General features: G+C 31.8%; 4 protein-coding genes, 1 non-coding gene and 4 pseudogenes across 7 annotated transcripts in view; 3 read left to right on the top strand and 6 right to left on the bottom strand.

Annotated features, from left to right (window-relative positions):
* The window catches only part of LOC111306217 (polygalacturonase-like), a 2,092-nt gene extending 1,070 nt beyond the window's left edge, over window positions 1–1,022 (bottom strand). Inside the window, exons 1-3 of the mRNA XM_022904126.2 lie at window positions 820–1,022; window positions 417–725; window positions 1–125 (exon numbers count right to left, since the gene is read on the bottom strand). The exon at window positions 1–125 is cut by the window's left edge and continues 391 nt beyond it. Of these exons, the coding sequence (XP_022759861.1) occupies window positions 1–125; window positions 417–725; window positions 820–954 (569 nt within the window). The 5' untranslated portion in view covers window positions 955–1,022. The remainder of the gene's footprint in view (window positions 126–416; window positions 726–819) is intronic.
* Window positions 1,023–17,343: 16,321 nt separating this feature from the next.
* Window positions 17,344–20,924, bottom strand: EMB2761 (threonyl-tRNA synthetase, putative / threonine-tRNA ligase). Its single transcript, XM_022903216.2, has 8 exons — window positions 20,479–20,924; window positions 20,203–20,349; window positions 19,925–20,072; window positions 19,221–19,474; window positions 18,746–19,123; window positions 18,315–18,623; window positions 17,892–18,092; window positions 17,344–17,750 (listed from the first exon to the last, which is right to left on the bottom strand). The coding sequence occupies exons 1-8, from the start codon at window positions 20,803–20,805 to the stop codon at window positions 17,490–17,492; spliced, it is 2,025 nt and encodes a 674-aa protein (XP_022758951.1). The 5' UTR covers window positions 20,806–20,924; the 3' UTR covers window positions 17,344–17,489.
* A 1,081-nt stretch (window positions 20,925–22,005) lies between these two features.
* LOC111305571 (putative MO25-like protein At5g47540) lies at window positions 22,006–34,339 on the top strand (annotated as a pseudogene).
* A 4,149-nt stretch (window positions 34,340–38,488) lies between these two features.
* On the bottom strand, window positions 38,489–41,102 carry LOC111305566 (cytochrome b561 and DOMON domain-containing protein At5g35735-like). The gene is made up of 3 exons (XM_022903215.2): window positions 40,171–41,102; window positions 39,496–39,750; window positions 38,489–39,059 (listed from the first exon to the last, which is right to left on the bottom strand). The coding sequence occupies exons 1-3, from the start codon at window positions 40,777–40,779 to the stop codon at window positions 38,733–38,735; spliced, it is 1,191 nt and encodes a 396-aa protein (XP_022758950.1). The 5' UTR covers window positions 40,780–41,102; the 3' UTR covers window positions 38,489–38,732.
* Window positions 41,103–49,427: 8,325 nt separating this feature from the next.
* LOC149512878 (cytochrome b561 and DOMON domain-containing protein At5g47530 pseudogene) lies at window positions 49,428–50,278 on the top strand (annotated as a pseudogene).
* Window positions 50,279–50,360: 82 nt separating this feature from the next.
* LOC111305565 (Acyl-CoA N-acyltransferases (NAT) superfamily protein) lies at window positions 50,361–53,838 on the bottom strand. 2 transcript variants are annotated; one of them, XM_089750652.1, is made up of 6 exons: window positions 53,520–53,838; window positions 53,304–53,375; window positions 53,016–53,103; window positions 51,708–51,840; window positions 51,365–51,511; window positions 50,361–50,824 (listed from the first exon to the last, which is right to left on the bottom strand). In XM_089750652.1, the coding sequence occupies exons 1-5, from the start codon at window positions 53,692–53,694 to the stop codon at window positions 51,407–51,409; spliced, it is 573 nt and encodes a 190-aa protein (XP_089606778.1). In that variant the 5' UTR covers window positions 53,695–53,838; the 3' UTR covers window positions 50,361–50,824; window positions 51,365–51,406. The 2 variants fall into 2 exon arrangements, with proteins under 2 accessions (XP_089606778.1, XP_022758948.1); XM_022903213.2 differs by having other exon boundaries at window positions 51,473–51,511; window positions 53,520–53,822.
* Window positions 53,839–57,512: 3,674 nt separating this feature from the next.
* Window positions 57,513–59,303, top strand: LOC111306216 (cytochrome b561 and DOMON domain-containing protein At2g04850 pseudogene; annotated as a pseudogene).
* A 141-nt stretch (window positions 59,304–59,444) lies between these two features.
* On the bottom strand, window positions 59,445–59,525 carry TRNAL-CAG (transfer RNA leucine (anticodon CAG)). The gene has a single exon. It is a non-coding gene; the product is annotated as a tRNA-Leu (tRNA).
* Window positions 59,526–67,873: 8,348 nt separating this feature from the next.
* Window positions 67,874–70,496, bottom strand: LOC111305564 (heterogeneous nuclear ribonucleoprotein 1-like; annotated as a pseudogene). Its single transcript, XR_016331215.1, has 4 exons — window positions 70,254–70,496; window positions 69,970–70,093; window positions 69,472–69,696; window positions 67,874–69,128 (listed from the first exon to the last, which is right to left on the bottom strand). The product of XR_016331215.1 is annotated as a heterogeneous nuclear ribonucleoprotein 1-like (transcript).
* Window positions 70,497–72,089: the final 1,593 nt, after the last annotated feature.

Genomic DNA, 72,089 nt, shown 5'->3' with positions numbered 1-72,089 from the left:
GCAGAGACAGTGAAACGTTGGAAAGTAATGTTTTGACATCCCAAAACATTAACGTGGAACTGTTTGCTATCTTTGGTAGTTATGTCTTGTATCATCGCGTTGTTGACAAAATTGAACCTTAAATTCTGTTAAGCATCACGAGAAATAAATTCGTTAGTGGTAAAATCAAAGGGTTAAAATGTAGTACTCCTAATGCTAGCTAGGATGTAGAAACGCTTTGAAAACGTATTCGTGGTTCATCAACTAAACAATAGCCTTTAAATTCTTTAAATGCCTAAGAAATACTATGACATCAAGACAAATTTTTGAAGCTGTGCTTTTTCTTAATTTGAAGAATCACTCAACCCAAAGGAACTTGAATTTCAAGAATAATTTCACATTCTAGAGTTTCCAATATGAAATGATAAAAGGCTTACAAGGGGAAGTGCAGCACAATATTTGTTCTGAGCACAATTGTTCTTGCCCCAAGCAGCCGCTCCCTGGCCATCAAAAACACCACCGCCAGACATTGTTAACCCATCAACGTGGTTGAAGACTACCCACTCCGGAACATTGAAAGCGCTCGGATTGGCCGGAGCCATTATGGTGCCCTGAACCTGAAGCTCGATGGAAGACTTGCAAGGACCCTCCAGGGCTGCTCGGCTTAATAAGTACGTCCCTTTGGGAATAACGATTTTGCTTGGAGTTGTCGAAGCACATGCTTCTTTCCACGCTTTCAGCAAAGGCTATAAGGCAAAAACCAAAAAATTAAGAACGAAAAAAGTATCATTTCAAGAGAAAGTTTCGTATGTTCCACCGTTGAAGAAGTATTTTGCATACCGTGCTCAGGTCGGTCTTCCCGTCAGCCTTTGCGCCAAAGTTGGCAACTACATCAAGAACAGTAGATTTAGCTTTAGGAATGGAAATGAAGAGAAGTAATAATGATAGAATTGCAATATTCAATTTTACAGCCATGCTTTTCCTTTATCAAATATTTGATTTCTTCTTTTTTTGTTTTATTGAATTCTAATGAAGGAACGATGGAATTGTATTTGGGTTGAAACCATTTATATAGAATTGAGGGGAAAGCAACTACCACCAGAAGTTTCAACAAAATGCTTCAATGGCGAGTGAAGTTCCTGGCTTGGTTTCTCTCCTATTATTAGCTATTTTGCCCGTTACATGCTTAACTGTAGGGTCAGAAACTCAGGGTATACTTTCTTATTTGCGGTTCGTCACACACTTTAATCCAGGTGTGTGGTCAAGTATTGGTAGTACGGATCCCAAAGAAAACTATAGCATGAATATACCACATTCAACAATAATTTAGTCAAGTAGGGTAATTTTTATCATAACTGATACCCGTACTTCGCTATGGGGTTTTTTTATTTAGCATAATTAAAATTTTGGAATATATAAAATTTTTTTAATTGAAAAAACAATATATTAAAGATATTTTAGAGTAAACATGTTAAAGATATTACTTTTCATGCCTCTGGTTTCAGGTGTTTGTGAATAATATGGTGAAATTGCAAAACTTTCAAACCAGCTCCTGCATTAAGGAAACAAATGACACCACATAAAATATAATTTTAAATGAAGAAGCCTTGCTTTCCGCCTATCACCTAGATCAAAAAATAGTTGCTATCAAGTTGCTACATGAATCTCCTTGTTAATTGCTCTTAAATTATTCCATGAAGCCGAATGTAAGAGGCTAGATTTCCTATAACGCAGAACTCAAGGATCAGGAGCAAACAACTTTTAGACTGAAAATCAAAGAAAATTAGTTGCATCTTTTGTAAAAATTAGAGTAGCAAAACAGATATGAAATAAGCAACAACTTCTAAATTAACAGCATTTGGTACTTGACTTTAACATTTAAGCTTTAGAGGATAGGAGAAAGTAGCAACATGTTTCTTCGGTTTCATCTAAATGCAAATTATCATTAATATTCGAGACTCAAAGTGATTGAGTATTAAATTCCCCACTCCCAAGTAATTGCTACTAATGCAAAGGAACAAACGCAGGCATGAAATTAAATAACCAAACTTGCAAGTTAACACACAGAAATTAAATTAGTTAATCCATTAAACAGTCCAATTCAAGAGATATATCAAATGGGTATTCCAAAAAACACCTAAAAATCATGACCAACCAACTGTTGTAATCTAAAAAAAAAAAGAGAAAACCAAAGATACGAACAAACCTATCAAACGTAGAGAAGACGGATGATGTTAGGGTGATTGACAGAAGAGAGAAAGTTAAGCTTGCAATCCAAACAATTGGCAAGTTGTTTGTTCATAAGTTATTGAACGCAGATTTCCAAGAAGAAACGAATCAACAATATCATCCGCAATTACACCAAGCCTCAATTACACTTGCTTATCCAGATTTTCACGTTATTTAATGCATCTCCAACAACATAGAAGAAACGTATCAACAAATTTTCAAGAAGTCTAAGAATGTAAAAGTAAACACAAAAGCTTTACTTACTTGAACGTAGTTCATAAGTGAAACAATCTTCCATAGCATAAGGCATACAACAATCTAAAATTACCAAAGCAAATGAAACTTATCAAGTGATAATAACCAAACCAGTAGTCAAAGAAAACATGATATGAAACAGCACATAAACTAATCAGAACATGAACAAATGCATCTTACTAAAATTTAAACAAAATTAAATCATTTTGGACAAACAACTGAAAAGAAAAAAATAAAAGATTAATCAAAAGAAAGTACTTGTGCCAATATCAGAACCGTATTTTTAAATAGCCATAAACTTTTCCAATCATCTTACTCATTATCTAGATCTCTTTCCTTCATCATATCCACTTCTGCAATAACATCAATACTAATTAAAACACAGATGAATAATATAGTCAACTCAAAATCTGCAGAAGATCATTTCAGTTTATTAGGCTTTTTTCAGCTCAAAAGTACCCTTGTATCAAAAAGGAGACAGAAAAAAGAAAACTTAGAGAAGAAAAGAATTCTAGCCTTACATTTTTCTTATTTTTTTGCTGTTGCTATAGGATAGAGTTAAAACAGAATAATCGACGAAAAACTATATAACCAAACAAAGGTTCAAGGGATCAAAATTTCAAAATAGATAACAGATCTAGACAACCATCACTAACTAAGTTATTTACCAAATGTAGCAAAATATTCAACTGAAAGTGTTCGGTCTATACCATTATAAACTAAAATTTTCTCCAAAACCTTCAACAAAGCAACAAATTCAACTCTCAATTTAGTAAGTGCTAAAAGGAACATGAAGCAAGAGTTTTAATATAACTCACTGGACATGTCAACCTCCGGTATTTTCATCTTATTCATAGGAATGACTACGTGTCTACCACCGACCGGTAACATCATAGAAAGCCGGGAAAAAAAGAGAAATGTTAAAGAGAAAGATCTAAAATTCTAAATCAAATGAGAGAGATCTTAGATACATATTGATTAAATCAAAATTAAAGCACATCTTTAAAAGCATAACAACTCGTAGAAGAATATCTGTTCAATTTAAAATGTAGGAAACTAAAAGTTGTAAAGACATTATCATTAACAAAATAACTTTAGTGAGAATGAAACAATGATCCTATATAACCTTAGGTAACTTGTTGTTGCGCCTGAAGCAATAATCACAACAATACAGAAGCAATAGACAACAATCAATAATCAAATACGCAGAAAAAATAAAGCACACCAAGATTTACGTGAAAAACCCTCCAGTGTAGAGGGAAAAAATCACGGACCACCAGAAAAATCTTCACTATCAAATAATAGTTATACAAAGTTCTTCTCTAGCTAAAACTAGAACTAATCAAAAACTAGAGAAACAATTGGAGAAATCTCACCAAATAAGTGACTCAACAAATACACTATGGATTTGTTCCTAGAGAGCTTCAAACCCGATCTTCACTGTTCAGAATGTAGAACTCTAAATCATAAACCTCCTGACAAGGTTCCAACTCAATCGGACTACGGATCGACTTCCGTTCAACCAACTCTCCCTTCTACTTTTTCTCTCTTTGCTTTTTCTGGCTTTTCTTCTTTTTCTGCTTGGTTTTCGACACACACCTAAAACAACCCCACCTCTTTTTTATTAAGTAGCTAGGACTCTGTGTAAAATAAAAAATCAAGGCCCATGGTCTTTACTTGGTCCAAAACCACTTACATGGGACTGGACCCCATTTTCCTAACACTTGTTGGCTACAATAAAAAAATATGTCCTATCACTCTTGGGCAACCTGAGTTGGGAACTAAATTATTGGTTACATTGCAGAAACCTGAAACCTACAATTTATTATTGTCAAAAAAAAAAAAAAAAACTTTACCAACATCCATAATCCTAAACCTATGTCTTTCCTTTTCTTTTTTCTATTTCGATATTTATAGAAGATAAAGGCTTCTACCTTAAAACACCAGTATAAAGAAAACAAATGATAAACTATCTCATACAAGAATGACAAAGGTAAAAAAAGAAAAAAAAATAGATAACAATTTCTTAGTACAAAATGACTAACAATTTGAACAACCTCTCTTACTTAAAGTTAATACAATCATTCCTTCTTTCAACATCATCATCATATAATAAAGGTATTGTTACAAGAAACTATCAATTCTCCTGATCAAGCAATCTTAGAATGGACTATCACTTTTTTGGCATATTATCAATTAGATTAAGTCATCTCACAATGGACTACCAACTTATGACCAAATTATCTAACTAAAACACTGTAAAAAAAAAATACATCTTTCATCCCACAAATATCATAAAATAACAAATACAGAATGATAATGTTTCTAGCAGCAATGAAAGCATTGTTCAAAACCTCCAACAGAATTCTATAACAAATATCATTCTCTCATCAGATAATGTTACATCCACAACAACGTGTTTCCATATTCAACACATCTATTCTAGTTTTAACTATTAACTTTATAGTTATAATTTTTTGAAAAAAAAAACCATAATCAACCCAACGTATACGTAGATTACATGGATACATCCATAAGTAACTTTATGCAACATGGCATATTTCATTAAGAGCAATTAGCAAAATAAAAAAAATTATCTACGAGCAAAAAAATGTCCTATAATCCACAAAAAAAATAATTGAAACTTAGACAGGAGCCTTCAATTCTCTTTTCTAATCTCACAATCTTGCAATTCTACAATTGAGAGGCATAAATCCTATAAATCCATGAAATACTAACCTATTACTCATAATTATTTCACTCTATATCTGTATACTAATTTTATGAATACAACACCTTTCCTAAACCATCTTCAACTTCTTGAACTTGATTCTTTAATTATAAACAACTATTCTCCATTAACTATACACATAAATCACATTACAAAAAGAATAATAAACTGAAAGTTTTAGGTACACCGACAATGCTCAGCAACATCACATAACAAAAACATATCAAACATGTATACTTCCTACGATAAACTCTGAACAACTCCTAATAATATCAAACCCAACAATTAGTTTATCAGCTGTTTAAATTCATAAAAAAAGCTCAAACTAAAAAATAAAGTTAATAAAAATAACAAAAACTCATTTTCATCTAAAACAATAACATGCAAAAACATAATCTTGTAAAAAAACACACCTATAACAATATGCAAAACTTCCAACCATAAAACCCAAAAACCCATTCAACAATGAAAGGAAAGCAATGAAAATGAAACCTAAAAGAAAAAAAAAAAAAAAAACCTTTTATAATGCATAGATCCATAGACCTACCGCTAGATATAGAGTTTAGAAGTCGCCACTAATCTTGTTAAGATGTGATTGATCACCTGACAAAATTTATCCTATTTAAAGAGGAGTCGCAAAATTGATTTAGTTATCTTTAAATAATTAATTCTACTCTATGAAACCAGATTTTAGGTTTAGGATGCGGTTACGTGTGATAAATGTTATAACACCCTCACAGTGCCCATCCAAAGGATGATACAAATTTGATTTCAAATTATTCAAGCTTTAAAATATTTGTATACTTTTACCAAATCATTTAATTATTGAAATCTAATCCCAAATTTGCTCCAACAGCTTGATAGCAATTTAAGATAATTTTTTCACCTCAGAAGTTTTCATAAAGACTAGTGTTCCACTCTGAAAAGGTTCATTCGTCAGATTCAATAATATACTTTATTCAAAAAAATAGTTAGTAAAATCTTTTAATAGTTTAGTAAGATTTACTTTTGATACAGATCTCAAAATAGTTTGGTGAGATTTCATTGTAAATTTATTTTTAGAAAATGCATTAAATTTTTTAAAAGTTTGGTAAGATTTAATTTAAGATGCAAATCCTTCAATAGTTTAGAAGGATCAAAATAAAATATTTTATTACTAAAAATTTTTTTTATATAAAATGATTTATGAAATTCTCTAATAGTTTAATAGAATTCATAAAAATTTAAATTCATGAAAAATCTTCCAATAGCTTTGTAGGATTGAAAACAATTTTTATAAAAACTTTTTTTTTTAATTTGAGTGAAAAAAATTAAAATAAACAAAAATATCATGTAAAAATTACCATATAATAAAATATAATCATGTAATTATGCAATATATTTAATAAATCACACAATAAGTATAAAAACATGTAATTAGATATTTTTTAAAAAAATTATGCAAATATATTAAACTCATGCTAAAATAAATAAATAAATTCAAAAAAATCAAACCAAAAAATAAATAAAAAAAGAAAAGGATAAACCCACGAAATGGGTGGGTTTGAAGAAATGAGTCATGCGTGGACCTCCACGAGTCACGCGAGTCAGCCTCCTATGCAAAATAGCATCATATTGGATTGGTATAAAAAGCCAAATTTTTTTAGTTTTTTTCAGAAGCTTTTATTCTCTCTCTCTCTCTCTCTCTCTAGGATTATTCCTCTAACTTCTCTCTAAAAAATGAAGAACATGAAGAAAAGAAAATGTGCTTCCCAGATTTTGGTTAAACTCTGCCATACTGTCGCTACGCATCGTTGCCAACCACTACTAGCCAACCACTAGAAACTCAAATCTCACCGTGAAATTCAACTGAACCTAGTAAAACCCAGACTTTTCAAAAATTATCAAAAAACAAAAAAAAATAGATAAATTCAACAAACCCAGACTCCAACACATTAAAAGCAAAACCAAATATCAAAACCAATTAAAAAAAATCAAATTAACAAACCAATAACCCAAAAAATAAAGTGTTAAACAAATCCAAAAATACAAAAAATTGGATTCAATCCTAGAACCCAATAAACCCTAAACTCTTCTGTAATCCTAAAGAAACCCAGTTTAAAAACACAAAGCCTTTGATCTTTTTTCATTTGCTAAGCAATTTTTTTCTGTGAATCCCCATCTAATTTCCCCAAAAAAAAATCTCATCGCTCCCATTGCTTCCCTTTTTTTCCTTGTGAATTTATGCTTGATTTATAGGATTCTTTTAACAAAATTTTAGGGATTTAATAGATTTTCCTCTCTTGAATCCTGGGATTTTGTTACAATTTGATTAAGGTCAATGGTTGTATGATTTTGTTTCCAATTTCATGCAAGTGTAATTTCCAAACCCTTTTTACCTAATTTACATACGATATTTCAACAAATTCAATATGATTTTCTTTCCCTTTTTTTTTTAAATTTTTTTACACACAAATAATAATAATAATAATAATAAAATATATTTATTGAGCCAAAGTCTATATCCAATTTATAAAAATATTGTAAAAGGCCTACACATTAACACCTCTAAGGCTTGACGATCCCAAAGCGATCAACATCAAGAATTTGATTACATCCCTGGACAAAATGAAGTGTCTACAATTGCTTCTATTTGTACAGTTTTTATGACACAATAATTGTGCAAAGAAATAGACAGCCATTGTGTTTGGTTCAACTCAAGGATCCTCTAAATAGAGGTATGCAATTTTTTTTTTTAAATGAATCAAGAAATGAGCTCTTCTAAATAAAAGCTAAACAACTTTAAAATAAGAAATTGACTCCTTTAAATAGAGGCTAAACAACTTTAAATTAAAAAATTGGCTACTCTAAATAAAAGCTCAAGAACTTTAAATTCAAAAATGGGCTTCTCTAAATAGAGGCTCAATAACTTTAAAATGAGAAATTGGACTAAACCATAAAGTCAAAAGAATAAATGACCTAGACTAAGATGAGGTCAAAAATAAGTGACTGGGATTGAACCGTAAGTTAGAATGATAAATGACCGAGACTAAGGTAAAAAATGAGTGACTTGGACTGAAACCCAAGTCAAAAAAAATGTCAGGATTGAGCTAAAGTCAAAAAAAAGTGACTGAAATTGAACCGCAAATCAAAAAAAATAACCTAGATTAAGCCAAGCTAAAAAATCACTCAGTTTGAGCCTAAATTGAGATATGAGACCAAAAGATCCATAAATTTTTAAATATCATGCCCATAAGTCTTATAGATCATTTTCAGATGTCTTCGAGAAAAAAATCATTTAAAATAAAAGTCTTCACAATTTTAAAATTCAAAAAATGTTCTTCTCGTTCATTTTGTTTGAGTCCAGAAAAACTGAGAACTTTTAACTTGAAATCCAAAAATTCACAATTTGAAATTTTAAGGGTTCATAAAGCTACAACGATTCGTAAGGTTTCATAACAAATATTGAATGATTCCAACACTTCAAGATTCACAAAAAAAATTCAAAATTCGTAATGGTTTCAAAAGTTTGTAAATGATTCAAGATTCTCAAAACTGCAAGATTCGTAAAGGTTTTAAGATTCACAAAAAAGTCCAAGATTTGTAAAAATTTCAAGATTGTCAAAGGTTTGTAAGAATTCTAAGTTTAGCAAAAGATGCAAATTCACAAGATTTTGTTCAAACTCACAAGAATTCTCAGATTCATAAAAAATTTTATATTTGCAAGATTCATAAACTGTAATTGATATACAAGATTCAAATATTTACATTCAAAAGATTTTTGTTAGTGTTTCATATCCAAAATTTAAAGAATTCTAGATTCACATCAAAGATTTCAAGGTTCACAGCCAAAATTTAAAGATTTTGATTCAAAAAATTTTAAGGTTTTGCATCCAAAAGTTAAAGATTTTTACTTGAAATTGCTCTAAAGGCTATATAACTTTAAAGTTTGAAAAGTTTGTCAACAAAAAACTCATCATGAAAGATTTTCCTCATTTGAGAATTCAAAAGTCAAAAATTTTCTCCAATCGAAGTTAAATTCATATGTGTGATAAATGTCATGATAATAATGCAAATGCCTTCTAAATGATGCAAATGTCATAATTCAGATTCTCACTAGATGTTACAAATGCAAATGTCATACAATGATTCAAATGTGTTTTACGTGCATGCCCCAATCATGATGCAAATACGATTATCAAGGATTTAAATACAATGCAAACACAATGTATATAATACAATTATTACTAAATCAATGCCATGAAATTTTAATTTTAGTAACAAGGTTCTTAAGACTCCACCATTTTATATATTACTTCTCAGCTTCTCAACATAAACGATCTTAGAGCAAATCCCATCAATCGATCCATGTTATTTTCCTTATCTAGTCCCAACTCACACGCTATGTTGACCAATCATTGTATTCATCCCTGGATTACCTTATTTGCCCTTTCCTCATCATTTTCTCATGCTTCTGCCATCCTAAATTTCTTTCAAAAGAATGAAAAATATTTTATGAATATCATCATTCATTCATTTATCATCATTCAAATTCGTGACAGACATGATATATTTTTTCAATTCATTCAGAGAATGTACACTGGATAAAGAATAAGAAAAATAAGTCTTCATTATTGAAAAAAAGTAAGGTCAACAATAACTCAAAGATGAATGAAAGCAAAATGTTGTGACTGTGTAAAAGGGATATCAACATCCAAAATAATGACTATTAAAACTATTTTGAACTCCAACTCAAAATCTTTTTTTCGAAAACACATTTGATTGATATTCTTGATCTTTAGACATTACTCATATCCTTAGGATCCTTAAATGAAGCTGTATTTCCAAGTTTTTATTTTTTACTTAAACAGCCTTTTCGAGTTTTTAGCTTAAGTCTTCTTCTTTTTTTCACATCTTTGCTTTATATTTTTTTATTTCTCTTTACCCTTGATCTATCAACAACACTTACATCAAAATCTGAAACAATCCAATGGCAACCTATCTTAGTTCAATTCATAATTCTTCAATTCGAGTATTTACATTCGATCAAAATAAACTTTTAAAGGACGTAACGTAGGTTAGGGTGAAAAGTTATAAAAAGAATGGATAAAATTAGACTAAATTGTATTTAAAAGGATAATTAAACCAAAGATTATTTTTTTATGTAAAACACATTAATATTTTACCCCATTATTTCTTCTTGTTTTTCTTTCTTTTTTTTTTCTTTTTTTCTCTCTTTTTTTCTTTTTTTTTTTTTTCATTTTTCAAGAAAGATTTGATTACAAAAGGTCTTTCCTTCTAAAATCACTAAGGATAAACAAGCTTCTCAAATTTTACCCTTAGTGTAAGGCTGATCCTTGGTTAAAGTTTCTCAAAAAAAATTTTCAACAGGCTCAAATAAGGTAGCAAAGGATAATTTTACTCATTTTGTGAAAGGTAGAAGAAAAATGGCTATTTATCATTTTAAACATGAATACTCTCAATGAAGAACATTTATTGACTAAGAATAGACTTGCAAGGATCATGTATTACATCACTTTCACCTTTCAATAAATAAAATTTTTCACCAGAGTTATCTTCTTTTATTCAGTAGTCCTAATAAATCAATAATCTTAATTCATCAATCATATCATCATGAATGATATTTCAAAATCGAATCATGAATTATCCACATGATTATCTAAACATTCATTATTTAGAATCAAAAAATGGATATGGGAAAAAAATATGAGAAGGTAAAAGTATATAACAGTGATTTAACAAAAGAGAAAATGTCATGAAAATGCATCAAATCTATCACTTTTATTAAAATGATGAAAAACAAAATGAAATCCTAGTACATAAAGAAATCATCATTCTAAAGAAATCTTAAAATGACAAGCAATTTCAATAAGCTTTTTCAAACATTTTTTGAAATTATGCCCTTAGGTGATTAGGCAAAGGGCCTTTCTAGACATTCAGCTCCCTTAACTCATTGAAACTCATTAAGCCTACTCAGATAAAGCTTTACACCTTATGCTTGAAAACATGACATGTTTCTATAGAATGACTTATATTCCCATTATAACAGTCACATATAGCATTAACATTATACCATTTGGGATAGGGTGGCTTTAATGGCTCTAAAAAGATTGAGGATACTAGGTCATTCTTGATTAATTCTAAATATAGCTCAGTATAAGTTATAGGGATCAGATCAATATAAGTTTTTTCTTGGTTACCCTTAGATCTTCTCAAACTACTCGTTTGATTATAATGCCTTGAAATTAGTGTACTAACAAAACTAGGGCCATATGCAAATGCTTGAAATTTTGGTTGATAAAGATTATGAGTGATGTTGTTCATGGTTAGGCAATGAGGCTGGCAAAGGACTTGTGTAATAGGTTAAACATATGATGAATATGGAGTATAACTTCTTGATGATGCCTCTCAAAACTTATCGCTTGGGCTTCATCTTTTTATTTCTTTTGCATCTTACTTTTTTTGGCACTATTGGCATTTCCCTCTTTAAACTTGCCTCCTTTGATGGTATTTTCATTAATTTTCCCTAATATCACCATATCAACAAAGTTTTTGTTGTTTTCTCTATCATCTTCTCATAATAGGGTGCTAACGAATAATACTATCATTTTTTTTCAGTCAAAAAAGGTTGAACTTTAGTAGCCATATCCTTCTATTGTTGGGCATATTCTTTGAAAAACTCTGTTGCCTTCTTTTTTCATGCTCTGTAAAGCAAGGCAATCGAGGACCATGTCAATTATATAATGATATTGGTTGATAAATACCCAAGCAAGCTCAGTCTAAGAGTGGGTGTGAGTTTGATCTAGTTGAACATACCACCTTGTAGTTGAGTTAGTAAGGCTGTCTCCAAACAAATATATTAATAGCTTTTCATTACTAGTATAGGCAACCATTTTTTGACAATACATAGTAATATGTATGATCAAGTACTTAGTACTATTATATTTTTCAAACTCAAAAACCTTAAACTTTGATAGGATTACAATACCTTGGACCAAGCAGAGGCTGACTACATCCATGGAGTTATAAAAGTCCACACCCTCGATAGCTCGTAGTTTCTGCTCCAAAAAGTTCCTCTCATGTTTAAACCTTGAGTCTTCTAAACTTTCAATCGCCTTCAATTTCAGCTTTTTTTCTCCTTAAGGTCATTTAAGTTAGGGATTGAGACTTGTCCTACTATCTTTTCATTGAGGATAGGATTAGCAAAACTTTAAATTTACTCTTTAATCGATACAGATAGCATTCTTATGTAAATATGCCTTACAGAGAATGTGAACTACTGTGGTGATATGCCTTGAGTCGAATGGGCCTGACATAAGCCATGACTAGAATGATACAAAGAGTCAACAACATATTATAATGGATGGTCTTTAGGTTTAGCCCCTTCTTCTATAGTCTTTCCTTTGTTCAACTTGCTTAGCTCTTCTAAAATTTTACTTAACTCTTCTTTAAGCTCTTCTTGAACCCTTTCCAACTTTTCAATATAGCTTACATTATTGTGCTCCATTCTTTTAGCTTGGGCTCAATGTTTTACTTATGGTGAATTGGTCAAGCTATCCTTAAACATTGATTTATCACAATTAGGGCATATATTTAGAATGATGTTCATGAAACCATACAATTATGAATGCATAAATGCATGAATGTAATAAGGAAAATTTTTCACATAACAATTATTAACAAAAGAAATCTTTATTGAATTAAAAGTTATTTCTATCCAAATCCAATATTACATTCATGAGAAGTCTAAAATTTATCGATACTAGCTTTGTACTTCATTAAGGAAATCTAACAATTCTTGGCCATGTGCTCCCACCGGTGGCACCTTTATCTTCCATTCTTCGACTTTTTCTAATATGTTTTTGGCTTTATAGATAGTTAAAATGATTTGGTCAAATAGAGACTCCAACTGATTAGGTTTTCTCATATATGCCTCATTTAATTGTTCACATTCTTCATTCACAGCCCCCATTTATGTCCCAATTTTCTTTACTACTCCATTCAACATTTAGATGTGCTTTTGTACTTTAGATAGCACCTCATCCATTTCTTGTAACTTTACTTGCAACTATCTATTTTTTTTTTCAAAAGTTAAGCCAGTTCTTGATTAGTGGATGATCGTATTAGTGGATGATCGTGTTGTGTTAAGGTCAATGAACAAACCCTTTTCATTCATCCTTTTTTTGTTCAAGTACTTGAACTTCCCTTTTTAGCTTTTTGTTTGTAAGTTTCAACTCTTTAGACTCTGTTTTTTAGGCCAGTAGAGGATTTTGCTAGGTTTTTCATGGATATAACTAAGACTTTTTTTATTAATATTAGTTTATGTAATTACTCCTTATGATGAATCTAATGATGTGAATGTATGCATAGTAAAAGAAAAGAATTAATAAGCATATAATATATACAAAGAACAATGTATAAATACCAAGGACAACATAAAGGGTTAGTCCGCAACTAATATATACAAAAAAAACAATACATAAATTTACAAAGAGAATAAATTTCATATCATATGTCTTATTTAGGAATTTCTAACATAAGGGAAGGCATGGCTTTAACCTAGGTTCAAACCCTTAGGGTTTATTTACATGCTAGGTTTAAATATTTGACAATCTAAGGTTTTTCAAATTGTTCTTTACATCATTTTTCTTTACATCATTGTCTATTATAGACTAGTAAAATACCTTAATCCTTACCCATTATAGGCTATAAGTGAAAATGGTTCAATTTGAGTGAGAGTTTTTCACTAGTCCATATGGATTCATGAAATCTCATAAAAGCTTAAGTACTTTACTCTCTCTTAAAAGATAAAACTCAGGTGTAGAGCTCATGTTATGCATATGCAAATAAATGATAGATATATAAAATGAATAAATAAATAAAAATACAAGCAAGAGAAAAAAAATCTTAAATTTATTAGATTAGACTTAGATAACAAGAAATCATTTATTAGCCAACTCCCTGTATCCTCAGTGGAATCGCCAAATTATTATAACGTATAGATCCATGGACTTATCGCTAGAGATAAACTTTAAGAGTTGCCACTAATTTTTTTGTTAAGATATGATTGACCACCTGATAAAATCTATCATATTTAAAAAGGAGTCTCAAGATTGACTTACGTATCTTTAAATGTATATTCTAGTCCATGGAACCAAATTTTAGGTTTGAAAGTGAGGTTACGCGTAAGAAGGGTTATGGCACCCTTATAGCACCCATCCAAATGATGATACCAGTTTTATTTCAAATTATCCAAGCCTTAAAATATTCTTATAATTTTACCAAATCATTTAATTATTGAAAACTAATCCTAAATTTGCTCCGATAGTTTGATAGCAATTTAAGATAATTTTCTCACTTCATGAGTATTCATGAAGACTAATGTTTCACTCTGAAGAGACTCCATCGTTGGATTCATTAATATATTTTATTCAAGAAAATAATTAGTAAAATCTTCTGATAGTTTGGTAAAATTTACTTTTGATGTAAATCTCCCAATAGTTTAGTAAGATTTTCTTGTAAATTTATTTTTAGAAAATACTTAAATCTTCTAATAGTTTGGTAAGATTTAATTTAAAATGAAAATCTTCCAATAATTTAATAAGATCAAAATAAAATATTTTATTAATAATAATTTTTTTTATAAAAATTGATTTATGAAATTCTCCAATAGTTTAATAGAATTCATAAAAATTTAAATTTATAAAAAATTTTCCAATAATTTGTTAGGATTGAAAACAACTTTTTTGAAAACTTTTTTTTAATTTGAAAGAAAATAAGAAATTAAAATAAACAAAAATCATAATGCAAAAATTATCATGTAATAAAATATTATCATGCAATTATGTAATATATTTAATAAATCACATAATAAGTATAAAAACATGTAATTAGATATTTGTTTAAAAACAATCATGCAATATATTAAACTCATGCTAAAATAAATAAATAAATTCAAAAAAAATCAAACCAAAAAAAAATTAAAAAAAAAAAAAGGAGAAAACTGCAAAACAAGCAGGTCTGAAGAAACGGGTCACATGTGGACCTCCACAAGTCACACAGGTCAGACCCCTACGCAAAACAGTGTCATATTGGATTGTTATAAAAGGCTAAATTTTTTCAATTTTTTTTAGAAGTCTTTGGCCCTCTCTCTCTCTCTCTTTAGAATTATTTCCTTTAACTTCTCTCTAAAAAATGAAGAACATGAAGAATAACAACCTTGCTTCCCATATTCCAACCACCGAAAACTTAAAAATCTCGTCGTGAAATTCAATTGAACCCAATAAAACCTAAATTTTCCAAAAAAATTTAAAAAACAAAAAAAAAAATCAGATAAATTCAGCAAACCTAGACTTTAATATATTAGAAGCAAAACCAAAAATCAAAACCTAGTTAAAAAAAAAATCAAATTAACAAACCAATAACCTAGAAATTAAAGTGTTAAACAAATCCAAAAATAGCAAAATTTGGATTCAACCGTAAAACCCAACAAACCCTAAACCCTTCTATAATCCCAGAAAAACCCAATTAAGAACACAAAGCCTTTGATCTTTTTTCGTTTGCAAAGCAAATTTTTACTATGAATCCCGTCTAATTTCCCAAAAAAAAAAAATCACTTCGCTCCCATCTCCCTTGTGAATTTGTGCTTGATTTATAGGGTTCTTTTAACAAAATTTTAGGGATTTAACATATTTTTCATGCTTGAATCCTAAGATTTTGTTACGGTTTGATTGAGGTCAATGGTTGTATGATTTTGTTTCAACAAGTGTAATTTCCAAACCCTTTTTACCCGATTTACATACAGTATTCCAGCACAGTCAATATGATTTTATTTCCCTTTTTTTATTTTTTTAATTTGTTTTACATAATAATAATAATAATAATAATAATAATAATAATAATAATATGTATTAGACCAAAGTCTATATCCAATTTTATAAAAAAAACTGTAAAAGACCCACACATGAATGCCTTTGAGATCCGATGATCTCAAAACGATCGACATCGAGAATTTGATTGCATATCCAGATAAAATAGAGTGTTTACAAAACCCTCATTTAATGACGAAATAAAAGAGGAAAAAAATCGTACCCAAAAGCAGCTCCCAAAAAAATGAAAAACCAAATAAAAAGGAAAACAAAAACTCAGAAAAAAAAATGAAGGATACCTCAGATGCTAAAACAGGCCTACTACAAACACAAACACAGACAACAAAAAGAAGCTTTGAAATAAAGAACAAAAACACTTGTCAAAAGCAGAAAGAACAAAAATCAACAGGTGTTCAAAAAACTGCATGACTCTCCACGAAAGTCAAAGATATAACAATCAAAAAGAAAAAAAAAAGACAGGTTGCAGCTTAAGAACCCTCAAATTTTCTTTTTATATAGATTTTATAATTTTTTATTTTGTAATGTGTTTAATTGTAAGCAAGATTTTAATTTCATGATTAATTATATACAAATTTAAGCTAAAAATTCAAACTTTTGAATGAAAACATATAAAAAATTAATGCAATAATAAATAATTTAAATTGTTATAAGAAAAACACTCGTAAAAAATATGTCAAACTCTATTAAGATGTAAGAATGTTTTTCAAAAGTTATCTCTACTCTAAAATTAGAGAAGCAAGCTTTTTTTATTGTTGTTTATCTAAGTAAAATAGGTTAACTTAAATTACTTAAGACTAAAAATTAATTTTACATGAAATTGATGAAAAAAAATACAAAAATAAATAATAAAATTTAATGCACTTAGATATTGTTATTGGTCATTCACCTATTAACTAGTGAGAATTATGTAGCTCTAACTTTTTAAACTTACACAAAAACAAAATATTAATATAAAATTTATATTTAACCTTTAGAGGGCAAAAATTTATAAAAAAATTTTTGACAACGTTCTCATTTTATGCCAATGTGAATTTTCATCGGTCAAATGATCACATCATCATTGAGAGTTAACTGAGACACATACCACATTGTCAAATGGAATTATAATATAGGCATTACATTGGACAATTTTAAAATATAAGCTTCTCATTAGACACTTTACTATAATATAACGACGAAACCAAATGTGACATCAACCCTTCTGAAATATGTTATATTGAATGGTTTTTCTTTCAAAAGAGAAGCATATGACACATTGCATTAGGAGTAATCAATCACAATTTATAATAGAAATTTGGGACTACATTCATTTACAAGCAAAAATTTTCAATCTTTCAAGGCATATTGTTTCAGCCTTTCCCTGCTTATTCGATACCATGAAATAAATGACTCGATTACCTACCTAGTTACAATGACGTTCTGTTTTCAATGGCTTGCTTGATAATAGTGATAAATTCATCAATCTTCATGGTTCCAAGCTCTCCGCCAAATCTAGATCTAACAGTTACACTATGCTTTTCTACTTCCTTGGGTCCTACAACAGCCATAAGTGGAATTTTCTGCTTCTCAGCATTTCTGATAAGTTTTGGTAAGCGTTCACCATGGCAAACTTCAGCACGAATGCCATTGGCTTTGAGTTTGCTGGTCACCTCACTACAGTATCCAAGCTGTGTAAAAAGGCAAAACAGTTTTTTCTTTTAAATGACTGTAAGAGCCATAGTCTTTGAGAAGATACATACGATACATGGTCAATCAATAAATAGAACTCACTTACTAAAGAGTTGATAAAAAAAAGAAGCCAAATATACCTGTGTATCAGTAACTGGCAAAACCCGAGCTTGCATTGGAGAGAACCACAATGGAAAGTCCCCGGCATAATGCTCTATAAGGACTCCAAAAAATCGCTCTAAGGATCCAAGCACAGCCCTATGGATCATTATTGGACGCTTCTTTTCTGAGTTTGAGTCAACATAAGTAATGTCGAATCGATTTGGTAAGTTAAAATCAACCTGTCAAGTGAGAAAATGAATTACCGATTAATCACAGTGTTTTAATCTTTGCAGCACTGAGTGTTATCAAATTTTCTAGCGATGATCTTACTTCACCCAAAAAAAGATGTATATTTCAGATAAAGGCCCACATAAGGGCAATGGAAAGAGAAGGGGTACAGAATAAGGAAAAGCAGGAAAGTCTGGAAGAAAGGCAGAGAACAGGGATAAGTCAAAACTTGCCTGGATGGTTGAGCACTGCCACTTCCTTCCAAGAGCATCCTCAATCTTAAGATCAATCTTAGGACCATAGAAGGCACCACCACCTTCATCAATCTGATAGCTCCAGCCTTTATCATCCAAAGCATCTTTAAGTGCTACTGTTGCCTTCTCCCAAATATCATCACCTCCCACAGCTTTTTCTGGCCTGGTTGAGAGGTTCACCTCGTACTTGCTGAAACCAAATTGCAATAGTATCTCTTCTGTCAGATCTAAGACACCTCTGATTTCGTCCTTGATTTGATCTTCCAAACAGAAAATGTGTGCATCATCCTGCAAATGCAGTTTCAATTAAAGTGGTTAAAACTTATGAGAAAATAAGTGAAGATTGTGTTTAACATGTTAATCTACGCTCCATAATTAGCAAAACCACCAAGCAGAGATGTAGCCTTTACCTGGGTAAAACCTCTTACACGGAATAAACCATGTAAGCTGCCAGACAACTCGTATCTATAGACAGTCCCAAGCTCTGCAACTCTGATTGGAAAATCTCGATAAGAATGAAGCTTTCTTTTGTATACTAATATATGGTAAGGGCAATTCATTGGTCGAAGTTGATAAAGTTCATCCTCAATCTCCATCTGATCATACATGTTTTCTTTATAGAACTCTAGATGGCCACTGATTTTCCAAAGATCTGCCTTTGCCACATGAGGAGTATATAGCAAATCATAACCATGTTCTATGTGTGTCTTCCTCCATGAATCTTCTATAATATGCCTAACAATGGCACCCTTCGGATGCCAGAAGACTAAACCCCCACCAGCCTCCTCCTGCAATAAGTACATTTTTCACTGTGAACATATCAAACAGTAATAAGTTATCAACCGCCAGAAAAAGTAGGACCTGAAAATTGCAGAAGAGAGCTACCTGTATAGAAAACAAATCAAGATCTTGGCCAATTCGTCTGTGATCCCGGCGTTTAGCTTCCTCTTTGAAGTGAAGGTAAGCTTTCAGTTGTTCTTCACTTTCCCATGCAGTTCCATATATCCTCTGTAACATAGGCTTCTTTTCATCTCCTCTCCAGTAAGCACCAGCAACAGACTCAAGCTCAACAGCTTTCTTGTTGATCTTTCCAGTAGTTTCAACATGAGGACCCGCACAAAGATCCCACCACTCATTCCCTGGAATAAGTATTAGTCAGGAAAATGATCAAAAACATAAGAAAACATTACCAATGTCATATATAAATAATCACCACGTTAGAAATTTTGTTTTCTTATGTACGCTACTTAATATTGCCATTAAAATCTTGGCACACTGGTTAAGTTCAACAACTGTACACACAGGTACTTGACATATGCAAGACCATCAAAAGTGAAGAAAGAAATTGAAAATTACAACAAGAAGAAGGAAAGCAATAGGCAGGGAAGAAAACCTGGTATACTTAAATCAATATTCCTAGCAGAATCAGAGAAAATACACGCGAAACCTTGGAGGCCTAACCTAGAAGAAATACATTACTATTCCATACAAAGTCCTTCTCAAGCTAAAACTGAATAAAAGGTCATTTATAAGAAAATTTTATGCTTCAACTCTGCAGGAACTTTTTTAAAAAGAGGGACGTGCCTTACCAATATGATAGATAGTGATAGGATCCTCCTTAATGCTATCCAAAATCTCCATCTTGTAAGGTTCGTTTATAGCCATTATTCTTCTCTGAGCTTCATCCCTTGAAACTTCTTCTCTTACAAGCGGTAAATTTCGTTTAATGATCCGGTCCTACAGATTTTGATGTAACAAATGAATTTCTCTGTACCCCTGAAAATCATAGCCCAAATGAAAACATTTTCCCCAAAGCTCACAAAACTTTCCCCTTTTTTAACCAAATCATTTACATAAGTTTACTTACCATTTCCTTTTTAATCCTCTTGAGATCTTTATCAGTCAAAGGCTCCATATCAAAATCATAGTAAAACCCATTTTCTATCCAGGGTCCAATTGTAACTTTTGCTTCTGGGTATAGCTTTTGAACTGCCATTGCCATTACATGTGCACACTGAAATCCATACATAAAAATAAAACCATTGCTTAGCCAAGAAAAAGAAATGAAAAACTTTGCTACGAAAGAAGTTTTTATTGGAATAGAAAAAAAAAACAGAAAAGAAATTGATAAAACAATTATTACCGTGTGTCTAATTCTGAGAAGCTCTTCTGATGACTCGTTTGTCGGAAGAACAACTTTGTCAGCTTCCTCTTGCTTCGTCGTTTCCTCCAAGGGGTCGTTTCGGAGCTCAACTGCTGGCTGAGCTGAGTCAGTGGCTATCGCTGCCCCATGTAAGCGTTTGAGCACCTGTCGTTTTGGGAAGGAAACGAGGCGTTTAAGAGGGAAATGAAGGGATAGGCAGGGGTTTGGAAGAGGGAGAGAAGTGGGTTTGGAAAGGAAGCGAGAGGAAGAGTGAAGAGAATGGAGAATAGCCATTCTGTCAAGTATGGACATCTGCCCCGGTATCATTGCTTCTGGCTATATGAACTGAATTGTGAATAGACATTCAGATTCCTGTTTGTGGTGGAGATTTTGAGCTTTGGTGGTGGGTGGATAACAATTTGCCTATTCAAATTTCGTAATTTTACAAGTCAATTTGTAGGCCTCGCATTGGGGCTTTCAGCAATGAATTTTACCATTTGGGCTATCATGGATTTCTCTCACTAGCCCAATTTGATGTCTTCATGGACTGAGTTTTTCGATATTTTTCCAAACCCAATTCAACTTACTCATTTATATATCATTTTATTAAAAATAATAAATACTGTTTTTAAATATATTAAATTTAAATAAAATATTTTTTAATAAATTTTTTACTTCAATTATTTTTTAATTAATTAATACACTCAAACTTAAAATTATGCCACGTCCACTAAAATAAATCAAATTCGGAAGCTTATACAATAATCCCACGTGAACACTTAATAGATATAAAATTATTTTTAAAAAATATTATCTAACAAATATAAAATTTTAATTTTAATATTTACAATTAATTTTTTATTATTTTGAACGTTATATATATATATAATAGATTTATACTGAATTCGCTCCAATTACTCCCACACTTTTCATGAGTAAAAATCTTTTTATTTACTTTTTTTTTCTTGATTTATTCATATTTCATTTCTCATTTTATCTAAATGTGCAGTATCCGTGAACCAAATAAAAATATTTTATTGTTAATTAAAGTTTCATTCATGAACACTTAAAGAATAAGATTTAAAATGAATCAAATAAACATGAAAAAATAAGTCTTAAAATCATCCCAAAAAAATTAAACCTAAAAGACACCTTTAATCGCACTATAAAAATTTAAAGATAGATCAAATATCAATGCTCCAACTTAGATAAATACTGAATTTGAATTTGAGGTGTTTTAACATCGAATACAAGTGAATTGCATGCAATAATAAAAATACCTTTGTTTAGCTCACTTCAATTATGTAACTATCTAACGACCCTCTCTCTCAAATCTCAAAAAAGCTTAAACCACCCAAAAATATGCGATTTTGCATTGATCATTATGCATTATTTATTTTGATCCTATTTTTTCTCTTTAATTTCATCCTCCAATTCTTCTAAAACCCTAAAACCTCATGCATTGTCCATTAATATTTTACGTGCACAAAAGAAAAAATTAAAAAAAAAAAAAAGGTTAAGGGAAAAATGAAGGGGCTGTTCAAGTCCAAGCCTCGGACCCCGGTGGAGCTGGTGCAGCAAATGCGTGAGCTTCTTGTTTACGCTCTCAGCAACACTGATCAGACCCGTGAACCCAAACCAGCAAGAAGGTTTTTCATCAATTTGTTTCCCTCTCTCTTTGTTTTGATGATGATACTGTTAAGATACTCAATTCAGGATTAATGGCTTAAACATGTTGAATTTTTCCTTTTGGTGATCAACATAAGAAGATTTAAAAGAGAAAATTGTTTCACTCTTGAATAAATAAAAATATCTTCTTCTGTTTGAAGCATAGAGCTTTGTTCATTTTGTTAGCAAATTGATCACTGAATCAATATTTGTAATGAATGAAAAAAAAAAAAAAGCATTGAAATCAAGGATTACAAATTGTGTAGATTTCAGAACTAGGAAAATGATTTTGGATATAAGAACACTTTACGGCGATGGCCAAGTGAAGCCAAGTTCAGAGGCTTGTGCACAATTGGCCAAGGTGTTCTTTCAAAAGGATACATTTCGCCTTCTCATCAATTGTCTTCCAAGTTTGGATTCAGGGGTAATAAAAGCATTAACATTTATGAAAGATGACAATTTTTTTTTCTTTCTTGAGACACAAGTAATAAGATTAGGAATTAATCATTAATGTCCCGTCTTGATTTATTGCCCCGTCAAAATCCCTCTCATGTGGTTGCAAATTTACAACGACGAAGGGTGAATCCAAGGCTCATTGCGTCTGAGTACTTGGAAAAAACCCTGGATATTATGGATATTTTGATAACTGGGTAAGATTTCAATTCTATTTTCATGGTAAAAGGTTCACACAGAGATATTGTGACTAACTAATTGTTTTAATGTGCTTATTAGTTATGAAGACCGTGATATTGCTTGGACTTATGGTCCAATTTCAAGGGAATGCATCCGTCATCAGAATGTTGCTGGGTAAAAGACAGAGAAATTGAAACCATAGCTGCTGCTTTGACTCAAATATTTTGGTTTGCTCCCTTGTATATTTGCATATGCATAACAGATCTGCTCTTCAAACATTTTGGTTTGCTTTCTTTGTTTCTCTGTCATTCAGGTTGACTTTAAAGTTTAAAACCTTCTAACATGGCTTCTTATTAATAGATAAAACTAAGGGAAGAAACTTAATTTTGTTTTTGTGGGTTGATTTGACAGGTATGTCTAGGAATCAGAGCATATGAAGAAGTTTTTTGATTATCTACAAAATCCAAATTTCGACATAGTGTAGACACTCAATCGGGTCCGGTCCAGATCAATTGGGCCTGGTCCAAATGGGTAAGTCCAATTCAATTTTATCTTGTATTTTTTTTTTCTTTTTTTTTTTCTTTTGTATTTTATGTATTGTATTATTTATTATTATTATGTATTAATATATGTATATATTTATTTATTTATTTTTTGTTAGTATTTATGTGTATTTTATTATTTATGTATATATATATATATATATTTTATCTTTTTTATTTTATTCATCTTTGTATTTTTACTTATCTAATTATATATCTGATATAATTTTTTATTATTATTTATCCTATAATATCTGCTGATTTATCTTCTCTAATTATCTAGTTTTTTATTTTATTTGATTTTGATTTTGGAGGGCTGAGATTGAAGGCTGAAGAATCCCATTGGAAATGGGAATTCAATCAGAAGAGTCCAGTGGGATTCAAAGATTGAATTCCCGTCCAAGGAGGAATTGGGATTGATCAGGAACTCCTGATCAATCCCTATAAAAGGGACTCTGGAACAGAATGCAAAACACAAAGAAAACAGTAAGCAAAGCTACTGATTTAAGAAAAAAGGAGGCGTATAGGAAGCTAGGAAAAGTTTAGGAGTGTTCTGGGAGTGAGAAAAAATTTTTAGAGATTTTTTGGCGAAAATTTTTTCTGGAAATTTCTGGGAAATTTCCAGAATCCGGCGAAAATTCCGGCGAAATTTGAATTTTCCGGCAACAATTCCGACGAACATTGAAGTTTCCGGCAACCAGTCCAGTTTCCGGCGAAGAATCCCAGAAACCGGCGATCTTCCGGCGAAATTTCCAGATTCCGGCGAAAATTTCCAGAATCCGGCTCCGGTGTTCTTCAGTTTCTAGAGAAAAAGGAAGAAGAGAAAGAGAGGGGGAGGAGCGTTCTGCCGAAAAACGGAGGAAGGTGCCTTTTATACCCTCCCAAAACGACGTCGTTTTGGCCTTAAGTAACCCAGAGGATCCGCGCGTTTTGCCGAACCCGACCCGACCCGGGCGTCGACCCGCTTTCTGACCCGCGCGTGCCAGCCCCCCTCCGAGCCGAGCCGAGCCGATCCAAGCCGCTAAGCCGCTCCCCCGAGCCGTTTTCTCTTCCTTGAGCCGAGCCGAGCCGAGCCGCGATCTGAGCCGCTCCAGGTTTTTTTTTTTTTTTTTTCTTTGAATTTTTTTTTCTTTCTTTGTTTATTTGTTTATTTTATTTTTTATTTATTAGATTAGGTTTATGTAATATTCTTTTTATTTATTATTTTATTTTCTTTAAATAAAAATAAAAAATTCCAAAAAAATATATTTTTAGGGAAAAGTTGAAAGTATCAATTTTCCTTAGAAATAAATTTTCAAAAAATATTTTTGGGGAAAAGTTGAAAGTATCAATTTTTCTCAGAAATAAATTTCAAAAAAAATATTTTTAGGGAAAAGTTGAAAGTATCAATTTTCCTTAGAAATAAATTTTCAAAAAATATTTTTGGGGAAAAGTTGAAAGTATCAATTTTCCCTAAAAAAAATCATTCTTTCCTTCCTTTCTATCTTAATTTTGATTTTGTTTTTTTCTTTAAATAATCCGACGACGGAGCCTCTGTAAGTGAAACAATAGTTTTTCTTGCATACTCTTGAGGTGAGGGAATTTTTTCAATTTTCTGCTAAAAGTATTAGAGTCAATTGAGAATAATTTTCAACAATTAATTACTTGGTAAAATTTTAAGGCTTTTTGGATAACACAAATTTAAGCTGGTACCATCTTTTGATGGACGTTGTGAGGGTGCCATAACCTTCCTCACACGTAACCGAACTCCCGAACTCTGTTCTGGTTTGTAGACCTAAACCTATTCTTCTAGGGACCCTTAAACTTAGGTGTTCCCTAAAAGGACTGATTCTATAGGTGGCCAATCGCACCTAGATAAAAAAGATTGGTGGCGACTCCCTAAAAGTCAATGTCTAGTGATAGATCCCCGGATCTAGACGTTATGACAGCTTGGCGACTCCGCTGGGGATCTTGAGAGTCAGGCTAGCAAATAATTTGTGTTATCCAAAAGCCAAATGGAATTGAACCTTGTTGTATATACGTGTTGTTATTCATTCATGTTTTAGTTACCTTGTTAATTATGTCATTCATATGCATGTGCATAACATGAGCTCTATACCCGAGCTCCGTCCCTCTAGGAGGGAGTAAAGTACCTATTGCTTTCGTGAGGTCTAATGCCTCCGCAGTGGCTAGCGAAATACTCCCACTCAAATTGAACCTTTTCCGCTTGTAGCCTGTAATGGGTGAGGATTAGGGTGCCTTACTAGTCTGTGATGGACAAGGATGTAAGGAACAATTTGAGGACCTTTAGACTCTGACCTTAAAACCGCATGTAGTGAACTTTAAGAGTGCCTACACCTAGGATAGAGCTCTTTCTACCCAATGATAGATATACCCTAAAATTAGGACACAAAAAAGGGTGTTTATCTAATCATTTTGATTGCTTAACTTTGTGTATTATTTTTATCATATGTAACATTATGCATCAACATCACTTACGTTTCATCCACGGAACTAACTATGTTGTTTGTCTGATTGTATGCATCTGTATTATTTTCATGATCATGTTTCAACACAATCATTTGCATTCATTTCATACTAGATTTCATTCAAAAAAATGTACATTTCATTTGTGTATCAAAGCATCACACATAAGGCACAGCATAACATTTCTAATCATAAGTATGGTACTCAAGGTCCGAGGATAGCTCCATCTAGCAAAAACCCTGCTCATCTATACAACACAAGATCCAGAGCAAGACAAATGGAAGAAGAAAGTTCTCATAGATTTAAAAAGCTAGAAAAAGCTCAGGAGAAGATTGAAAGTGAACTAAGCAAGATTCTGGAGGCCCTCAATAATATGAATAAAGGAAAAGGAGTTGAAGGAAGTACAAGCCAGCAAGAAGTGGTTGACCCTTTATACCCTCCAGGTTTTGGTCCACCTCAGGCCCAGTCTGCTCAAGAGGTCCTGCCACAACATTTCGCACATCCTGGAATGCCATCAACTTTCAACCCAGGACATTATAATAGCTATATAAATCCTGTCTTCACTGAAAAGGCAGTAGAACCAATTCCTAATCTAGATGATTTAAAAGAAAAGGAAAAGGAAAAGATAAGGGTGGAAGTTGAGGAAAGTTTCAAGATTAGCATGCTAGAGCAGAGGCTAAGGGCTGTGGAAGGATTTAGCTGTTATGGGTCAGTCGATGCTGCTGGGCTCTGCTTAGTTCCTGATGTGGTTATCCCCTATAAATTCAAAGTACCGAAATTTGAAAAATATGACGGTACAAAGTGCCCTAAAACCCACATCACCATGTATTGCAGGAAGATGGCGGCTCATGCACATGATGAAAAACTCTTGATGCATGTCTTCCAGGATAGTCTTACTGGCTCTGCGGCCAGATGGTATGTTCAGTTGGACAGGACTCGTATTCGCTCTTGGAGCGATATGGCACATGACTTTATCAGCCAATATCGACACATCATCGATTTGGCCCCTGATCGTTTATCTTTGCAAAATCTGGAGAAAAAGTCAAATGAGTCTTTTAAAGAATACGCCCAGAGATGGAGGGATATAGCTTCACAGGTACAACCTCCACTGACAGAGAAAGAGACCACAGTGCTGTTTGTTAGCACTTTAAAGCCTCCTTATTATGAAAAGATGATAGGGAATGCAACAAAAAATTTTGCTGACATGGTAATCTCTGGAGAAATTATTGAAAGTGCCATAAAAAATGGCAAGTTGAGAGGAGGAGAGACCAAGAAGACATCAGAAAAGAAAGAAGCTCAAGCTCAAGCTGTGAGCTTTGATAGACAACAATTCGGGGGTTATCAACCCTATCCATCCCAAGGTTACTCTCCATACTATCCTGCTGTGAATAATGCCTCATCCTACCCATACCAGCTAGCCCCACAACCATCTTATTCATCCACTTACCGCCTCAACATTCAAGCTCCTGCAAGAACCCAAATTCGCCCTACTAACCCAGCAAGTGGCTCACGAGAACAACGGACTACTCGAGAAAAACCTGTATTTGACCCAATTCCTATGACTTATACAGAGTTATATCGAGAACTCTATAATAGCCATTTGATTGCCCTCAGCCATGTGGAACCGCTTAAACCACCCTATCCAAAGTGGTATGATCCTACAGCCCACTGTGACTACCACTATGGAATTACTGGCCATTCTACTGAAAATTGCACTGCTTTAAAGTATAAGGTGCAACGGTTGATCAATGATGGAATGGTAAGTTTTGATCAAGGAAAAGCAACAGCACCTAATGTTAGTGTACTGAGCGAAAGTCAAGAACAGAAAGGATCCGGAGATTCACAATGAATTGAGGGGCAAGATGCCAATGGAGATAAGGCTGGTTGAAGGTTTCTTCTGTCATTTTGGGATTTCTTTTCAAACAATGTTAGATTTTTTTTGCAATATGACTTCATTTGTTATCATTTTAATAAAGGCAAGTCAATGCATTTCATTACATTTTTCTCTTTCACTTGACCATTTATTCCATGCCTTGTTACCTTCCATAACTTCACATTCCCATTCTTAAATTTCAGATGATGAATATTTAGACAATGATAATAATGATTCTGGGATTTAATTTTGAGAACTCATTCACAGAGGAGATGATCTGAGCGAAAATAAAGAGGGTAAGCCATTACCAGAGATGAAAGAGATATATCTTGAAGGTGTGCAATCTTTTATACAAGTTCATGAGCTTTGTTCAATAGATGATGTTCAAGAAAGGTATTCACAATTGAGATGAAAAATGGCCATCTTTCTTTTACCATTGGAAAAACCATTTATTGCTACCCTTTGAGCCAATCATGATTTTTTTTTTTAGAACCCCAACCAAGGATCAACCTCCACACTGGAGGGTAATTTTTGAAAAAAAAAAAAAAACACCACAAAAGGTCTCAAAGATGAAAAGAGAAAGAAAAGCAAAAAGAAAAATAAATGCCACACATGATTTGGGGCAAAGTAATGAGATCCTTTGTGTGAGGAAAGAAAAAACAGTGAAATGATGTGGGGCAAAATGCCAAGCTACATCAAATGATCCTTTGGTCTTGAACCTTTTTAATATATGTTTTGAGCCTATTATATCCATTTTTTTATGACCCTTCACCTTGGCTTACATTACAACCTTGAAAAGTCCATTTGGATCAAGTGTGAATACTCAACTTGAATGGTCATATGTTGAGCAAAAATATGCTCATGAGGAAGCAATAAAATCATGGTCTAAAGTTGGACGTATGAAAGATATCAACAATGGATGAAAAAAAAAATGAAAAAAAAAAAAAAAGAAAAAAAAGAAAAATGAGAAAAAAAGAAGGAAAAAATGAGAAAATGAAAAAAAGAGATTCAAATTGAAAACCTGAAAGGGTGATTTTAGTAGAAAAAAAAATCAAGTCAAATGGCTCACATGAATGAAAGATCAAAGACATCTGAAGATCTCTCAAAGACTGGGGCAAAGTTTGCTAAACTCAAGATGACTTCAACTGTAAATGGAATGAGTTTTTGAAAAAGAATCCTAGATTAATGTTGAAAATTATCTGAATATTCATCATTTGGACATACCATCCATCCCAATGACATGTATCCAATTCACTTCCTTTCCCATTTATTTTCTACCAAAACAGATCTTCATTGATTATCTTTACCATAATTCACCTTGCCTTCTCTTATTGTTTCACCCCTAGGATGAATTGAGAAAATGCTTGGTTGCATTGTATTTGTCAAAAATTAAAATGATAATAAATGAATGAATATGTGCTTAAAAGAGTCTTGCATTCATTTGAAAAGAAATCTAAGATGATGGTGGAGACAAAATGAAAAAATGGTAGAAACCTAAAGGAGATGATTTAGAAGGATATATGATGTGATCAAATGAAGAAATGGGGCAGTGATACAATCAAGTGATGAGTACGAGGATGAATTGGTCGATATGACTTGCAAGTTGTGATTGAATGATGAAGACAAAATCTATTTTGGAAAGGTTAATGCTGAGACACCTATGAGTAATGACCCAGTGATGATGGATGAAACTTGTTTTGAAATTTGTTAGTGCTGAGAAATTCATTGAATGATGGTCAAGTGATGATCGATTGATGAAGCTTATTCCAAAGTATTGAAAAACAGAACAAGGAAGAATCTGAGTGAAAGAAATAATTAAGAGCTACACTGGTTCGATCTTAGGAGAACAGTGCCATTGAATCTTTGAGGAATCAAAGGGCTTGATGCCCAAGAAAAGAGCTTGAGAAACCTGAGTACCATACATTTGAACAGGAATTAATTGGCCAACATTTGCATAGCATGCATTGAAATTCATATGCATTTGCATAGCATACACTACTTTCAGGAAAGTATAGTGTACAAATTCAAGAAGCAGGGGTGTTCCAACATCCCACATGAAAAAGACAGATATGAAAAGACTTTGCAAGTTTGAGAAGAAACTTGTCAGGTAAGTTCCTAATCCTTGAGATAGGATGTCTCTTGGTATCAGGGTTGATTTATAAGACCTTTGGGCATAATCTCTTGAAATCTCTTCAAACACAACTTTCAACTCCTTCAGACATGATCGTCTAGGAGTATTTACTTTTCAAAGTTCGTTGCCTCTGTTTAGAGGAGCAATTTACTTTTTCAAAGTCGTGGTGCCTCTGTTTAGAGGAGCAATTTACTTTTCAAAGTTCGTTGCCTCTGTTTAGAGGAGCAATTTACTTTCCAAAGTCGTGGTGCCTCTGTTTAGAGGAGCAATTTATTTTTTCAAAGTCGTGGTACCTCTGTTGAGAGGAGCAATTTATTTTTTCAAAGTCGTGGTACCTCTGTTTAGAGGAGCAATTTACTTTTTCAAAGTCGTGGTACCTCTGTTTAGAGGAGCAATTTACTTTTCAAAGTTTCGTTGCCTCTGTTTAGAGGAGCAATTTATTTTTCCAAAGTCGTGGTACCTCTGTTGAGAGGAGCAATTTACTTTTCAAAGTTGTGGTGCCTCTGTTTAGAGGAGCAATTTACTTTTCACTTTTCCAAAGTCGTGGTACCTCTGTTTAGAGGAGCAATTTACTTTTCAAAGTTCGTTGCCTTTGTTTAGAGGAGCAATTTACTTTTCCAAGTTCGTTGCCTCTGTTTAGAGGAGCAATTTACTTTCCAAAGTCGTGGTACCTCTGTTTAGAGGAGCAATTTACTTTCCAAAAGTCGTGGTGCCTCTGTTTAGAGGAGCTTTGGTAAAAAAAACAAAAAAAACAAAAAAAAACAAAAAAAACCAAAAACAAAAAAAACAAAAAAACAAAAAAAACAAAAAAACCAAAAAATGTTGAGTTGAGTCTTGATTGGGTGTCTACGTCTTTGCGCAATTTCTGTTTCACAGAAAATGTGCAAAGAGGGGCAGCTGTAGACACCCAATCGGGTCCGGCCCAGATCAATTGGGCCTGGCCCAAATGGGTAAGCCCAATTCAATTTTATCTTGTATTTTTTTTTCTTCTTTTCTTCTTCTTTTGTATTTTATGTATTGTATTGTTTATTATTATTATGTATTAATATATGTATATATTTATTTATTTATTTTTTGTTAGTATTTATGTGTATTTTATTATTTATGTATATATATATATATTTTTTATCTTTTTTATTTTATTCATCTTTGTATTTTTACTTATCTAATTATATATCTGATATATTTTTTTATTATTATTTATCCTATAATATCTGCTGATTTATCTTCTCTAATTATCTAGTTTTTTATTTTATTTGATTTTGATTTTGGAGGGCTGAGATTGAAGGCTGAAGAATCCCATTGAAAATGGAAATTCAATCAGAAGAGTCCAGTGGGATTCAAAGATTGAATTCCCGTCCAAGGAGGAATTGGGATTGATCAGGAACTCCTGATCAATCCCTATAAAAGGGACTCTGGAACAGAATGCAAAACACAAAGAAAACAGTAAGCAAAGCTACTGATTTAAGAGAAAAGGAGGCGTATAGGAAGCTAGGAAAAGTTTAGGAGTGTTCTGGGAGTGAGAAAAAATTTTTAGAGATTTTTTGGCGAAAATTTTTTCTGGAAATTTCTGGGAAATTTCCAGAATCCGACGAAAATTCCGGCGAAATTTGAATTTTCCGGCAACAATTCCGGCGAACATTGAAGTTTCCGGCGACCAGTCCAGTTTCCGACGAAGAATCCCAGAAACCGGCGATCTTCCGGCGAAATTTCCAGATTCCGGCGAAAATTTCCAGAATCCGGCTCCGGTGTTCTTCAGTTTCTAGAGAGAAGGGAGAGAAAAAGGAAGAAGAGAGAGAGAGGGGGAGGAGCGTTCTGCCGAAAAACGGAGGAATGTGCCTTTTATACCCTCCCAAAACGACGTCGTTTTGGCCTTAAGTAACCCAGAGGATCCGCGCATTTTGCCGAACCCGACCCGACCCGGGCGTCGACCCGCTTTCTGACCCGCGCGTGCCAGCCCCCCTCCGAGCCGAGCCGATCCAAGCCGTCAAGCCGCTCCCCCGAGCCGTTTTCTCTTCCTTGAGCCGAGCCGAGCCGAGCCGCGATCCGAGCCGCTCCAGGTTTTTTTTTTTTTTTTTTCTTTGAATTTTTTTTTCTTTCTTTGTTTATTTGTTTATTTTATTTTTTATTTATTAGATTAGGTTTATGTAATATTCTTTTTATTTATTATTTTATTTTCTTTAAATAAAAATAAAAAATTCCAAAAAAATATATTTTTAGGGAAAAGTTGAAAGTATCAATTTTCCTTAGAAATAAATTTTCAAAAAATATTTTTGGGGAAAAGTTGAAAGTATCAATTTTCCTCAGAAATAAATTTCAAAAAAAATATTTTTAGGGAAAAGTTGAAAGTATCAATTTTCCTTAGAAATAAATTTTCAAAAAAAGGGTTTTTGAGGAAAAGTTGAAAGTATCAATTTTCCTTGAAAATCAAAATTTTTAAAAAATATTTTTGGGGAAAAGTTGAAAGTATCAATTTTCCCTAAAAAAAATCATTCTTTCCTTCCTTTCTATCTTAATTTTGATTTTGTTTTTTTCTTTAAATAATCCGACGACGGAGCCTCTGTAAGTGAAACAATAGTTTTTCTTGCATACTCTTGAGGTGAGGGAATTTTCTCAATTTTCTGCTAAAAGTATTAGAGTCAATTGAGAATAATTTTCAACAATTAATTACTTGGTAAAATTTTAAGGCTTTTTGGATAACACAAATTTAAGCTGGTACCATCTTTTGATGGGCGTTGTGAGGGTGCCATAACCTTCCTCACACGTAATCGAACTCCCGAACTCTGTTCTGGTTTGTAGACCTGAACCTATTCTTCTAGGGACCCTTAAACTTAGGTGTTCCCTAAAAGGACTGATTCTATAGGTGGCCAATCGCACCTAGATAAAAAAGATTGGTGGCGACTCCCTAAAAGTCAATGTCTAGCGATAGATCCCCGGATCTAGACGTTATGACACATAGCATCAGATTTTCAAGCCACTTTTAAATTTAAGTACCATTTTTTCTCTTGTTTTCTCTTTTTCTGTCATATATGTTTTGTTAAATGCCCTCACTTCTCTTTGTGCCAAAAATCGGTTTGGAAAAAAAAGAAACCCATGACCTCTGACACAAACGCATTTCTACAGGAGCTTTTGACAAGGCATAAATCCACTGTGACTGAATTCCGTTCTGCAAATTATGACTGGGTAAAGTGTTGAATTCACTATCTACATACATTATGTGTTTTACCAAACTATTTCCATGTAATATCGTAGTGACTAATTTAAGTATAAGAACATGTAATCCACAGGTATGAATTTATGATTCATGTGATTGTTTAGCTTGGATAGCTATAGTCAGAATATATATACCTGAGGATTAATCTGAATCATATATCCAGGAAATATCAATTTTTACTCGAGAACAAGTGTACGTAAGAGACTAGGGTAGTTTCCTACGATATAATATCAGGTTATTCTAATTTGGGTTTGTACAGTTTTTCCAGGAATGCAATTCCCAACTGCTGCAATCTGAAAGCTACATCACCAGACGACATGCTGTCAAGGTACAGTAGATTCATGTTGGTCATCTAACTTGTTTTCAAATAAAGTCAATTAATTACCACCTTCATCATTGTTTTTGATTGCTCTCAATGTCAAATGATTTCTATTTCTACCAGCTATGCTAATGACTTTTTTTGGCAGCTCCTCGAAGATATGTTGCTAGATCGCTGAAATTCTGCTGTGATGGTTCGGTATGTGACCTCATTAGATCACACGAGGATCATGATGAATCTTCTAAGGCTACTCTTACACCTTCCTTGACAGCATTTTGTGTACATAGAAAAGCTTCTGCATATTACATATATATATATATATATATATTTCACTCCGATCATTTTGGCTCACCAATCTGCAGGATTCAAACAAGACAATAAAATTAGATGCTTTCCATGTGTTCAAGGCGAATGATGATGAATCTGCCACTTATATTTGTGATTGCAGATTTTGACTTTTGTTGTTTTACTTCATCTTTTTCATTTCTCCATTTGTTGTTGTTAATAGCTGTTTGTTGCAAATCAAAATAAACCTCCTGAGATCATCAGTATCCTTGTCACAAATAGGAGCATGTTTATGCGGTTCTTTGGAGAATTCAACATCGATAGAGGTAGAAAAAGAAATCTGTTCTAAAATTACTCTTTGAACTATATGTTGTGAATTAATGTCAAATTCTGCTATGCTGCAAAGGATGAACAGTTTGAAGCAGACAAATCCCAAATCATCCAACAGATTGCTACTCTCCAACCCACAGATTGGTCATCCCAAGATTTAGATAATTGTGATGTTCCATGTTAAATTTTCATGCACAAATTTTTTAGCTAAATTATTGTACTTTCCCTAAATGCATGTTTATACTTCATATTTTGTACTGTGCATTAAAATTTTCATCTTTAGGATGTTGAAAATATTTTATGGTTTTCCATATGTAACTCGCTTTTTTTATGATTTCTTTCTATTCACTTTTCACAGTAGAATTTTAGAAGAAGAGAGAATCACTTCTTATCAAATTAGTCGTTCATGCACACGGATGATTTAACATCTAAAGTATATTATATAAATAATTATTACATTAATTAAACAAATTTAGTTTCTTTATTTCATGTTATACTATGTGTTCCAGCCAGAGGAGCACTGCTGGACTTTGATTTAATTTTCAGTGATTTAAATTTTTCAATACGTTCAATAATTTAGTTTTAAAAACCACTTTATTTGAAGATTTTCAATGAAAAAGGTGTTAAAAATTTCAAGTAGCTAAAAATTATTTAATAAAAAATTTCTTATTTAATTACAGCAATATTATATCCTTTTCTTTTAAGCGATACCATATTTTTTAAAAAATTTTATCTCTTTAAAAATATTTATAAAATCATCTCTCTATTATAAAACGATAAATACCCAACATTTAATTACTTCAAAATACCACAATTTTTTATATCATAGATTCATTGAATTTTTCACAATAAAAAATTCCTTGGTACATTTTTTTTTTCAATTCATCAAACAACACTTTAATTTATATTTTTAATTTTTTTTCTCTTTTGAGATATATGCATTCATTGTTATGTTTTCTTTATTGAGAAAATCATTAATTAAGGACAAAATATTTAATTTAATAAATTTTCAACATATATATGTATGTATATATATATATATATATATATATAGATATGTGATTCATTATTTGCCCTCTTTGAAATTTCAAATTTGCTTGCTCTTTGTTTGGAAAATAAATCAATATTGGTGGAGTAAGGTTGAGAGAAAAATGGGCTATGGACCTATGGGCCTTATCTTTGTCAAGATTGAAGAGTAAATTTTATCTTTTGGGGCTGCAACTAGCTCGTTGTCTATGAAAGTGATTAAGTCTCACCCCAAAGCCCTAAAATAGAAGAATCCATTCTTCATTCTAGGGTTTCAGCCTGATTCAAGACAAAGTTCACAGGCCCAGTCCTACCAAAAGAAAAAGGTGGCCAAGCCGGTGAGAGAAACCCTAATGTAACTCAAAGAATTGGCACTATTTGTTAATAGGGAAGTGCCCACTTAACCAGCAGTTATTGAACAACCAACGATATGCCTAACTCAACGAAGGATAGACAAACATTAATCATTTAGTTTTGCTTATTCATGTCGATATATTTAAGAGATAAAATTATGAGGATTAAATTTTAAAATAGTGTTTGGTTTTAAAAAATAAAATTATTTTTAAATAAAAATAAAAAGTATGAGTGAAAATGTATTTGATAATTAAAAATAAAAATGAATTGAAATTTGAAAACAAAAAATATTTTTTTTTCAATTGAAAAAATATTTTTTTTTCAATTGAAAAAATAAATGATGTACATTACTTTTTTTTTTATGTTTTGCAAGTTATTATATTTGAACACTTTTTAATGGTATCTGTAGACACCCAATTGGGTCCGGGTCCGGATCAATTGGGCCTGACCCGGATCAATTGGGCCTGACCCAGATCATTTGGGCCTGGCCCAAATGGGCAAGGCCCAATTGAATTTTTACCCGTATTTTTTATTTTTTATTTTTATTTTTATTTTTATTTTTATTTTTTATTTTTTTTTCTTTCTCTCTTGTGTATTATTTATTATTATGTATTAATATATGTATATATATATATATATTTTTTTCATTAGAATAGATTTATATGTATATAGTTATATATTTATTATTATTATATTATTATTCTTATCTTTTTTTTTTTTTAATTATCTGTTCTGATTTTTTCTGATTTTCAGATATTATTTGAAAATTTTTTATCTTTTGATTTATCTTTCCAATTATCTAGATTTTTTTTTAATTTTATTTTAATTTTTATTTTGGAGGGCTAGGATTCAAAGTTGAAGACTCCCACTCTGAAGGGGAATTCAATCAGAAGAGTCCAATTGGATTCAAAGACTGAATTCCCGTCCAAAGAGGAATTGGGATTGATCAGAAACTCCTGATCAATCCCTATAAAAGGGACCCCCCTGGAACAGTCAAGAAAACACAGAGAAAACAGTAAGCTAGAGCTACTGATTTGAGAAGCAAAGGCGTAGGAAAGAGTATAGAAGGCTAGGAAAAGGTTTAGGAGAGTTCCAGAAATTATCAGAAATTTTTTGGGGATTTTTCGAAATTTTTTTTTTTTTCTGGGAATTTCTGGGAAATTCCAGTTTCCGGTTGAATTTTCCGGCCAATCTTGAAGTTTCCGGCCAAAATTCCGGCCAACATTGAAGTTTCCGGCGACCTGCCCAGTTTCCGGCGAAGAATCCCAGAAACCGGCGAAGAATCCCAGAAACCGTCAAATTTCCGGCCAACTTCCGGCGAAAAAACCCAGATTCCGGCGAAAATTTCCAGAATCCGGTGAATCTTCCACCGGAGTTCTTCGGTTTTTTAGAGAGAAGGGAGAGGAAAAAAGAAGAAGAGAGAGAGAGGGGGAGAACGATCTGCCGAAAAACAGAGGTTAGTGCCTTTTATACCCTCCCAAAACGACGTCGTTTTGGCTTTAAGTTAATAAGAGGATCCGCGCGTTTTGCCGAACCCGACCCGACCCGAGCGTCGACCCGATTCTGACCCGCGCGTGCCCAGCCCCCCTCCGAGCCGAGCCGAGCCGAGCCGGTCTTCCCAAGCCGCTCCTCCGAGCCGTTTTTTCTTCCTTGAGCCGAGCCGAGCCGAGCCGATAGCCGAGCCGCTCCAGGTTTTTTTTTTTTTTTTTTTTTTTTTTTTTGAATTTTTTTTATTTGACTTTGATTTTGATCTTGATTTTTTTTTCTTTTTTCTTTAATCAATCCGACGACGGAGCCTCTACAAGTAAAAACAGTAGTTTTTCTTGCATACTCCTGAGGTGAGGGAATTTTCTCAATTTTCTGCTAAAAGTATTAGAGTCAATTGAGAATAATTTCCGATAATTAATTACTTTGCTGATTTTGATTTTTTTTTTTTTTCTTTAATTAATCCGACGACGGAGCCTCTGCAAGTGAAACAGTAGTTTTTCTTGCATACTCTTGAGGTGAGGGAATTTTCTCAATTTTCTGCTAAAAGTATTAGAGTTAATTGAGAATAATTTCCAATAATTAATTGGATGATTTTGTTTTTTTCTTTAATAAATCCGACGACGGAGCCCCTGCAAGTGAAACAGTAGTTTTTCTTGCATACTCCTGAGGTGAGGGAATTTTCTCAATTTTCTGCTAAAAGTATTAGAGTCAATTGAGAATCATTTCCAACAACTAATTACTTGGTAAAATTTTAAGGCTTTTGGATAACACAAATTTAAGCTGGTACCATCTTTTGATGGGCGTTGTGAGGGTGCTACAACCTTCCTCACACGTAACCGAACTCCCGAACTTTGTTCTGGTTAGCAGACCTGAACCTATTCTTTTAGGGACCCTCAAGCTTAGGTGTTCCCTAAAAGGGCAGATTCTTTAGGTGGCCAATCGCACCTAGATAAAAAAGATTGGTGGCGACTCCCTTGAAAGTCAATGTCTAGCGATAGATCTCCGGATCTAGACGTTATGACAGTATCAATTAATAAATATATATTATATTCATAATTAGATGTCATTAATAGTAATTCATTGAATATTTTATTTATTTTCCTTTTTATTTTAGAAAATAATTTTTATTTTCTTTTATCAAATACATTTTTTAAAAAACAAAAAATGAAAAATAAAAACTATATTTTAGAAAATGAAAATAAAATATATTTTTTCCAATCAACCAAAGCCTAAATTTTTGTATTTACAATTTTATTTTATCTTTAGATTGCTTGTTGCTTTTTATTAAAAAAAAATTAATAAAAACAATTCTACTTTTCTTATAATTTTTTTTTTGAAAAAAAAAATAATTTAAGCTTCTCCAATAATTGACTATAAATTATTCAAGACCAAATGCAGAAGGCTAAATCAAATTTAGCCTTGCCAAAACATTTAAAAGTTGTTTGTGCTTAAATTTAATAGTGTTTCAGGAGCCACCCATACCTTTGACTTAAGAAAGAGGTTGGAAAGTGGATGTTATTGGACTTAAGCAAAGCAACATTTACTTTAATGGTCCGTACTTTCCTCTTTGTCAAAGTACCAATGGAATTGGTCATACTTCAATTTTTGCTGCTTAATTTCCGCAGCAGAGTTAAAAGAACAATAATTACTGAATTGAAAGAAAAATATTGAGTCAAAGACGGGAAAAAAAATATATGAGTTCATATATACAAAACCAAAACTACGGTGTATAACTCAGAGATCACACAACAAAATGAAAAACAATAAGCTGTAATAAAAAATGGGGGTCATCCAAAACACCCTAAGCTCATGGTGTAATAGTCCGACCAAAACAAACAATGTCGGATGGTATTAGTAGCACCTAAGAACAAACACCAAAAGGGGGAAAAAAAGGCCTAGAGTTTTATTCTAACCAAAAAAAGTTATTACACGCCCTGTCCCGTGGCACCATATCCATTCAATCCAGTGGCTCCATTCATGGTGTGAGAATGCTTATCAGAAGATCCTGTCTTCCTCCTCCTGAGAACTATGTACCAAGTGAATGCTTCCAATAAAGTTGCGACAATTCCTAAAAATATGAGAATGCCAATGTAAATTCTTTCCCATTTGTCATCAGGTTGAAGGATGTCGAAGCCCTCGAAAATGTTGATGATGCTGAGGATGATGACAGTGTAACCAATGGAATGGTGGTAGATGTTCCAATAGAATCTGTATTTGTGATCCTTCTTTGGCCTCAGAAGCAAAGCAAAGACCTGTCAATATTTCAATCCAATATCTGTAAGAAACCGTTGCTAAAGAAGTAATAATTCGAAGTGGAGTTAGAGTAGTCTTTAAGGGAACTATTAGAAACTTCATGAAAGTATGTCATAGCGGCAAACTGAAGGAAAGGACTAAGACCCCTGTCAAATACTTATAGACCTGGCAATTCATGTATCTATGCAACTTCTTGTCAGCAAACTTGTTAAGGTCATTTTCTAACAGATCAGAATTGACAGAGCCTAGAAGTTGTGCATCAGCTCAAGTTGAACATGATAAAATATGATATTTCAATCTGAGATAAATGAAAGGAAAATGATATGCAGTTCCATATTTCCTTTACCCACCGTTGAGTTTAATGTTTAATTTACCCACCGTTGAGTTTAATGTTTAATTAACTAAGCTAAAAAATGTTAAGGGAGAAGAAATTACCTGAAGAGTTCCGAGGCAGAAGAGGACAATGCCAATGTTCCTGTGGGTATTCTGTGTGACTCCAGGAGAATCGCTGCCGAGCTTAATACCAGTTGCCCATCCTGCAACACCAACAATATAGGCCGAAGATTGGCAAGCAACATGGAGATAAAACCATGCCGGGTCTGCTGATTTGAACACCTTCATGTACCTAGCCGTTATGGCTCCCAACGGCATCAAGATTCCCCAGCTGACGGTGTTCAATACCCCATGAACCTGGAAATTTCAAACAATGCACCATTGAAAAATTGAATTGTTGAATCAAATTTGTATAGTAATTCTAGTTCTATCTATGGTCAAAATTGAGACAAATTGACAAGTTGAAATTCAAAATCAAATAACAGAGCTCAAATCCAACAATAAATCTCTAAGAAAGACCTAAACTTGAGTCTTGTGAAAATGTTAAACTCGAAAATTACACAATATAATCCATTTATAGGCGCCTTCATTGCTCCAAGAAATAACAAAACAACAAAGAAACAAACAAGGAAACAGACCCAAAGACATGAATGGTAGTTGAAAGAGTAAATGCATCCAACAAACTTTGTGATTATAATGATAATAAAATCAAATTATAAAATTAATCCAAGATTTTTTTTTTCTGCCAGAAATTAATCCGAGATTCGAGTTACTTACATTTCTTCTTCTAGTTCTTGAACCAGATGAACTCCCTCCAGTTTGTCCTGTGAGGAAATTGACACTTCCAGTGGACTGAAGGTTGGCTCCACCAATAGGATGAGTACCTAGTCGGTCGTTAGTCACAGGACCTTCCTGCCACACCTGGCTGGTAGATAACAAATTTCCGGAAATTCTCAGGACAGCAAATATCGTCATTTCATTGTTCTCAAAGGTTGCTGAAAGGCTTGGAACATCAAAGCTCAAAACACTCTGTTGCATGGAAGGGCCCATGGAATCAATTGATGTTGTGAATGCGTGAGCGACGCCACTGGAGTTGACAAAGGCAACCAAAGCCTGGGAACCCTGCATTCTTGGTCCTGCAGGATTGATAGCCCAAGCTGACCATCTTGATGAGGTGGTGCCGGTGTGTCTAAATGCAATCTCAACGGTCTCAGCTGTTTGATTATATGTCCAATGGAGGAAACAGTTCAAGGCTGGAAGATCGCTGCAGTTGGTATACCGCTTGTTGTTGGAAAAAGTTTGGGTAAGACAGGTTTGGGCAGACGATGAAGCCAAGAAAGAAACCACCAGGCATGAAAACAGGACAATTTTCCAGGCTTTCTCCATTTTGAAACTGAATTGTGTACCTTGGAGAGAAAATCAAGTTTCCAGGATCGATGTCCCACAAAAATTGTTTGCCAAGGCAATTTGTTGTCTTAAGCCCTTTGTTGTCTTGAGCTCTTTATATAGAATTCTGCTTCTAATAAAGTAGGGAGGGAATGATCAGGAAAGTGAGGAAGTGAGTCTTTAAAAGACAGTCTAAAGAGCTTGTATTTCTTGACTAATTCTGCATACAATATATAAACATTTTTCATTTAATTTGATGAAACTACAATTATACTTAGTAGTCTTGATTTTGGTTTATAAAGTATGCTCTTTTTTTTTTTTTTGGTAGGAGAGGAGAAAGTGAATTTTTTTTCTTTTTAATTAGTGAGGAAACAGGGGAGAAAGTCCTGGGCTATTGGTAATTGGCAGTATTTGTTTTCTCCTTAAAGCATCAGTTACGCCCAACTACGCGGTTTGAGTCAATGTTCACATTTGATCGGCACCAGGTTTCCTAGAATTATATTCGAAAATAGAAAAAGAGAACGCGGCTGTGAACAACAAAGTCTACTTTTTCAACACATACCGACTCAAGGAAATTTAAATAAAATTATGAATGTGTAAATTTAACTTAATTAATAGCATATCTAGTCACTCAAACAAAATAATTTGCAATACAGTGGGGTTTAAATTTTCATTTTTACAATAAACGTGATATATTTCTAACACATCTAAAATTCACTGTTTGTTAAAATCATAACAAATTTTTAAATAAAAATAAAAATTATATATTATATTTATTTAATGTCATTTAAAAAAATAATTATAAAAATTAACTGAAATTATGATAATTTTTAATAATTAATAATCATACAATCTAATGACATTCATGGAGTGAATCTTACACAAACTCTTGAAATTTTTCGGGTTTGAATAACGGGAGAAAGAAATTGAATACGTACAAAATGAGATACGACTACCTTTCAATATATAACTTTTAATATTTATCCATAAAAAAATTATATAAAATGATGGCTCCAAGTGTTTTAAGTATAATTTATCGTGGAGGACATAAGCAAACCACGACTTCTGTTAACAATTTGATAATTAAAAATCTAATATATCTAAGATTACAGTAACCACTGAGTCAACCATACATGTGAAAAGAGTTACGAAGGTCTCATGTATTTTCTTTTCAAATATTGATTTTTTGAATTTTATAATGATGCTTAGTTGGAAAAAAAAAAAAAAACTGATATCAATCGTCTTTTATCAAGTCTGGCAAGTTGATTTTCAAATGTAATATTAGTGATTATGACAGTATAATTAAAATAATATCTAAAATCATAATACGATTATGATATTTAAAATTATTATATACTTACAATATCATATGTAATTTTTTTTTAATTAAAAAATTATTAAAAAATAATCTGATCACTCTAAATTAAATATACAAGCACTTACTTTAATTATCAATTTACATTATCTTAGTCACTTGCTTTTTGTTATATTTTTTACATCAGTTTAGTGTATGAGATTTATTAACCTTTCATAAATGAGTTAATTTAGAATTAATAAAATTTGAGAGGTTTAAATACTATACGATTATTGATTATGATTGTAATTTGTATTTATAATTTCATTAAAAAAATACTATACAATTACTTGTTGAAATAAAAACTCTTTGTGACTTTACCTGCATGTACTGTTTAATTTCAACAACGTCAATCCGATCATTGCTCGGTTGATTTGGAGTACATTTCATAATTTTAAACAGTACTATATAAAAAATAAAAAAATTTTAAAAAATAATATAATTTAAAATTTTAATAAAAATTTTATATATTTAATAAAAATTAAAAATATATTTTATGTGTAACGTGTTTATATAAATAGAAATTTATATTTTTTATTTTATATGTATTTAATATAAAAAAATATAATATGAATTATCATATTTAATAAAAATATAAAAATAATTAAAATAAATAAATAAGCAATGTTTGACATGGGGCGGTGGTCCATGTCGCCGGCTAAAATTGGCATTATTTATTTACACATATTTTTTTGTTTATATACAAGTAGAGGTATTATTACGCTAAAGACTCAAAGATGGAAATGATGTGAAGTTTGAAAGGAACGGTAGAAATTAGATTTGTATAGTTTGACCAAAAATGAAAGTACGACGTAAGTGGGGTCCAGAACCACTGATGCCGTGTCGGTTTGGCGTTCTTAACCTTGCCTCGGCGTCTCGTTTTCTTACCTCGTCTGACGTCGTTTCCGGGCAACTTGTATTACTTATTTTGGAATTTAGATTCTCAGACAGCTTGTATTATTTATTTTTGAATTAATATTATAAATAATTTTTAAATTATAGTAAAATATTTAATATAATATTTAAATTTTAAAAATTTTTAATATGATATTTGAATTATAAATTTTTTAATTAATATAATATTTATTTTTAATATTATTAACTTTAACTGATAACAAATAACAGATAAATTATTTTTAAATATTATATTAATTAATAAATTTATTATATACATATCATATTAAATATTTTTAAAATTCAAATACAAATTTAAATTTTTTATTATTATTCACAAATTATTCATAACACTAATTTTTTTCATTTTTTATAATATTTTCAAGAATTCAATTTAATTACTAAAACTATGAATCTATCATTTTATCAATAAATTATACAATTATTGACTGCTTGTAATATCTATTGCTATGTGGTACCAATAATCTTGAATCCCTTTCAATTTTTTCTTTTTCTGTTAGTATTTGATACTATTAGGTATTTGATTTTATTAAAGATTGGTCACTAATTATAAAAATTAAAAATTTAACATTTTAACAGTAAACCATATGATAATTGGCTTCTTTTTCTCTTTTCAACATGGGCAATATTATTCTTGCTTTTGAGAGAATAGAAAAACACAATTCTACTAATTCATTGACTTAAACAAAAAAGAGCAAGTATCTTAAAAATATTTATTATATTTTTATTATTAAAATTAATATATTTATTCAATATATTGACAATTATTGCTCTTTTTAAGACATTTCTTTGTAAGTCAACCGCAAGAAAAAAAAAAAAGAATTGTCCTTCAATCAATTTTTTGTTTTTTGTAAGAAAATTTTAGAGTTGATAGATTATTAAGTTCTTCAAGTCAGAATAAGATGTATCATACATAATAACTTAAAATAAATAATTATAAATTATATATTTAAAATTTTCTCAATAAATGATCACTGATAAAATTTAAATTTAAATTTTTTTTTATGAAAAAGGACGAACTTTCAATCAATCGTCATCCAATACGTTAGCATATTTAGGAAAATATAGAAAAAAAAAAAAAAACTTTCATTTATCCTAGCGAAAAAGAGGAATTCTTTTTTTTTCTTTTTTATAACTTGAAAGTTTCTTGGAGGGCAATGAGAAAATAAGAATACCACGAATTAAAAAAAGACTATTACTTGATTTTGTAATGAGATTCAAATGCTACTCATTATTAAATAAAAAAATTTAAAAATTAGTCAAATATTCGAATGTAAATTAAAAACATAATTTAAATATTATTAAAAATGTTGGAATTTATCGATTAAGCATGCACGGACTCAAGTCTTTTTGCTTTCTACGTACAAAAACAACGTAAACGTACGTAACAATGGCACGACTATACAAAGTCTCGTGTCAATGCTTTGAATGGTAATTGGTATATATGAAAGAGACCCAGAAAAACCTTGACTCGACCATGTCTAATTTACATGTAAAACTAGAATTATTGGATTCGATATTATGCTTGTTTTGTAGGTCATGTTAATTAATTAGAAACGACTGTGACTTGGCATATAAAAAATATAAAAAACCATTATCTTAATTTATTCAAATATATATAAAGATTAATAAATTTCCATATATTCTCAATCGACCCACTAATTAATTGATTAGAATTTAATCATGTGCCAAAATCAAAATTAACTATCATTTGATTGACAGCCAAATAAATTTAGAGGCTGAAGTATGTTCACGAATGTTAAACTTGCTGTTGCAAACTAATTACCTGCACAAGGAAAAACCTAGAACATTCACCTAACTGTATAAACAAAGAATATATAAATCTACAGAATTGACTACTACACCAATAATATTGATTAACGTTTCTTTCACCAGCCTTAAGCTTTGACATTAAAGCTCTGAGTAAGTTAATGGGTCATTTTTTCTTGCCGGATCCTCGCTTAGGCAAGCATGAGGCAGGCCTTGCGTAATCTGCAACCTTTTATCATGGCTATCAAAGTCTATCAAACGCCAAGGACCTGATGTTCCAGAATGTGGAATATCACAGTCATTAGTCCTAGCCAATGATCTTTAGGTCCCTGCTGCAGTAAATTCAGCAGTCTGTTATAAGTTATAACTCGGTTTCTTTTTTTTTTCCCTAACAAAAAGGCTGCACTATGAAATATAAGAAAAAATTATAAATATTGAGATTTAAATTTTAACTTTATTAAATATTAAATTTTAAAAATAATTATATGAGTTAATTAAATTAAACTGCCGTCAGCTCCTGATTGTTTGAAGAAACGTTTTGTTGAAAATGGGTGTAAGGGGACCGTGTCCCACAAATCGGGCAAATGAAAATTGCTGCATGGGACTTGAAATAGTTTAATTGCAGTCTTTGATAATTGATTTTGTAGTTTCCGGACTTGGCCAAGTATTGATTTACTAGCTAGTTAGGCAGCGGTCAATATAACTGCTCCCTACATTACGCTGAAATCTTAATGTTTTCCCATTTAATCTCTGAAATTAGGTAAGCTAGCTGAAGTAAAAACTTTAGAAATTTGAAACATTGTAAGGGAATGGTAGCCTCCAAAATTGGAGAAAGTTGGGTAAAATGAAGCAATGCGTTTTGTTCTTTTTATTATTTTAATAACTTCTGTCGTTCTAAATCAATAGGTTTGGCTTGAACTTTCAAAGCAGCCAGTTGAGTTTTTTACAACTTACCATCTTATATAGTTTCTATAAAACAATTGCATTGAATTGATTGAAGTTGCTGAACTTTTCAAACACATTTTCGTTTAATGTCAAATAAGTATCTTTTTTTTTTTTTTCATTTTAGTCTCACATCAACTAAAGATTTTGTTCACATGTGTCCATGTAATTGAATAGTTTTTTTTTCTTGCTTTTTTTAAATATGCATATTATTTTTTTTTTAAAACAGATTACAGATATGCAAGTAAAAATTATCATCTGCCACATACACTATATATATACATTAAAAAATTAACAAATAAATTAATATAAAATTAAACGAAATTCACAAAGAATAAAATTTAAATAAGACACATAAGATTTCAAGATTTTTTTTTTTTTTTTTGGGCAATGGAGAGCAATGCATGTTGCATAATTTAGATAATATTTTTTCATGAAATATATATAATATATTCACATTATTGAAACAAATATATATATATATATAAGTCGGTGCAAATTAGTTTTTCCCACGGTTAGAATGATTGAAATGGCCATAATTTTCAATGCAGCGTATTCACCTGTAAAACACTTGTATTAGTTTCAAACCCGAGGCATGTAGTGCGCCCACAGGTAAAGCATAAAAAAGTAAAAGGTTGGGTTGGTTTTTTTTTTTTTTTTTTTCATTTTACTAATTTGTTCATTGTTTTCAATTCAGTCTTATTTTATTACAAAAAATAAATAAATAAATAAATAAAAATTAAAGTATGAACCAAACGGAACCTAAATTCTAAGAATGAAATCACCCGTCATCTTTTTACAGCTACAACGGTTTCGGAAACCAATATTTCTCTGAACTTGACCTTCACGGCTCAAATTAAAGCGCAATACCTGGCTGAATTTGACCGTTACTAATCCCCTCAGGTGTAGAAAAACAAAAGCAACAAAGGAAAAAAAAAGAGGTTTCAATGATGGAAGGAACAGGACTACTAATTTTGTTTCAAATCTTGTAGAAATTATCTGATGATATCTCACGCATCCACTTTGATAACATATGTTATAATTTTATATTACACACATGCATCCCAAATGTTGAATTCCTTTTTACCAAATTGTTAAGAGTGAATGGATGTTTGCCAAACTATACTTTAATTAATTACAAGTTAACCATCTAAGCAATTTGAGTGGAACTTCATCATTAGCATTCATCAAAACCAATTAATCGCCCATAGATTGAAATTAGTGTAACTTCTACTAAGCTATTACAACATAATACTATTTATGCTGAAAAAATATATGTTTTGCAACACTTTGTAGTTAAAAATTAAAAATTTCTTGTAGTGTACATTGCCCACCCTTCTTCCCCTTAAGGCCAAATTTTTGTTCTGCCCTTAGTCAATAGTCATGAATGGAAGTCAAAAGAGGAGGACTAGCTACAACGTAATAAGAAATTGCCATGACCCTAAAATTCAACAATATTTTAACCCTTTAATACGGGACGAAACAATAATTCTTCAAAATACTATATTAACTAAAACAATAACTTATAATCATATTTGACACATAAGATTATGGATATAATAGAATAATAATTATTTTATATTATATTTAGTTTATATTTAAAGAAAATTATAAGATTATAAGGAGAATTAATTATTTTTTTAGTATAAAATAATTCAAATAGAGAAAATTATTTTTAATTCATGCAATTGAACTTATATATTTTATTAAACTCTTAAAAATTACGTTAATAATTTAAGTTATATAAATTTTGAAAAAGTATAATTTTGACCAATGAATAAATTATCATATTTTAATTTTTACACATATCAAACATAAAATAAGATGATATTATTTTATTTTATTTTATTTATAATATCATCTTATTCTATCCTATCATAATCTTATGTGTCAAACACATCATATTCCAATAAATCCAAAATATTTCATATTTGAATCCCTTTCTTATTCAATTGAATCATCTATTTCTTTTTCTAAAGAAAATAAAAGTTTTAAAACCAAAAAGTCTTGCCCCAACGTAAAAGAAAGGAGTCTTTAATTAAAAAAAAAAAAAAGAGATTTAAGTCAATTAATTTATGCGAACATCATAAAAATTTAATATTCAAATTTCAAATTTTATAATCTCTTCTTTTATCTTCCAACTACATATAATATTTTTATTGAAAAAATGAAAAATGCACATCTTGCCTAAGAATATTGAATAGCTCAGCCATCCCCGAAGTGAACATTTTCATTTTTTTTTTATAAATAAAATTTTTCATTCCCTGAATGTAGGTGAAAAAAAAAAAAGATCAATCAAACTTATTGTCAAATTCAATCTTTGGTCAAGTTTCAGAATTGACAGCCCTAAACAACTTCAAATTTTTATAAGACGAAATCTAAAGCACTTGTCAGTTAAACACATTAACATGTACGCAGCCTTTTCAGACGAAACGATGAACCATGCATTGAAAGAATCCAAATTCCAACCGAGCCTTCATTGAAATTTCAATGCCTAAACCCTTCTTTCAAGGCAATCCCAAAGTCTGGAAATGTTCAAACATCCTAACCCCTCCCTTTTTTTCTACGTACTACTTCTACAAGCCATCCAACTTTTTTCACAACTGTGCTTTGACAAACTCTTCAACATCAGGAAATTTAAGTTTGCACGGACACCATTTCTTCATATTATTCAAACTTAAATAATATTCATATACGTGATTTTGATTTTTTTTCTAATTACTACAAAATTTTACTTTTTTCTTGGGATGGAACGGGTGGAATATGTTTGAAACCGTTTTAATTGTCATCGTCATATTAAATTTCAACAACGCTAATAGACATGTTTGAAAGGACTTATACGTAGCATTTATTTAATTTTCTTTTTTGTTGGCTTGGCAAACAAATTCAAGAAAATAATTATGATCAAATTAAGGAAATTGACTTTTTTTTTTCTCCTTTATTTCATCAAAAAAGGAGGTCACAATTAGCCGCAAGGTCATTGGAACTCCACAAATTTATCTTTTGATTTCTCGAAAGCATGTACATACGTGTGTAATGGTGCTACAATAGGGTGGCAGTGCCTACCAAAGAAGTATAAACAGACGCAGAATTTTACTACGTAGTCGGAGAAGAAAAAAATTAAAGATGGTCCAACGCTCACAATTCGAATATGGAAAATATGTGTGTACAAAATTGAATTCTGAAACAATTTTTTTTTCTCCATTAGACCATTTATGGTCTAGACGAATTCTGAATTCTTGGCAATTTTGTTATAGTTAATCCTAAAGACAAATGGGAAAGGCTATTCACACAATGATTCCTAGGCACTAGGAATAAATTTTTCATATAATTGCTATAGGTTTCATTTGGTAGCGTGAGTGAAAGGATTCTCACTATGCTTGACGTTCTTTTATTACTATACCCCTACTTACTGGAAATGAAGATCCCAAACCAGCTATCTTTTTTTTTTTTTTTGGGGGGGGGGATAATTTCCCAGCTTCATAACTTAGTAGAATGGATAAATAAATAAATAAATAATTCCATGTGTTTTTCGATTTCTAAATTTATGTTTACTTCAATTTAGATAATATAATTTAAGCCATCTTCAAGTATATTCAGATTATTTCTTGTTGGTTCGTGCAAAAAATGTACGCTTCCTTGATTAGGCCTTCATTTGAAATTAGTAATGCGCCCCAGCCTATTAGGTTGGAAATGATGTTGAGACTTGAGACGACATACATGACCCAACAGTAATGCGCTCCCCTTATGTTCAATACATCTCATGGGTTTAACCACAACGATAATCTTTCTGAGTAGCACTCTTACAACTCTGGTCTTCAGTCTTCACTTCCTTAGCTCAAACTTACTCGAAATACACATTCCAGGTAACAAGTCTTCAATTCATGTACTGACCTCCCAGTTCTTCAAGCATCGATACACTGGAACTACAGTTCACTCGCTATGAAGGTTCGGATTGCTTACAAAGCCACCCAGATTCCCAGGGGATGGATTGCGTGGGCAATAAATCCAATGGGAAGAGGCATGATTGGATCTCAAGCAAGTGTTGCTTTTCGCGATTCTAGTGGCAGTATGATTGCTTATACAACGTTGATAACAAGTTATAACCCTTCAATGCAGCCTGGGGCGCTCAGATTACCAGTTCCCGATATCTCAGAAGAATTTGATAACAATGAGATGATTATCTTTGCTGTCCTAGGTCCATTAGGTGACCAAACTACTTTTAATCATGTCCGGCAAGCTGGAAGTTCAGTTTCAAACAACATTCCCTAGGTTCATCCTCTATCAGGTCAGAATGTTCTGTCATTGGGACTGCTCGATTTTCTGTCACCTTAAGGAAAATTTTGGAAGAAACCAGAATGTTTAATCCCAACTATAATGTTTTAAATCAGTCGTCAATAATGTTTAATCCCAACTATAATGTTTTAAATCAGTCGTCGACTATGTCATTAATCTGTTAATGTTTATGCCATTCATCGTTGTTTGTCATTATGGCAATTGCAAGTTTTTGACATTATTGATCATCTTCACCATCACCAATATCAAAAACCTTTACGTGGTTCTTCCTGAAAACTCAGCATTCACATTAATGTTCCAACTATCAGATTCAAGCAATTGCCATTCACATGCAATTCTAGTTTCTACAACTCGCTATTACTAATTGATGCTTGTTTTGCCAATATTTTGGCAGTCAAAATATCACCTTAAATATCCCAAAAAATGGCCTAGATCCTCTATCAAAATCATGAAGGATATAACAAATCAGCTCTTACATCAAACTTAAGAGTGGCCTTCTCAGTACTCTAACCAACACCTGTCTAACCTCCTTGGAAGTACCCAACTAAAAAGGAATTTTAAGTGTTTTTAGTGTACCATCCAACTCTAACCAAATTCAGCTTCTAAGCATGATTGCAAAGGATTCTAATGCAAGTGTTTCCTTTCACTAATAACTCAAGGGGAAAATAAATTACAGCTTACTATGGGCTACGTATGTGTAACCACATTACCAAACAACCGTGAAAGCTCCTCTTGCTTTTCCTCTGTCACCGGCAACTCCAATGTTACCTGTCAATCATGCAGGAAGGAAAAAAAAGTAGAAAAATTAAACAGGGAACATATAAACCACCCTTATTGACATTTATAATCAGCTAGTCTCTTAGAACCTTGGTTGGTCAAGAAACATAAGACTAATGTTTGCCAGGGTTCAGCCAGTGAGCACGCATGCAGTTCATGTTGAACATTAACTGTGCGGTGAAAAGTATAAGCATGATCCAACTACTTTAGATTCTTTTGAACAAGAATTTTCTTGAAGTTCTCTGCTATCCAATTAATTGTTGTCTTCTTTTTACTACCTTGGGCTGGGGCCAGACTATGAATACAAAATAGTAAAGTCATCAAATTAGGTCGATCTGCTACTTATAATTAATATATCTAAAGAGTAGGCGATTTTATCCCAATTATTGAACCTTAAATCCAAATAACAATTTTGGATAAACAGCATATGAGCCACTATACCCCATTCACAACCATATTCTTAGTAAGCCCGGTAAAAATGAGATCCTTATTTAAAGCCATAAACTAGTTTTGGTTATTAAAATGGCTTACATATGTAAAGTTAGATGTGGCAAATTAAGAGCAAAGACACTCCTAAGTTCCAATAAACCAAGGGACGGGTGTGCCCAACCACTTTTGATGACATAAGGAATATCTCACCTCCTTGAAGATTTCGCTATGAGAAACCTCCTCAAAGCCCTACACGAATCATAAAGGCATTATCAACCAGGATGAACAAGTATACAAACATATTGCATTTGCATGTGAATCTCTTAACCTCCATGCAAAAGCTTGGACATTAATACTTCACAATGAATGCCTTGCATGAATGTGTATAAACATCTATACAAATATATATATATATAGATAGATAGATAGATAGATAGAGAGAGACCAATTTCTGAAACAAACTAAGAGAAGATCCATTTGATTCTCCAATTTTAACACGGAAGACATGGATTCCAAAGTTCTGAACTGCATAGGCCATCATCATCAAGACAGATTCTTTCCCAAGGCCCTTACCACGGCTATTCTAGCATAAGCAAAACAATAAGAGATAAGATTGAAAGGGAATATTTTTAAAAAAGGGCATTTAAACCAAGTGTGCAGTTTTGTCTATGAAAAAAAAAGTAGACAGTTTTTTAACCTTTCTTTTCTTTCGCAGATGATATATAGCACATAAAATAGAAGGACAAATGAACTAGAAAAATGTTTTCAAAAAATGTGAGTCTGAAATTTTCATTTATACACTCAACATGAAATAACGAAGCCTTTGAGACCAAAAGAATTTCAACTTATCCTTGCAAGCATTGCCACATTTAGAATTATGTTTTCCCCCAAACTGTTTTCAATCATTATTCATCCATCAAAAAGTCTTTACATTAGTATTATTTATTTACTATATGTGCTAAGAAAAGGGACTGGAGGCCACTGACAAATATCAAAAGGACCGAGAAAATTTTAGGAGAATTTATCAGAATGACCAAGGTTGTTCAAAAATTTATACGATATGATACGCGCGACTGAGCTCAAAAACCAGGATTACACAAGTGAATCAGGAAGGATAACAGCAAGAAATGAAAATCCAAATTGGCAGTTAACCTTTTCATCTGAGATATATGTAAAGATTTAGAGTGTTACACCTGCCAATTTGTCAGAATTGATCATTTTATTTTATTCTTTTTCTCCCCCCAAGAGTTGTATTATCTAATCAATCATGCTTCTAAGCACACAATACAAATATTTGAAAAGGACACAGACAGAAACTGGAAAAAATGAGATAATTCCATTCAGTTACAGAGGAGCAGACCAGTATGAACAGTATTTATTATTATTATTATTATAAAACTTGATCGAGGAAGATGCCAGAAAGGAAGAGGATAATTACAGTATGCATAAGCCCGACCACCCACAGTCATCATAACATGCTCTACATGCTGATGTCCACCAATTATTTTAACAATACCTCAACTCCACAGCACTCTTGCTCATAAATGATTCATCAGTATGATAACAATACATAAAAGAAGAAAAAGGCAACCAAAACCAATAAATTTTAAAAGAGAAATGAAATAAATATTAAAAAAAAAAAGTCATGTTGACTATTCTAAAAACACACAAATAAGAAGAAAAGATGGGGCAAGGCAAGAAGTTTCTCTCTACAATTAGATTTGTGTATTCTAAAGAAGTGAAAAGCAAGTACCTTTTTGGTTCAGCTATCATAATTTCGATCTCTGCCAATTGTGGGTCATCCAAATCATTCATGTAGATATTAACATCCCCAACCATGGCTGGATCATCATTTACCATCAGTCCCTCATAAATCATAACAGGCGAATATAACAATTCTTAAAACAATTTCTAAAAATAACATTAAAAAAAAAAAAAAAAACAAAAGGTAATCAACTATGAAGTTTAAAATTTTTAAAGTGATAAATTGCCCACAAAATTCGCTGCTATCAAGGAAGGAAAGGTTATAAATTTAGCTGACCTTCTACATGGGGATCCCCATGAACAAACTTTCCCTCAACCATCTCCTTATCCAAAACAATGAAAGTTTTCTCTGTTGAAGACAACAAGCTTGAAAGTCTTAATTAAAAACTCAAAATGCAAAAACAAAGCGAACCCAATTGAGTAATAGGGACAAACAATCAAAAGAAGAAAAGGGTTTTGTATAAAGAGAGAGAGAGAGAGAGAGAGAGAGAACTGAGAGGGTCTTGGTTCCAAGAGAGCTGCATATCGTATTCCTGTTGGAGGGATAGGGGCTCTGATCCGGTGGCTTGAAGGAGAGCAGGGTCCTGCATCCAAACATGGTACTCTGGGACATGTGCTTCCATGTATGGTACCATTATCACCTTCTGTCCTTCCAAGCTCACTCCCATCACTTCTGCTTGTCTGTTGTCCTCCGGCTAAACTCGCCTAGGATCAAACTGGGAGAGAGCCCAGCCAACAGTAGTTGTTGGGCTAGGCTTTTGGCTTTGCGATCTGGCAAGGGGTTTACGCCACGCTGTCGTTTTAGGTTTTAACTGAAAAGATGCCCGCTGGTTGTCCGAGTGTAACTCACACAATTGGATAGTTACAAAATATGTAGGAAAAAAAATCTTAATATGATCCTGCAAAATTATTGTAATCAAAATTAAAATATATACCATAAATTAATGATGACCATATGCATCTTATATTAAAGATCAATAATATAAAAATAATACGACCAGGAAAAATACGAAACTTATTTAGTTATTATTAAAGCATGAAATGTATTATTGTCAACATAAAATACTTAGATAAAATGCTAGAATTTATCAACTGCAACAATATTCAAATCGAAGCCTTTAATGTAACATATGATTAATTCCAAGAATTTTGAATTCAAATTATTTGGGTTTTTGATTATTGATTGTTTAATCAAGTCAAGCTGAATTAAGTTGGATTTTAATAAAATTTTAGGGTTAATTATAAAAATTTTTTTTTTCAATTTAGTATATAAAATATTAAAATTATCAATTTAGTATTTTAATTTTTAATTCTTTATTTACTTTGAATCAACTTGCTAACAAGATATAAATATTTAATAAATTACTAACATATGTCAAAAAATTTAGTTAATGTCATATCAATAATTATCACGTCAAAATTAAAAGAAAATTTCAAAAAATTTTAAAAATAAAAATATTATCAGAAAATTAAAATATTGAAATATTTTTAAAATTTTAAAAAATTCAAAAATATTTCAAAAATTTAATAAAAATACAATAAATTAAAAAAATTTTGAAATTTTCAAAAAAAATAAAAATTTTAATAAAAATAAATTTTTCTTAAAATTCAAAAAAATTCAAAAATTTTTAAAAATGCTAAAAATTTAAAGAAAACCCTAAATTTTTTGAAAAAATATTCAAATTTAAAAAAAATTGAAATTTTTTTTAAAAATTAGGAAAATTTTCAAAATTTCAAAAAACTTATAAACACTCATTTTTGTCCGATTTATTTTAGATATAATTTTATTTTTTATTATTTTTTCTTTCTTTTTTCTTTCTTCCTTCTCTTTTTTGGATTTTTTGATCTAAAAGTCTTTGGATGTATTAAATGCACTGAATGCACCACCACCCCACAACCACCTTACACTCCTATCTAATTTGACAATGCGAAATTTAGCTATTAAAAATCCACTTGTAGCTTTGAAAATTCAATAAAAATTTTAAAAATATAAGATCTCAATCCCAGAAAATTTGAGATTTGAATTTTAAAAAAGGTTTATAAATAAAAATTTTTTCCTATAAATCTAAGAGGCAAAAACCTTGCAAAGACAAAAACTAGTAAACCTAGAAAAATATGAAACCCAAAAAAAGAAGAAACCTTGCAAAAAAAAAAAAAAAACTCTGTTAGAAATTAAAAAAAAAAAACCTAAAAAAAAAAAAGAGGGTTTTTCTAGCCTACTAAAAAACCAAAAATAACAAAATAAAATTAAAAAAACCATAACCCCTAGTAGCGAGGATCTCAACGTAAAAAAAAAAAAAAGCAAAAAAAATCAAAAATCATTTTAACCAAAACTTATATTTTTAATGAAATTTTAACTGAACTTAAGATTTTTTTAAAAGGAGTAATTTCAACTTGATAACCAATCACACCTTAACAAAAAAAATTGATAGTGACTCTCGATATTTAACGTCTAGTAATCAAGTCCTCAGATCAATATGTTATGACAAAACTGAAACATTTCAAAAATTATAAAAAATAAAAAAATTTTGAAAAATAAAAATGTAAAAATTTAATAAAAATAAAAAATTAAGAAATATATGAAAATTTCAACAAATATATAAAAAATTAAAATTGTAAGATTCAAAAAAATGAAAAATTTTAAGAATTTTTAAAAATTTTATACAACTTTTTACTATTTTTAGATTTTTTTCAAAAAATTTAAGATTTTTGTATTTTCAATTTTTTAAATTTGTTGTAAATTTTTTCAATTTTAAGACATTTTTTATTTTATTAAAAGTTTTATTTTTTTGAATTTTCATAATTTTGGAATTTTTTAGATTTTTTATTAAAATTTTGAGACTTTTTGAATTTTTTAAATTTTCATAATTGTTATAATTTTTTAAAATATTTTTGTTTTTTAATTTTTATAATTTTTAAAATATTTTAGATTTTTTTAAAAAAATTTAAATTTGTTAGAAAGTTTTTTAAAATTTTCTTTTATTGTTGATATAACAATTGATGAAATAATGTTGACTAAAATTTTTTGACGCACATTTACATCTTATTGAATATTCATATTATGTGAACAAGTTGACTGATGGCTTTAGTCTCAAATATCAAAGTAGAGGATAGAATGAAAATTCAAATACCAAATTGATAATTTTATTTTTTTAGTACCAAACTGACATAAAATGTATAATACATAAGTCATTTTTATATTTAACCCAAAATTTTACAAGGAGATAAAATTTTGTCACTTTAATCATTTATATATTTTTTTATTTGGTTAATGTTACCAATAGATTCTAAACTATAATAAAATATTTAATATAATATTTAAATTTTAAAAATCTATGATACCTAAACTATAAATTTACTAACTAATAAACTCAATCTAATTAGTTTAAAATAATGATATGTGGTTATAAATAACCCTTCAAATACTATATTTGTTAATAAATTTATAATTTAAATATTTAATTAAAATTTTTTAAAATTTAAATATTATATTAAACATTTTACTACATTTAAAAGTCATACATGACATTATTTTTTTATAGTGCTATAAAATACATAAAATACATGATATTACTAATTAAATTTGGTAAGGAGACCCAATAGAAGCATTGGGTACATTTGTAAAATGAAACGGCAAAGTGGAAAGACTGAGATTTGATTATCACCAAATTTTGTCATGATTGTGTAATAAAATTTTCTCTTCGGCAACAAGAAAAAAAATCATTACTGAGAATAATGTTCTTAATTTTTTGCGTAAAAATGAGGTCACAACAAAGGGCGACCCAAAGTCAGGGATCATCTTTATTGGCGTGAGTGCAATAAAGAGGGCACCGAAAAGGGCAAAAAAAAGCATGGATGAAAGAAGATCTGAAACCTGCCTCAGAGTGCAAAGCTTTCTGAAATTAAACTTTTCTCATGAGATTTTAGAATTTTAATGAGGTTTCCAATTGCTATGATTATTGTTCCTTTCAAATTAATCAGAGCATGAGTAGGGCATATCCACTGAAAGCTGCAATTTAACCTTTTTGCTGCACTGACAGTCACTAACAAAACATGGTTATAGATTAGCTTTAGTAATAATTAAGAAATGGCTCTCAACAATGATGAAAAGATGCTTCCAAGATTTATAAAGTGGAGAGGCCTACTGCTAAAAGTTTTAACAATACGGTCAAAAGAATCAGACATTCCAATTTTTGTAGCTTAGCTTCAAAGCCAAGCACAGCACAATCCTGATAATTTTCAACCAAACCTCTTCCGATTGGAAGATTAATATTTCATTTGGATGCATGATGGGAGAGATTTAATCATAAGTTGAAATCCAGGATGAAGAAGGAATCTTATAATATAACAATTAAATATTCATGGTTTCAATAAGTTAAACTCTTCATTGAACAATTTTTTTCGAGCTAAGATCATAAGAAAAACTATCGCTATAAATTAAAAAATGAAAGGAATATATCAAAAATATTAATCAGGAATTTCAATACTGCTTATGAACAATCACATCCTAAACCTCTGTTTAGACATTTACCAAACTCAAAATTTAATAGTCTTAACTTCAACGCTAAGCACTTCCACAACATTCTCATAATTTGTTCAACAGTCATCATGACAGACCGCTTTCAATGCCCCAACAAAGCCTTTGGTGCCAATCTCATAAATGTCAAGAAAAGCTTCCAAACTACATTCAGGCCTCATCCATTCTTCTTCCACAACCATGATCTTTTTCTTCCTTTTTTTCCTTTTCTCTTTCCATCTAAACACTGCATCTTCGACTCATTGTAGCACCACCACCGCCACCAAAACCTTTCAAAAATGCATGACACTTCCTACCCAACAAGCCTCAATTGCTTGGACATTCCATCCCCACAATGCCACATTAGACCTTTGCTTCTTTGGCGCTTTCATTTCACCTTCCGGATGGGTGGGATGGGGAATTAATCCTGCATCCCCGGAAATGACCGGTACACGGGCCCTTGTCGCCTTTCCGGACCCTAATTCCGGTCAACTAGTACTACTTCCTTACATTTTAGACCCAACTGTTAAGCTCCAAAAATCCCCACTCCTGTCTCGCCCTCTTGATATCCACTTGATTTCTTCATCAGCTACCTTATATGGTGGCAAAATGGCTACTATACACAATGGTGCCACGGTTCAAATTTATGCCACGGTAAAACTTGAACCAAACAAGACCAAAATTCACCATGTTTGGAACAGAGGACTCTATGTTCAAGGCTACTCCCCAACCATCCATCCGACAACTTCTAATGACCTTTCCTCCATTGCTACGTTTGATGTCTTGTCTGGCTCAGCAGCTACACAGCACAACAACATTAATATACTCAAACTTGTTCATGGAATCATTAACGCCATGTCCTGGGGCTTATTACTACCAATGGGAGCTGTCACAGCACGCTACTTGCGCCACATACAAGCGCTAGGACCTACTTGGTTTTATGTTCATTCAGGAATCCAGTTGTCAGCATTTTGCCTTGGAACTGTGGGATTTGCAATTGGGATCAGGCTGGGTGATATGTCACCAGGAGTGACGTATGGACTCCATAGGAAGCTTGGGTTTGCAGCATTTTGCTTGGGGGCACTACAAACACTTGCTCTGCTGTTTAGGCCTAAGACTACACATAAATTCAGGAAGTACTGGAAATCCTACCACCATTTTGTAGGGTATGCTTGTGTGGTAATTGGGGTGGTGAATGTTTTCCAAGGCTTTGAAGTTATGGGAGAAAGCAGATCGTATTCTAAGCTGGGGTATTGTTTGTGCCTGTCGACATTGATAGGCATATGCATAGCTTTGGAAGTGAATTCTTGGGTGATATTCTGCAGAAAATCTAAAGAAGAGAAGATGAGGAGAGAAGGACTGATTTCAGGATCAGATAAAGGTAGTGGAATCCACAGTGGAATGCACAGTGGAATCCTTAGTTAAGTAAAGTACACGAAAATGAAAATGACGGATTAAAATGGTTCTCTAAACATCCCATTTGGGTAAAGGCCAACAAAGAAATTCCCATTTGGGGTTAATTTTTTGATGTCAACTTTCAAGTCCAATGTTCTAAGGAATTTCTGGATGCATCTTTGAAACTACAGGTTTTTATTTCTTGTGTTTGCAGCCAAATTTACATGATAAAATATGTTGCTATGTTCATAGCAACAATTTTTGTTTTATGCTCTATGTAAAGTAGAAGCCAATTTTGCAGATCAATGAGAATTTCTGTTTCTTCAGCAATCTGTATTATTTTATTTGAATAAAAAACAATCCTAAGAAAGAAAGCCTGTAAACATTGGGTTTAGAATTCTGAGACCACAATCTCAAAAAAATTAAAGGTCAGTCCAATTTTTAAAAGGGTCCTGGGCCAATAAAATGGCTACAAATAAGCCCAACCAGAAAAGTAAAAAGCCATTTTGTCAAGAATGGGATTCGAACCCATGCCCTTTCGGACCAGTACCTGAAACTGGCGCCTTAGACCAACTCGGCCATCTTGACGTTGTAGCGATGTTGCAACACTAATAATAAATAACAGTTTTTTTCTGCCCAAAGCTCCTCAACTCCTTGAAACCAATTTTTGGTCACTGTGCTTTAGCAAACTTCTCTTAACTTATGTTAAGTTTGAAGTACCAACAAGCAGTACTGTTGGCATCTCCGAGGTGTACCTATATGCACTTATGATGCTCCAGTAGCTGATAAGCTCTTAAATTTTCTAAATGGGAGATTCCATTGATCATAATCGACCAAGGACAAAGTAATGTTAGTGCAGATCAGGAAACTCTAATTGGTTCTCCACAAATTTAACTGCAGCGGGAGAAATACACGATTCAATGTCATCATTTTGCCTATTTAAGCAGAACAGAATGTCGTTTAACAACAGTTATACTTTGATTCATATGTCAAGAGCATGCAGCAATATTAATGCAAACTTACACGACCACCTTTTATATGTGTTAGCATACCTTTCTTTTTCAGGGGGGCTAATGGAAGCTATCTCAGGAACTGTTTCATTGATATAAAATATGAGCAGTAATCATTTCGTTTCAAACAGGCATTAATAATTATGTGAACTGCATCTGCACAGGATGTTTTTGGCGACAGCTTGGATGGCCGAAATTGAAGATGAAAAGCCATGCATCAGTGCGAAACAAGCCTTAAAGAAATAAAGAGAGAGAGAGAGAGAGAGTCAATTATGCTTCATTCACGAACAAACGATGACAAGATAATAGGTAAATTACATGGGTAAAAACTTTGTCTTTGTAAGAACATTGCAATCACGAATTCGATCGATCATTAACATTATTTAATTGCAAACCCCGCCCATTAAACGACATAAAAGTTGAAACATCAACGGTGGATGCGGTTATAATCTAGTCAGCAGCATCAAAATGATTCAAACAAAACAGAAGTCAAGATGCCTGCCCTACCTACATGTTCCTCGGTAGCGTTATCTTATCACTATCCGCGCTTGCTCATGCATTTTTTCAGGGTCAATGGGCAAAGCTCTTTCAAAGGTAAAGATTGTCAGCCTAATGCCCCACCCCATCAGTTTTACCCCATCAATTATGGGTTTCCCTCGTGTAGCCTTCTAGGGTTAGAATTTAACAATTTACAGCCTGTAAATTAATTAGTTCAAAATTAATTGATCAAAACCACATTTTAGAGTGCTGCAAAAGGTCAGAAAGTTGGTGATGTTTCATCCACTTTAGCTCTTTCAACTTCAATCAGTAACATCAAAGAATGAACTACAGCAAAACATAGCAAATGAATGCAGCAGGCCAAATGGCCTCCCTTTACGGTGTTCCCATTCATCATAATATAAGCATTATTCATAGTGGAATGCATGAGGGAGCAACTTGTATCATGCAACATCTCCAAGGCATGCATTGAGTGACTCTCATTCACACAGGCTTTGGTGGAGACAGAGATTGAGATAGACAAAAGACTCTCAGATCGTTAATTTTGAGTAATTTAAGCATCATGGTGTGATATGCTTGGACAGCAAGAGCTCGTGTAATCGTCTAAATGATTATGGCGTTTGATTCTTGCAGTTCTTTGGAATTATCCCAAATTAAAAAAAGGAGAAATGCGTAGAGGATATAATTGTGCATGGACTCGCAAGCCTCCGAAGAAAAGGATGGAGCAATTTCATTAAGGTCCTTGCAGGATCGAAACATTTTAAAATATTTCGTTTCAAAATCGTATTATTTTTAAATGTTTTGTTTAGATAAATATTTTTAACAGGAATTTAGTTTATTGAAATTTAATGAGAAAAATAATTATAAATATAACAATATTAAGTATTATTAAATTTATAAAATTGTATAAATATTATTAATAATATAAAATATTAAATATTAAAATTAAATAAAATGAAATTTTATTTTTTAAATTTTTTATTTTCTATGGACTATATAAAGTGAGATGAGACTTGAAAGAATTTAATAAAAAAAATCACCTATCTCATGTAGAACAAGGTTCAAGTACACCTATCTGTCAGGATAAACACGATTGCATACACTTATTATAATGAAATTTCAAGGCACCTCAAGTTCTGAAAATTTTTTTAATTTTAAAATTCATTTTTTCAATGGAAATAAATAAATTTATTTTGAAACTTTTAAAAAATTCGATTGAAATAAAATCTTTCTTCTAAGTACCAAGTCCAAATACACCCCAAGACTGAAGCATATTAAAGAGTGTGATGTCTGAACTTTGCATGCGGCTAGCAGGCCCGACTGGTGGTTGTACAAAGTAGTTTCTATGCATGGACCAAGCAAGGCATTTGAGAAACAAGCAATTAAAACGTGGAAAGAGAGCTTGGACCACATGATAATGCTCAGAACCTAATGAGAGTGATGCCAAGTCCAAGCGCCTGATTCAAATTAATATCATAAACAGCTGACATAAAACCAAGCACATGTATACATTTAATAAGCTCAAACAATGCAATGAGATGTCCAAAACATTGTGGATCCCACTTTGCTTACCAAACTGAATGCATTATTATGCTCAAAATCATCAAAATACCACTAATTATGAACATGGCTTGCATATCTAGTAGTCCGAGAGTGTATTAGATAAAAAATCAACTCAAATTATCCATTTCAGTATTTCACAAAGAAAATTTCTACCTGTTGCACAAAAGTTTCATTGCAGAAAGAATCAGGCATATGTAGTAACTTATTCAGAGGGACCCTAGATGGGTTTCCCCTTTTAATGTTGCACACTAGTAAATCAACAAGAACCTCAGGTACAATCTGGCTTAAAGACAAACCCCAAATAATGGAAGATACGGAAAAAAGAAACAAAGCATACCTGACAAGAAGCCACAACTTTGCCGAAGCCATTACAGTACATAAAATCCAAGGAGAAAAAAAAAAGTCTATATAGTAATGTATCGCAGCCTCACATGAGATGCATGATACATTTCTGACTATATCCCGCAATCTGATTTTACATCTCACTCAAATACCAAAAAGAATCCTAAAAAGGTAACTCAAAACTCAAGCCTTAACACAAAATCCCTTGTGATCTCTAACCCTAAATTTAATTCTCCAAAACAGGCACTCCAGTTAGCTCTAGATAACCAACTTTCTTTTAACAGAAACATATTAATGAGGGAAATAAGCAGAATTCACCTGCTTTAAAAGATTATCTTCACCTACAGTATCGTGATAACCAAAATAATCTTCTATGTAGTGATTCCTGAACCAACAGAAAATCAAAATGTGTAAGCGCAGAGAAACCAACTCAAGAATACTGAATTGATAACAATGTTTTAGAAAGTACACTAAAAAATTAAAAGATTGCTTCTTCAAAGGAACAAGATAGTATTAAGAGCAATTACAAGTGGCATCAGAGATTTCAAACCTAAATTATAATGAAAATAACAACATTTTCCAGTTGGTGAAGTAAAATCATTGATATGATACACATCAGAGGACAATCAACTAATTTATTGTATCACCAGGCAATCAAATCTATGACCATAAGGCGGAAAAGAGCAATCATGAAACTCTGCACATAACAATAAATCAATAATATAGATTCTAAGCCTATGACCTTCTTAGCTAATTAGCAGATTCTTGTAGAATTCATTTTATCGCATACTCTGATACCATGCTTGCCTCAGGCCAAGAGATCCTTTTAGCATTGTTAAAAGAATCTTTGCTCACCAAAGGAAATTCAATGCTAGAAGAACTTTGGAATTGCCAACCATGACTGTTAATCATGCCATTTGGATAACAATCTACTTGATTGAACCCCTGTATAAGATTCTTGAGTAGTTCTTTCCATAGATGACCATAAAAGAATGTCTCTTTTCCCTTTCTTTTCAAAACCAAATGTCAAATGATGTTTCCTTTGTTTTTTCCTTCCTTTTCATTTTCCTTCTTTTGAATCCAATGGTTGGATATAGGAGATAAATCCTTCAAATCTATAAATCCCCAATTGTTGCTGAAGCCCTAAGTTAAACTTTAGAATACTCCACCTATGTGCAATTAGGGTTTACATTTTGGCTCCTCTTTTTCTCCGGTGATAGCAACGCCATAACTTAACTTCTAGATTGGCAGGAATACCAAATATCCAATGGTCAACTCAATTATATTTATTTCTACTCCTATTACTTATAATTCATTTAAATTTTCATGCAAAGTAAATAACAGAGCTAGCAAATATGAAATGAAGTCCCATATCAACTGATAACCTAACCATTACTTCATTAGAGGAGGAATCAAGTAACACCACCTTTTCTAATCATTGATTTCAATAGATCCAAGAGATGAGATTAAACCAATTTTTTTTCTATTTTTGACTTATCTCTCTCATCCCTTAGATCTATTGAAATCAAGGGTTAGAAAAAGGTTTAAAACTTTTTAGTTTTACACTGATTTAAGTTGATCCCTTCTCATTTCATTATAGTTTTGTTAACTTAATACAAATTTCACAATAGAAATGTAAAAGTAAAACCAAACCCACCTTGCATATCCAAAAAAAAAAGCCACGCAATAATATGATGCAAGGCAAGGTGCAAATGCAAGTTGGCATGTGTTAGATTCATATATAGGCTGAAGCATAAAAGGATAATAATAATTGGTTTAATGTTTTTATAGTGGCTCCCTTGCGTCTTTGGAATGTTTCAACGACATTTATGCAGACAGCAGTTTTTGGAGTGTTAACTTGATACAAATTTCACAATAAAGATGTGAAAGTAAAACCAAAGCCGCCTTGCATATCCAAAAAAAAGCCACGCAATCCACCATAATATGATGCAAGGCGCAAATGCAAGTTGGCATGTGTTAGATTCATATATAGGCTGAAGCATAAAAGTATAACAATAATTGGTTTAACGTTTTTATAGTGGCTCCCTTAAGTCTTTGGAGGGTTCTACAACATTTATGCAGACAGCAGCATTCTAGAGACATAAGGTACCTTCAAATGCTGGGAACTTAGACACAAGGCACTGGAAAAGCATTCACCTTAAATGAAACAAATGCTGATTTCCAAGAACAAATGAAAATGTATATTCAGGTTTTTTCAAAAAAAAAAAAAAAAAAGAAAAAGAAAAGTAACAATGTAGCACTAATTGCTTGTGAACCTAAGTCTATCCCAAGGTTAACATTTTTCAGAGTAATAGAGGCAGCGGATAATCTTACATTGTGGAAGCCCTTATCCTAAATTTGACAGGCAGCTCAATTTCTAACAAAGCACATTGACTAAGTTACATATTTTTCCTATTCTAGTAAAAGAAGTATATAAACAAAATGTATTATCCTTCTTTATTAATTAAAGTTTATAAACAAATATAACTTGAAGATACATAAAAGACATTGACTAAGACATCCCTCTAATTTGCCTTCTACCTTTTGAAAAGGATCACTTGACTGCTAGTATCATTAGGTGCAATTTTGGGGATGTCAATAGGTAGGGTATGGCTAGGGTAAAGCATTCCCCATCCCCATCCTCGAATTTTTATATTATACCTATCCCTATACCCATACCCAACAGGTATTTTAAATTTATCCCCATCCCCATCCCCATCCCCATGGGTATTTAACGGGTATGGATAATCCTCATAACCATAGCTTTTAACAAAAAACTAAAAACTAAATTTTTTTTTATTTTTTTTTATTTTTATCTTGTATATTTAGGTAATATTTTATAAATATATATTAATAGATATTTTTTCAATAAAAATATATTAATAGATATTTTTTCAATAAAAATATATTAATTTTAATTAATCTAAAATAATAATTTATATTATTTAATAAAAAAATCTATATACTAAAAATATATAAATATATATATAGGATATGGGTAAGGGACGGCTGCTATATTACCCATCCTCATCCCCATCCCCGTACCCAATAAAAATTTAAAATCATACCCATTCCTATCTCTATCCCCATACTCACAATGTGATACCCATCTCCATCCCCATTCGGGTAAGGAATCGGGTTCCCCATGGGGTACGGGTAAGATTGACATCCTTAGGCGCAATTACAGGTTTTGTATGTGAGTGCATGTTTTACAATGGTTGGATACAAACTAATGCTTCTTTGACAATGAAATATAACACACTTAGCTCTCTTATTAGTAACTATATCATGTTTTCAGGACCTTAAATAAATAAAAGACAAAGTAAGAAGTGACATAAGAGCCCCTTAAGCAAATTATAGGGTCTCAATCCGCAAAAAAAAAAAAAAAATGACTAGAAACTATTGACAAGTCAAGAAAACAGAATGATACCCCTCTGTCAATAACATGAGAATCACGGTTAAAGTTCATGATCCATGTCATATCAGAAAGACAATGCTAAATCTAAATGTGCAACGCCCAAATTCAACTCATTTGTATTTGCCATTCAATTTCCGATATCCTTCTTCTCTAAGCACTTGATTCATTTTATGCTTAGAAACCTGATAACAACACAATAAAGTGGAAAGAATTGTAGAGTAGGCACTTGACCACCAAACCTAGTTAACATGAAAGGACCAATGAAGTTTAAGGATAAGAGGAGAGAGCAAAAACAGTTGCTTCACTTGCCTAGCCCAAAAAAAGGAACAAAATTTCTAAAATCAAAAGACTAAAAACCAAACTATAGAAAGTGGAGGCAGAAGATATATATCCTTATAAGACACACTTATATTCTCTACGTAAAAAATAATCTAAGACTTTGTATCTGTCACAAACAGAAAATAGCAACATACGATTTGCATGAAGAAGTGCATAGAAGCATGGGAAAAGTTCTGAGGAGAAAAGAAATGTCCGAAGACAATCATGTTAAGGTGCCATGAAAAATGACAGTGAAAAAACCTTAGAGCTCTTGCAATCAGTGGTCAAGGAATCATGAGTATGGTGTTTGCCTGTATAGACTGAAGAGAATGTTACCTATTTCTTTCAAGATGCTTATGCAAAACTATATTTTCAATAAGTGTTAGACAATTCTGCAGTTCATACTTTATCACATGCAATCACAATAGAATGTCTGTCCAAAATCATAAATTGACACATGCACAATAGCTGTGTGCCAGGTCAAAGATTTTAGGAGTTGCATCTGAAACCATATATTTGCATCAATACAAGACTCAAATGTGTCTACAAATCAAATTACAAAGTGCAACTAGTATGGAACTTCCACTTGGAACATACCGGAACTTAAAAAGTATGCTCAAGCAGAGGCCAAACTTCGTATATCTAGTGAAGAGGTTTGTTACAAATTAGAACTATGCTTTAAACTTTAAAAATACTGAAGATATATCAAGGAATGAAAGATTGATCACAATTCAAGCAATGATAGGCCTAGAAGATTAGAAAAAAACATAAGACCGGCATTAAGCTGCTGAAAAGAAGATGAATGACGTAGCACAAGTTAGAAGGAAGGATAGGAATACCGAAGAAAGGGGGAAATAAAGAAATATAGAAAGAAATAGGCACAAATAAGGAACTTATAAAAGAATCTAATTTTAAGAAAATTATATAATCAGAAGGAAGAACGAGTAAAAGAATCTAATTCCAACAACTGAATATCTCAACAATCCATAAAAAAAAAAAACTCTTAAGAAAATTATAAAATTAAGTATTTATAGCTTACAACCTATAAATCCTAACATAAATACGAAATAATAAATATAAAACTAAAAGTGCTGCTAATTCTACAAAACAATTAGTGCATTCAAAACCTTTCACTTGGGGCTTAGACATAGGAAACACTGGGTCACTAGCAGCCAAAATAACCAAATTCAACTTGTAAAAGGACAAACATGTTAACAACAGAACTACCAAACAATAAGATAGGTGAGAAATGTTTTAGTTTGTCTGTGCTATTGTTACTCTATAATAAGTATCTTTGTACAAGACAACAATTATTTTCACACAACAGTTTCAACATTAATATCATACCTTAAAATTTTTAGTAGCATTAATGATTCAACAAAAACTTCATTATCTCTTTTTCTCTTGTCCACTCTTAGAAGATTTAAAGATTTATTAAAAGCTACCAAATTATATAACAAATTTCAGAGATGTTAAAAAAACTGTCAAATGTAAATGATATGTTCATTATGTTCAAAAGATGTTTATCAATCTCGACTGGCATAGTTTTTCTAAAACTAGCAAGCACATCATGCAGCTATTAAGAAACAAAAGATCATATTACTGAGAGGAATGTGCTGTCAAATTTAAGATCTAGCCCAAAGAAAGTAGCTAGCAGAGTCCTCATATGAAATCTTGTAAGGTTCTTTTTGTTATGCTTCTACAACACTTAAACAAGATTGTTCTACTAAACTCCTATGAAATGAACATCAGTAATAATTCTTTAAAATATTTACAGAAAATTTCCTCAAGCTGAAAATCATTCACAGAGAGATCTTAGGATGCTAAGTAAGAAGTCTTACCTCTACTTGCTTGCCTCTTATTAACGCTATATCCACCAACATAACCAGGAGAACTTTTACCCGAAACATCAGAAGTGGCACTACCAATTCCATAGCGAAAGGAACCAGAACCATCTCGCTCAGATGTTGATGATCGCCAAGTGTTATCCCCATAAACTGAAGCACCACCATAAAGGTCTGCAAAGGCTTCATCATAACCACCATTTGATGCTGCATATGATGATGTTGGTGCCACATTGGTCCCACTGTTTCTCCCATAACCTGCTGTTCCCAACCCAAAGCTGTTATCACCACTTCCATAGCTGAAATTGACACTATTGCTAGAAACATTATTCTCTCCACCTTGACTGGAAATTGCAGAAGAACCCCAATTAATTCCACTATTTCCAAAGGCACTTCCTCCTATACTTCCACTTCCAGATCCCATATAAGCACTGGAACTAGCAGCATTTGTGTTGTAATTAAGTCCCCCACTTCCCCAAAGATTCCGGGTCACTGAGCTGAAAAAGGAAGTATTACCTCCATTACTTCCATCATACCCAATAGGACTACCAAATCTATTTGCATTACCAATATAGTAAGGGCTCAATCCCCGTCCATAGTTCATATTACTACTAAAATTTACACTATTTCCAAAACTTGGGTTCAAACCTGGGTCAAAGTTCATGCCCATTCCATAACCCGAACCAAAAGGAGGAAACCCACTTCGACCACCAGCAACTGGACCAAATCTACCATCCATCCTAAGTCCATAGCCTCCAACACTGCTTGGAGTATATCCCTGAGTGTAGCCACTAAGAAAGCTGTTGACCCTATTCAGACCATAGTTATATCCACCAAGGGGACTACGACTGGGACCAGGTGATAACTCTTTGGGAACTGCTCGTTTAACCTCAACCATTTTACCATTCAGTTCATGGAATTTTTTTAGCAACACCTTGTCCACCGCCTCTTCCGAATCATAAGTGATGAATCCGAAACCCCTAGGCCTTTGGGTGTTGTGATCATACATCACTACAACATCTGTTATATTACCAAACTGATCAAAATACTTCTTAAAGTCACTCTCTGTGACCGTAGACGCTAAACCTCCTACAAATATCTTTCTTGTGCGGCCTGGACCAGGTGAACCATGGATGCTATTAGTGCTTCTACTCATAATGTTCTGGTCATCCCTAGGAACTGCCTTTTTTGCCTCGACCTGAGCATAAGTAACTCAATGATGAAAATAATCTTAAACAGCACAACCTCTTTCAGCTCAATATATGCAAGTATACCAAATTAAGAGAATTACAAACATAACCAATATCTTTCAAAAAAAAAAAACATGAATAAGAGGAATCATGATTACTCTTGGCTCAATTTTGAAATTTAGTTGGACACAGAACCAGAATTATACGAATTCCTGCAATTACAATATCAGAATCATAACTCCGATAAGGAATTCAATTTTCAACTCCTGCTTCAATAAGCTAATAGCATCAATGAATAGTACATTGCACAACATTAATCTCAAAAGGTGTGCTTAAAGATCAATAGCTTACCATCCTGCCATCAATATTGTGTTTCTCCTTGATGACTCTCTCAGCCACAGCTGGGTCAGAGAAAACAACAAAACCAAAACCACGGGCACGCCCAGTGGTCCTATCCTTCATGATCACTGCCTCTACCACTTCACCAAAACTACTGAAATACTCCTTGAGACGTTCTTCATTGGTGTCCCAAGATATCCCACCGATAAATAGCTTTCCATTCTCAGACATCTTTTTCTACATTCCAGAAAAACTAGTTCAATCAACAGAAAGTCCAAACTATCCGCAAATGCAAGTCAAATACACACTTTAACATAAAAAGGCCAAATTCATCATTGGATCCAATGCAAGATATAAAAATTTCATTGCAACAATAACAACAGTAGAGCAATCAAAAATCAATTCTAAAATATTCCTTTTCGGTGAATCAAATTAATAATAACAAATCAAAATTGTGTCGTTTATTGATTATAGCAATCCAATCGGAATAATGCAGATACAATTCAATACCTTCTATTTTAACAACAAAAGTGTAATCCAATAGAGAATGAAAGTTTTCTCTTTGACTCAAAATTTAGAAACAAACGGATCCTCCAATGATCAATCAACCGACCAACCCAGGATTTAACTTCACCTGGAATTCAGAAATGAAAAGGAAAAAAAAAAAAAAAAAAAAAAAACCCCAGATAGATGATCAATCAGAAACTTGTTATAGATGTAAAAGTTTATTGGAAATTTAAGCAACAGATCAAAACCCAAATCCAGATTCAGCCAAAAAAACAATAGAAACCCACCAATCTAAGGAAACCGAAGTGCCAAATCTTGCAAAATACTAAGATCTGAGAGGAGGCACAATAAGAATAAGAATAGAGGAGGTTAATTTCATCCTCTTTCTTTTCTTCTATATGCCTTGCTCCCTTCAAATAATATTTCCTTCTCTCAAATGTGCCCTTTCTTATAATAAAAATCTCAATTTTTTTTCCTTTTTACATCAAAATGCAAATTCAGTTAAGACAAATATTGATCTAAATTTGTATGGTACAAATGCAACAAAAAATCTTTGTTTAGATAGAAAGAGGAAAAAAAATGCTTGGAGAGAGAAATGCTTTCATCTGCTGTAAATAATATACCTATAAAGACAGAAAGTCTTTTCAAAAAATGAAAGATTTTATTTTAACTTTTTTTATTCATTTAGTAAGAATTTGTTTTCAAAATTTTTATGCCAAAATAATTTTTTTTTAGAGGTTTGTTTGTTATTGCAGTAAAAAATGGAAAAGAAAAAAATTATTAATTAGATTTTAATCTGATAAATTTGGTGGGAAGATATTTGCCTTGTTCTGCCCTTTTCTTATTTACCATAATTTTGTTCTACTTCTACACCTCCACGCGCGTTAATGCTTGTTTTCATTGCATGCATGAAAGTTTCATTCCACGTTGTCTTAATGTACTTATGTGGGTATTTGTTAATTGAATTACATGTTGAATTTTCATCAAAATCTTGATGCATCAACATTATGAGAATGATGATTTGATTTGGATCATTGATTTGTTTTGTTGGTTCGGTTTTTGGATTGCCTAAATTCTTCCGAAGTTTAGCATTTTTCTTCTTTTTTTTTCACTATTTTGAAAATATTTTATTTATTTTTAAAATTAATACTTATATTTTAGCTAATAATCGAAATTTTAATTTTGTAATGAGAGAGAACATAAAAGGAAGTAAATTACTGGAGTTGTTTTATTATTTTTGTAAAAAATATTTAGAAAAAAGAATATTATCTTATTTTAGAATAAAATATATCGAAATATTTATATTAAATTTATAAATTATTCATAAAAAATTTATTAATAGTAAAATTCGAATTTAAACCCTACAAAAGGAAGCATTGCTTTGCTTGACGATTGTTCTCTTGTTGATTAATTTTATTTTTTTTAACCTTTGAATTGTTGTCTTGTTGATTTTTTTTTAATTAACTCACTATTAAAACGATACAAAATGAAATGTTGTTTTGATGCTTGAATGATACTGTCCTTTTTTTTTACTTTTATTATAATATATTAAAAAACTTTTAGCTTTAATATGTTTTATATTATAAATCAGATATTTTATTATAATATTTATGTTAAAAATTTGTAAAAGTTAAATTTCAAATAGAGAAAACTAAGAAATTGGGTGTTTGAAAATGACAAACAAGAAAAAATACTTTTGAAACATTCAAAAATACATTTTATGATTTTTTTTCTTTTGAAATTAAAAATATTATAAAAATTATAATCATGATAAATTATTAAATTATTACATCCATATATAAAATAATTTATTAAATAATTAATCAATAAATTAAAACATAATTAATAAATTAAATATAAAATTAACTCAAACTTACGTATAATAAAACTTAAACGAGATTCGAATTTTAAAATTTTTTTCCTAACTTAAACAATAAAAAAAATTAATAATTTCCTATGTTTGGCCATTTTGGCCTAACTTGAAAATAGAATAATGTTTAAGAAGCTATCTAAAAGTAAATGGTAACGTTGCTTTTCTCTTTGAACCCAAAAAGATATTTCTTAACAAAGGGTTAGCTGAAGACTTGAAGTGCCGTAGTTGCTAGAATATATATTTGCAGTTA

The sequence above is a fragment of the Durio zibethinus genome, chromosome 21 (assembly GCF_047325235.1).
Source record: "Durio zibethinus cultivar Kanyao isolate XHJ-2024 chromosome 21, ASM4732523v1, whole genome shotgun sequence".
NCBI lineage: Eukaryota > Viridiplantae > Streptophyta > Magnoliopsida > Malvales > Malvaceae > Durio > Durio zibethinus.
The sequence above is the reverse complement of the archived record's forward strand: the minus strand, read 5'-3'. Positions and strand labels throughout refer to the sequence as shown.

What these genes read in the sequence shown, in the direction of transcription:
- EMB2761 (XM_022903216.2), bottom strand. Translation starts at nt 20,805, where the DNA reads ATGATACCGGGGCAGATGTCCATACTTGACAGAATGGCTATTCTCCAT. An exon ending in TTCTCAGAATTAGACACACG is followed by an intron (nt 20,350 to 20,478) that starts GTAATAATTGTT and finishes TATGGATTTCAG; the next exon opens with TGTGCACATGTAATGGCAAT. An exon ending in TGCCAGTTACTGATACACAG is followed by an intron (nt 17,751 to 17,891) that starts GTATATTTGGCT and finishes CTTTTTACACAG; the next exon opens with CTTGGATACTGTAGTGAGGT.
- LOC111305566 (XM_022903215.2), bottom strand. Translation starts at nt 40,779, where the DNA reads ATGGAGAAAGCCTGGAAAATTGTCCTGTTTTCATGCCTGGTGGTTTCT. An exon ending in CAAGAACTAGAAGAAGAAAT is followed by an intron (nt 39,751 to 40,170) that starts GTAAGTAACTCG and finishes TGAAATTTCCAG; the next exon opens with GTTCATGGGGTATTGAACAC. An exon ending in TCTGCCTCGGAACTCTTCAG is followed by an intron (nt 39,060 to 39,495) that starts GTAATTTCTTCT and finishes AAATATTGACAG; the next exon opens with GTCTTTGCTTTGCTTCTGAG.
- LOC111305565 (XM_022903213.2), bottom strand. Translation starts at nt 53,694, where the DNA reads ATGGGAGTGAGCTTGGAAGGACAGAAGGTGATAATGGTACCATACATG. An exon ending in TTGGAACCAAGACCCTCTCA is followed by an intron (nt 53,376 to 53,519) that starts GTTCTCTCTCTC and finishes TGTCTTCAACAG; the next exon opens with AGAAAACTTTCATTGTTTTG. An exon ending in TGGGGATCCCCATGTAGAAG is followed by an intron (nt 53,104 to 53,303) that starts GTCAGCTAAATT and finishes ATGATGATCCAG; the next exon opens with CCATGGTTGGGGATGTTAAT.